Source organism: Gymnoscopelus microlampas (genome assembly GCF_963454915.1).
Source record: "Gymnoscopelus microlampas genome assembly, chromosome: 14".
In the NCBI taxonomy this organism is placed as follows: domain Eukaryota; kingdom Metazoa; phylum Chordata; class Actinopteri; order Myctophiformes; family Myctophidae; genus Gymnoscopelus; species Gymnoscopelus microlampas.
In genome coordinates this window covers 23,541,674-23,611,161 of record NC_139951.1, presented here as the reverse complement: position 1 = coordinate 23,611,161, position 69,488 = coordinate 23,541,674, and the positions used below count along the sequence as shown (strand labels likewise).

The 69,488-nt window shown below is 42.7% G+C and overlaps 3 protein-coding genes across 4 annotated transcripts; 1 reads left to right on the top strand and 2 right to left on the bottom strand.

The window, feature by feature from the left end:
- Positions 1-19,025: 19,025 nt before the first annotated feature.
- LOC311060772 (gap junction delta-3 protein-like) lies at positions 19,026-22,573 on the bottom strand. Of its 2 annotated transcripts, XR_014602308.1 has the most exons (2): positions 20,509-22,573; positions 19,026-20,458 (listed from the first exon to the last, which is right to left on the bottom strand). XR_014602308.1 is itself a non-coding variant. In XM_084079101.1 (1 exon), the coding sequence occupies exon 1, from the start codon at positions 22,566-22,568 to the stop codon at positions 21,714-21,716; it is 855 nt and encodes a 284-aa protein (XP_083935227.1). In that variant the 5' UTR covers positions 22,569-22,573; the 3' UTR covers positions 19,028-21,713. The 2 variants fall into 2 exon arrangements, 1 of the variants encoding a protein (XP_083935227.1); XM_084079101.1 differs by having other exon boundaries at positions 19,028-22,573.
- A 2,383-nt stretch (positions 22,574-24,956) lies between these two features.
- top2a (DNA topoisomerase II alpha) lies at positions 24,957-53,805 on the bottom strand. Its single transcript, XM_084078889.1, has 35 exons — positions 53,634-53,805; positions 51,985-52,131; positions 51,631-51,721; positions 51,431-51,494; positions 51,162-51,307; positions 50,709-50,806; positions 50,401-50,613; positions 49,323-49,496; positions 49,041-49,142; positions 48,380-48,517; positions 47,668-47,806; positions 47,349-47,506; positions 47,028-47,153; positions 46,497-46,607; positions 45,049-45,154; positions 44,822-44,931; positions 44,262-44,354; positions 43,974-44,088; positions 42,328-42,449; positions 41,548-41,696; positions 40,893-41,124; positions 40,278-40,412; positions 39,939-40,139; positions 39,329-39,524; positions 38,875-38,966; positions 33,204-33,347; positions 32,617-32,700; positions 31,864-32,079; positions 31,370-31,478; positions 29,515-29,676; positions 28,093-28,267; positions 27,609-27,646; positions 27,380-27,511; positions 25,740-26,140; positions 24,957-25,534 (listed from the first exon to the last, which is right to left on the bottom strand). The coding sequence occupies exons 1-35, from the start codon at positions 53,655-53,657 to the stop codon at positions 25,388-25,390; spliced, it is 4,890 nt and encodes a 1,629-aa protein (XP_083935015.1). The 5' UTR covers positions 53,658-53,805; the 3' UTR covers positions 24,957-25,387.
- Positions 53,806-62,716: 8,911 nt separating this feature from the next.
- Positions 62,717-68,550, top strand: lrrc3ca (leucine rich repeat containing 3Ca). Its single transcript, XM_084078072.1, has 2 exons — positions 62,717-63,182; positions 67,436-68,550. The coding sequence occupies exon 2, from the start codon at positions 67,532-67,534 to the stop codon at positions 68,321-68,323; it is 792 nt and encodes a 263-aa protein (XP_083934198.1). The 5' UTR covers positions 62,717-63,182; positions 67,436-67,531; the 3' UTR covers positions 68,324-68,550.
- The last annotated feature ends 938 nt before the right edge of the window (positions 68,551-69,488 follow it).

The window sequence follows — 69,488 nt, the reverse complement described above, 5'->3', positions numbered from 1 at the left end:
TGTTGTCCTATGCCAGAATATAATAAAATGTCAATGCAGATTACTGTTGCTTAATCACTTAAACTGTGCAGTATATCGTCGGGTGGAAACCTCACATGTCCAAAACTGTTTTGTGACGCTGTAGTATGATCAAGTAGGGAATTCATTTACGAAAAACACAAAAAGTTAGAATATGGAGATTTTTCTGCCCGACAGCGACGATATACAGTACTTAGTTGACCAGGTACCCCATGGGCCTATACCTTTACACCAAATCTCCGGCGAAAATAGCAGATCTAAGCTCACAACTTGTAGATCAGCTATTTCCGCTGAATGTTCGTCCCCAAGAATAGGGACGCTCGGGTTCATGTGGTTAAATCGTCCCTCTAGCTGGTTTCCTCTTTCCTGTGCTCACAAACTCTGCCACAGTCAAACAAGGTCATGCTGATGCTGTATTGCAACTGTCACACATTGAAGAGCTCAGCTAGCACTGCCAACGCTCCCGCTGCGTTATGTGTGTCATCCGTTCCACACAAAGGTCAGGCATTTCAAAAGGTCACAGAGAGGAAACCTATAGGAGAAAATCACACCTCTGCCATCACTTGGCAACGTTTACGAAATCTGAAACATTCTGATGGGTGCCAGACTGCCAGTGGAACAGAACCTGGAGAGGTGGCAACCTAAGGTTAGACTGGGACAAGAAGGTCACTTCTTTACACAAAATCTGGGTCGGGCAGGTAGGTGAGAAACTCCCAGGTGCCCTTAAAGGAGCATGTCACCCATTTTCAACACGCTGGATTACCAGCTTAGGTGTCCAGACGGTTACGCCAACCGTCCGGGCCAGACGGTTACGCCAACCGCCCGGGCCAGATGGCATCTTTTCTGTCTACTAGCTCTGCGTCTCAGAGCTGGGCTATGGACACCTTAGAAACCTGCCTACCAATTACATCATCAATGGGGGTTCCGAGCTAATGGAAACTACAACTCTTCTCCTCCTGGAAAGTTAGCATTCTGAAATAGAAGCCATTGTTCTTGCATCAACAAAATGTTTTTTAAAAGTTTGAAATCTGCCTACCGATGATGTAAGGCAGGTGTCCGCACTGTCCACAGCCCCCCTCTGAGACACAGAGCGAGTAGACAGAAATGGTGCCATCTTTAGCAAGAGACTAAACCCTGAACTGCTGCGTGTTGTGGAGCTGCCCCGGTGACCAAATGCAGAAAAACTATAGTTGAATGCGTGCATCACAGCTAAAACAAAATAGCATATGTGCTGCTGGGAATGCTTTTTTTCTTCTTCTGAAAACATCTTTTCCGTCAACTGTGTCACATTCACCACACACACCTGATTTCAGTACGCACAGCAGTTAGGAGAACTGGAGGTGGGGGTTGTTTCTGGGCTCAACCCAAACACACACACAAGCACACGCGCGCGCGCGCACACACACACACACACACACACACACACACACACACACACACACACACACACACACACACACACACACACACACACACACACACACACACACACACACACACACACTCTTCACCTCCTCCTCTTCCTCCCTCCTCCCCAGTCTGGTAGACTCCCTCTCTAAGCCCTGAGCTTCGCTATGAAATCAACATTGGGCCTGCAGGAAATGAGAGATCTCCACAGGAGATAGTGGAGGGAGGGAGGGAGAGGAGAAGAAGGAAGGAGGGAGAGAGACAAAAGAAAATAACGGAAAGAACCGGGTCTTTGACTTTCGGCGCACAAACGTAAACTCTCGCCTTCCCCTCTCCCTCCTCGTCGCTAGCACCTTTGTTCTCTCTCTACCTCTCTCTACCTATCACTCTGTCCCTTTCTCTTTATCTGTGAGTACAATATGTTTGTCAGCGTATAGCGAGGCTCGAAGGGCTCGCCTTGTGAAAGGCTCCAGGTTTGTTGTTCTTTCCTGGCAGTGTAAGTCGCCCGGCTAAGCCCTGAAAGTGGACGAGCGGTGAGCTATTTCACCGGTGCCTTGTTTTTATAGTTCCACGTTCAAAATCAACATGACCTCAGGTGACCCCCATCCACTGAAACGCTGAAATGCAGCCTATAGTGTTCAGGTTGTTTTATATCATATGAGGATGAAGTCTGGAACACATTGTAATGTTCAGGTTGTTTTATATCGTATGAGGCTGAAACACATTGTAGTGTTCAGGATGTTTTATATCGTATGAGGCTGAAACACATTGTAGTGTTCAGGTTGTTTTACACTGTATGAGGCTGAAACACATTGTAGTGTTCAGGTTGTTTTATATCGTATGAGGCTGAAACACACTGTAGTGTTCAGGATGTTTTATATCGTATGAGGCTGAAACACATTGTAGTGTTCAGGTTGTTTTACACTGTATGAGGCTGAAACACATTGTAGTGTTCAGGTTGTTTTATACTGTATGAGGCTGAAACACACTGTAGTGTTCAGGATGTTTTACACTGTATGAGGCTGAAACACACTGTAGTGTTCAGGATGTTTTACACTGTATGAGGCTGAAACACATTGTAGTGTTCAGGTTGTTTTACACTGTATGAGGCTGAAACACATTGTAGTGTTCAGGTTGTTTTACACTGTATGAGGCTGAAACACATTGTAGTGTTCAGGTTGTTTTACACTGTATGAGGCTGAAACACATTGTAGTGTTCAGGTTGTTTTATACTGTATGAGGCTGAAACACACTGTAGTGTTCAGGTTGTTTTATACTGTATGAGGCTGAAACACATTGTAGTGTTCAGGTTGTTTTACACTGTATGAGGCTGAAACACATTGTAGTGTTCAGGTTGTTTTATACTGTATGAGGCTGAAACACATTGTAGTGTTCAGGTTGTTTTATACTGTATGAGGCTGAAACACATTGTAGTGTTCAGGTTGTCTTACACTGTATGAGGCTGAAACACACTGTAGTGTTCAGGTTGTTTTACACTGTATGAGGCTGAAACACATTGTAGTGTTCAGGTTGTTTTATACTGTATGAGGCTGAAACACATTGTAGTGTTCAGGTTGTTTTACACTGTATGAGGCTGAAACACACTGTAGTGTTATGGCTGTTTTATACTGTATAAGGCTGAAACACAGTGTAGTGTTATGGATGTTTTATACTGTATAAGGCTGAAACACAATGTAGTGTTATGAATGTTTTTTTACTGTATGTGGCTGAAACACACTGTAGTGTTATGGATGTTTTATACCGTATGAGGCTGAAACACACTGTAGTGTTATGGATGTTTTATACCGTATGAGTCTGAAACATACAGTAGCGTTATGGATGTTTTATACTGTATGAGCAGAACCACAGCAGTCGCACCTGCGTGCCTGACAACACCTCTCCGCCATGAATTTATACTCTATAGTACGACGATGACGATTGCTAAAAAATATCTTCATTGCTGAATTTCAGCAAGCGACGGCGTGATGCAATTGAGTACAATTTTGTTGTGAAAATTGTTAACGTATACACTATACAGTATATTCAACGCAGCGAGGCCAGGCGCTGTGGTTCGAAGTCCTGGAAAGGACTGCTGAAGCACCTTGACATACAAGTCTCACGTACAAATGTGGCTGCAAGTGTGTATGTGTGTGTGTGTGTGTGTGTGTGTGTGTGTGTGTGTGTGTGTGTGTGTGTGTGTGTGTGTGTGTGTGTGTGTGTGTGTGTGTGTGTGTGTGCACGCGCGTATGAGAGTCTGTATAACATGGCCTGTGAGACAGAGGGATATATGCACATATATGCACGCACACACACACACACACACACACACACACACACACACACACACACACACACACACACACACACACACACACACACACACACACACACACACACACACACACACACACACACACACACACAGGGGTGGGGTAGCTATGAAGGGGCTCAGTTAATGGCTTTTAAATTTCCACTGAGTGAGTGACTTACAACTGTGGAGGAGCACAGCTGTTCCTGATTTGGGGAACAAAGAGGGGGGAACGGCAGCGATCTGAGAGATTGCTGTGCCGAACTGGACCAGGCTGCACTCATTTAATGGGCCAAAATCTCCCAGGAATGACACAGATGTGTGTGTGTGTGTGTGTGTGTGTGTGTGTGTGTGTGTGTGTGTGTGTGTGTGTGTGTGTGTGTGTGCTTTGTCTTTGCTCATAAATGCATTTATTGCATATTTATATATCTATGTGAGAACGTGTGTGTGTGTGTGTGTGTGTGTGTGTGTGTGTGTGTGTGTGTGTGTGTGTGTGTGTGTGTGTGTGTGTGTTGAAAAATGCATGTACTGTGTATATCCGTATGTGCTCAAACTTTTATGCAGGCATACATATTGTGTACATCAGTTTGCAAAGAAAAAGGTGCACGTACTATGCATGTCTGTCTACATGCTTGTGTGTTTGCCCACACATACAGTGCATATATACAGTAGGTGTATATATCAGTCTACACTCTTGCGTGCCCATATGCATGAATCTTGTCTGTGTGTGAAATCCACCCTGTGTGTACACATCTGTGCATATATGCATCTATGAATGTGTGTTTAATATGTGGCCTGGACTTGATGGTGTAAACCTCTGTGTGCATTTTTGTGTTCTTGCGCGTACAATGTTGTGTTCTTGAGTGCGTGCGTGTGTTATGTGGGTGGGGAGGGGGCCGAGTGTGCACGCCTGTGCATAAGAGACTCGGCAGCAACAGGATACGTCTGCGTCTCCTGCCATAGATTATGTCTGTGAAGCGAGGGAGGGCAGACTTACTGCTCCAGAGAGCTGAACGATAGCGAAGGTCAGCTCAGTTGGGGGAGTGGAGAGGAGAGGAAAGGAGGAGGAGAGAGTAGTCTGTGAGATTCTGGGAGATTTAATGCAGGGAGAGAGGAAGGGCGGGGAGAGAGAGAGAGAGAGAGAGAGAGAGAGAGACAGAGACGTAGAGAGACAGAGCAGGATGAGGTGGTTTGATGGAGGATGGGAGGTTAAGACCTATAGAGACCTATAAAGAGATCGGCCAGGTTGGGGGAGAAAAAATACATCCATCCGTCTTTTTTCAAAGGCTTCTGCCACCTTGCAGCCATGCGCACGCACGCACGCACGCACGCACACACACACACACACACACACACACACACACACACACACACACACACACACACACACACACACACACACACACACACACACACACACACACACACACACACACACACACACACACACACACACACACACACACACACACACACACACACACACGCTTTGTTTTTTAATAGAGGACTTTATAAGCCCTAAAGGGTTTACTTCCTCACCTGCACACATCTCTGTTTCGTTACATGAGGTACTTTTAATTTATCTAAATTTCACGAAAGAATAAACAAAACAAAACCTTACATGAATCCCACGATCCTCCACCCCCTTCCCCACCCTGCTTTCTTGAGTATACAGCATCCAGACCCCCCAAACTCATCACCATCCCATCCCCTCCCTCAGCCATCTTCACCCCCCCATCTGTGCCTGTACAGTGCTTTGTTTCCTGCCGGTTGTGAACGCCCACTCCCTCCTATTTTTTTCTCCCCCTTGGAGGCCCCTGCCTTGTAAAACATAGCAGGTCAGCGTCACATGACTGAGGGCTAGGCCGCTGGGGGCCGAGGGGGCCTAGACGTTAAAGTACACATGGGCGGAGGCTGTGGAGAGGGGGGTTCGATAGTGGTGGTGTGGGGGTGACAAAGAGAGAAATGCTGAGAGTGTCATGCACTAACGTGAGAGGAGAAAGGAGAGAGGGGAAGAAAGCGATGAAGGAAGGTAAAGAAGGAAAGAAAGAAAGTGAATGATAGCATGCCAGAAAGAAATATAGCTTTGTCACAAGAAAATGCGGAAAACCTGAACTGCGCTCGAAAAAGGAATGTTTCCATCCATCCAGGCCTCCCTCCCTCAAGCACACCTTTCACAACTCCTGCTCTCTCGTCTATCACCTCCTCCCACACCCTTTTCCATGCCTCCCTCTCCTCTCCTCCCTCCCCTGGACCCGTGACAGTGTGTGGAAGGAACCCCTCTTCACTTCTTTTGGTGGGTTTCATGTCTCTGCAGGACTGTGTGGCACAGTGTCACCACATGGACAGCTGTGTCCCTCTCTCGGTGTGTGTGTGTGTGTGTGTGTGTGTGTGTGTGTGTGTGTGTGTGTGTGTGTGTGTGTGTGTGTGTGTGTGTGTGTGTCTCTCTCTCTCTCTCTGCACTATAGTGTTTTCATTTAATTCTGAAAGGGTCCAAGTTCACCTGTAAGGGTCTCATAGTGTGTTGTTCATTGGATTGGACTTAAGGGTCTGAAGGGTTGTCAGGAGATATCCCACACCCATCCCCAGCTCCGTCTACCGCGCACACACACACGCGCGCACACGCACACACACACACACACACACACACACACACACACACACACACACACACACACACACACACACACACACACACACACACACACACACACACACACACACACACACACACACACACACACACACACACACACACACACACACACACACACACACACACACACACACACACACACACACAACCTTGCATTAACTCATTTATAATTCATCAACCACATTATTAAATGCATTCTGGTCCACTGAGTCCATTGTACCTGTGTCTTGTACAGTATGTGTAGAGTTGCGGTGCAAAGGATACATACACTGTATATACTGTATGTATAATTTATACCCATTGTCTTATGTAGTCACAAAGACAAGGAGAAAATAGCATTTCATCAACATTTCAACATCACACCATGCGCAGAAAACTGTTCAGCTTCCTGTCATATCACCCTATAGGTTATCAGTTATCAGCCCTAGGGGTTATCATCAGTTACCACACACTCAGGCCTATATAGTAAAATATTCAGTGTTAATCTATCCATTTGTAACTCAGAGAGTGTACAAATGTTTGACTTTGACCTCTTTATTGATAATAAACATATGTAAAATACATATATTGTCACACCATGATCAAACGCAAGAAAGCCAGCGGCTTAATTCCATTGCAGTCGTTTCATATGTACAGTATATGCAAATGATGTAGTGATGCATGTGATGTAGAGTGTTTGTGATGTAGAGTGTGTGTGTGTGTGTGTGTGTGTGTGTGTGTGTGTGTGTGTGTGTGTGTGTGTGTGTGTGTGTGTGTGTGTGTGTGTGTGTGTGTGTGTGTGTGTGTGTGTGTGTGTGTGTGCACTGTACTCAAGTGGATTCATTTGGTTACATATGTACACTCTGTGAATTAAATGAAAACTATGCACATTACTGTGTAGACGGGTACGTGTTAAATATAAATGCTTAGCTTGGCATTTGTCATTGTCCGTGGTTGGTTACAGAGGGCTTTGATGAATGCCCCGGGCCCAAGAGTTCAAAACCTTTAATCCCTATCCGAGTGGATCAGATTTGGATTTTAGGTGTTAAAAGATATTATTTGATTAATCAAACTTATATTTCTTATTGACATAATATTTGCTGGGATAATTCAATGATCGCAGATCAGATATCAAACTGATCCCAATGCTGTATTATTATTTTTTTTTTAGTTTTGAACTATCCCAAAATCCAAATCTGATCCACTCAGATAGGACAAGGAAAAAATAGAACGTGATTAATGATCAACAGGTTGACTTCCTTTCCGTGGTGAGGTCACTCATTCACGGTGACAGTGTGGAGCACATGGTGGCACTTCAACTTAGTGCAGATTGGCGAGCTGCTGCCCTGGTGCTGATATCAATTATCAGTCTCTCTCTCTGTGCTTTTACCACTGCCCTCACACAGGACAAATAAAAGCTGGGAATGTGATGTATATTGTATACAGTATAGACTGTAAAGTTATGTATTTATTTAACCTACTGTACATTAAAAGGTACCTTCATTTGTCATTTTATGTATAGCAAACATTTTCAAAGACTGACACACTTTACAAATGCTGTGTGTCCTGGTTGGTAGCTTTGAACTGAATCTCTTCAAACTGCACTAAACCAGTGGTTCTTCAACTGATAAAGGACCCCCGAAATGATATGTATTTGGCTGCGGACCTTGTGCCAGGGATTATTTTTAAATGGCAGATCTACAAGCTCACAGTGCTGCGCTATGAGCTTGTATATCTGCTATTTTTGAATAGCCAAAGTATAAAATATGGTTAAAGTGGTCAAAATGATTGCGACGCGATATTAACTAATTTAGCTGGGGACCCCCCGGTAGACCCCAAAGGACCCCTGGGGGTCCCCGGACCCCACTTTGAAAACCAATGCACTAAACTGTCTGCATTTGGTATCTCTCTCATAACTATGTGTCTAGTCATACCTGCATATCCAAAACATAAACTACGGTATTCTCAGAGGAACCTGTGCCAAATGTCTGCCATCACTCACACATCTTCTGCTCTTCCTTCAATCTCTCTCTCTCCCCCTCCCTCCTCCTGCTTCCCCCCCCCCCCCCCCCCCCCCCCCCTCCTCATGTACCTGCTCATCCCTCATGTCACATCACATTTCCCAGGCTGCAACTGGAAAAGGGCAGAGGTGCTCCTATGATTTGGTGCGGGTCGCAGACAAGCGGGCGGCCATGCACAGAGCAGGCGCACACACACACACACACATACAGCAAACAACATGACAACATGAAAGGTTATCCTTCCAGGGGTCCAAGGGTGTACACAGCACACAGACTCAGGTCACTGGGGGACCTCCTGTCCCTCAGCTGTCACTTACTGACGTCTCCAGAGATCCTCAGGTGTGTTTACAATGACGCCTATACACTTATGAATTGTGTATTCATGTTTATTTATTAATTGAAATACATATATTTTCATGGAAATAAATTGAGTTTGAGCTACACCGACACAGGATTTTGCCTGCAGAATTCCAACAGTGTCTTTTCAAAAGGGGTTTGATCGCTGCACCAGGACACTGCAGGGCATGACCCAGGAACGCAGTGGACAAGGATGCCACCTATTGGCTGAATCTTAAATCACGCTCTGTTCATTCCAATTGGAGCTGCTGCAAGGAGGACCTAGGAGGTGGATAACCATGGATATTGACTACATCCATCACCAGGTGACAGCAGATCCTTGCCAGAAAAGTCACAGTAACTCATAAGCATCTGTCACAGGCCTGTCTATTTAGCTAGACACGATTGAGAATACAACATATGCTACGAGGATCAGATGCAAATGGCATATAAACGTCCATTTTATAATGTTCACTTGGGCTCTCCCCCTATAGATCGCAGATATCTTTCTTTCTCTTCCTCTCAGTCTTACACTCCATCATTGTTTTTTTGGTGCTTTTCTGTGACTACCAGCCTTGCTGATTTACTCCCTTTGCCCACAACCAGCAAATAGTCCCTTACACATCCTGTTAAGCAATTCCCTCCTCTAATTGGCTAATGGAGGGTGAAGGGGGCTGACGTGAAGGGGAGTCCTGGGTGCCTGTGAGGCCTGCTTCATGTCCACTGGACTGGAAGAGAGCCAGAATGGAGTCTCCAGTAGGCTTGCTCTCTCCAGTGCCCCCACACGACTGGAGAAGATCCAAACTGGATGGCTTCAGGGGGTTCAGTTGCATTGGGGCCATTTAGGCCGCAGACTGTAATGGGACATGGCAGGAAGCATGGCTCTGTCATCTCCGCTCACAAGCTCTCCTATCACTGTTATGCTGATGACACTCAACTGTTTTTCGCCTTGCCTCCCTCTGCCACACAGGTTGAAGAGCACATCGCTACATGCCTAGCTAACATCTCACAGTGGATGCTGTCCTTGTCCCATCACCTCAAGCTCTCTTCTTCCCTGGATAGTCTTGCCCCTGCATTCTATTTCCCTCGACAACACTCTGGTGGCTCCTGTTGCAAATGCCAAGAACCTGGGAGTGATCCTGGACAGTTATCTGTCCTTCAAGGTACACATTACAGCCATCACTCAATCCTGCATGATTGTAACGTCCACATGGATGATAAGACACTTTCTCACTAAGGAGTATGCAAGCCTCCCAGTCAAATCCCTCCATGCTGCCAGCATGCTCACTCAAAACCCTACAAGTGGTCCAAAATGCTGTGGCACACCTGGCCTTCAACCTCCGTACATTTTAAATTCTACCCCATTCAGCGTTCCCTTCACTGGCCTCTGGTTTCTGGATCCAATTCAAAACACTGGTGATGACCTACAAGGTAATGAAAGGCATTGCACCCCCATACGTTCAGAACATGATCCATCCCTACACCCATTCCATGTTATACTATGCAGATGTACAGTATGCTGTTTACTTGTCCACATATGATATGCTTGTTATTTAGATAGCAAGTTGTTTAGACGGATTTGTTTAGATCTGACGTTCACCTGGTATACAAGTTACTTTGTAGCATTACATTTCTTTATTTGCACTCTATTTACTTGGCCACTTACCCTGTTTGCTGACTATGATTCATGCACTTATCTTGCACTTTTTAAGTCACTCTGTAAAAACATCTACTAAATGCTTAAATTGGCTGTCACAGGGATAAGCTCTTGGCTGGGAGAACACCGAATCTGTGCCATAGAAAGAATATAAGATAGTTAAAGTAACAGTTGGGAGGCTCAACTCACAGTACACCTGGCTGCTTTGCAACTGTAAGTGAGATTCTATTGTATGTTAAAAGGGGGTAAAAGTATATCCTTGCATCTATCTATTCCACAGCCAGTGTTTACTGTCTCAGGCAAAGCACTGTGTTATTATTAAAAATGAATTCAGTTATGTAACTGTGCAGGCTCCCACACAACATTCATAAACAAAACAAAACAAAAAAGCAATAAAACACAGATGCAACGTTTTTCTTGGACGGAACGCAAAACATCAACTACGAGTGTACCTGCAGCAAGGGCAGAGAAATTGTTTCACATTAATAATGCATCAAAAAACAAATGCATTTTTGTAACACAAACATCAACCCTCTGTGAAAAAAAAACGAGTTGCAACATAATATCAAGCCGCCTGTCCCACTCAGCCCTTTAGAAAAACACTGGGTGGAAAAATAGAGCGCTTTTGAGGCAGCGTAGTGAAGCTCAGTGATCCACAATGCTTCTGCACGCAGTCGTTTCCCTGAGGACAACCAGAAACACTGAAAAGAGAAGGAGACAGAGAGGTGGACGGAGAAAAGGGTATAGTGGAGGTGGGTTGGTGGTGGTGGTGGTGGGGGGGGGGGGTTAAAGGCCCACTGAGAAAGGGAGGGGATGTGAGGTGAGCGAGTGAGCGAGGAAGAGAGAGGGAGATGGCGATGCTGGAAGATTTTTTTTTTATATATATATATACTATATATAGGCAGGGGAGTCATGATGTGTTTGTCTTAATATAGTACCTTTTATACAAAAGGTCAAGAGAGCATCGTGACATCCTCTAATGCTGCTGCTGGCGTGGGCCCCCTTGGCAACGTTTTTCCACTATCAAGCGCTTCTGGGAGCTTGTGGGAGTGTAGACTATATGCAGCCACTCACCCTGCCCTTTTGGTTCTGTCCTCTGTTGCGCTGGTCGATGTTGTGACGATGCGGAATGGGATGGCAAGTGTCTAAGGTGCCTCAAAGCCAGAGGGTCAAGGCTCAGGAAGAGTTTTTTCCCCTGAGGCTGTCAGAGCCCTGACAGAACAAAGACAAGAAATCAAAACAAAGCTGCATTAAATCTGTACCCCCTTGCTCACACTGTTACATGCACAGTACATGTGAGTACACTTTGCCGCACATTCTATAATCCCGATACTAATCCCCCCCCCCCCCCCCCGAAAATAACAGATCTACTGTATAAGCTCACAATGCGTTGCGGATATTATGCTCTTAGTTCACACTAACGATTTCTATTTAATAAATGTGTACATCAGCACAGCTGGTCAAAAATTAAGATTTTTATTTGACACGCACATGAATGAGTGCATTTAAACGCCACACCACACAACGCTAATACACTGATCTCACCCCGATTAAGGTAATGCTGGTTATTACACTGTCCTAAATCCTATGTGTGATTTAGATGTGTTACTCCAAAAAACATCTTTATTGTACAAAACACAACATTTTTGATCCTGTTAGGGATCTGTGTCAGATCAAATACCCTTATTTACATCAGATTTTTTAAATCAGGGTATGTTCTTAATCGCCAAAACAAGATTTTGGCAGACTTTTTTTTTTGGGGCCCAATTTTTTAATTTAGACCTGTCTGAGGCATGGGGGTATCTGTACCTAGGTGTAACGCCTGATTCATACTTGCACGGCAGTGTCACACACCGAAAATAGAAGTTCAACACGCTGGCAATGTGGATCGGCTATTTTCGGTGCGTGACACCCGTGGGCCGTGCACAATTACTGTAAGTACGACTCAGGCTTACGATGTATTGTACGCAAAACCCTACTTTTGAGTAAAACATGATTCTTCCCAGTATCGGGGTATTAGTGTGCATATAAATGCATTCACTGTGTGTTAAAAGTCAACACGTTAAGTCATCATCCTTTCTAAAGCGCTTAGCTTTCTAAAAACACTAAAAACATGTCAGCTGCAGCTTCTCACTAATCTGTTGGCTTCAGGATGTCATCAGGATGACACAAAAGGTATGTTTGTTTGTTGTTATTTTTGTTATCCTTATCGCATCGTCTGCTGCCTGCAAGCTGCAATGGCCTCGGGGGTGGATGGCAAAAGGGGTCACAATGTGACAACTTGCTAATGTGCCCTCCTGTGATTGTCACCTTGCCTACATGTTCACAGAGCACATCAGCCAGAACGTCATGGAACAAATTAGACAGAGAGAGTTTTGACAAGGCTTTTCATACTTTGTCAGCTTAATGTAAATCTGTAGTTACTACTCCTACCTACATTCAAATCTGAGTCATACAATTATTAAAAATATCATACTTGCTAATAATAATACTTTTCTTCTTCAATTCTTTACTTAAGTAAAGGTAGCAATACCACAATGAAGAAATACTCTTGAATAAAAGTACCTATAAGTACACTCATCGTTTTAAGTATCAAAATTAAAAGTACTGTGCAGAATGTCTTTTCTTGTCAAAAGCTGATCTACAAGCCCACAATACGTCGCAATGTGATGTTTTGTGGGCTTGTAGATCACCTATTTTAGAATAGACAACTATTAAAAAAGAGCTTAAATGGTTAATGTATGTATTGTGATAATAATCTAAATCTACAAAGTAACTTGTAACTAAAGATTTCATATAACTGTAGTGGAGTAAAAAGTACAATATTTGCCGCTGAAACGTAGTGGAGTAGAAGTATAACGTCTTGAAAAATGGGCATACTCAAGTAAAGCAGCAGTCCCTTAAAATTGTACTCAAGTACAGTAAATGTACTTAGTCAGTTTCCCCCACTGGGATTAAAGCAAGTTATGGCGCGCGTGGGTGGGCGGGGTTACGGCTGCGATGGCGGCTTATGGTTCTGTCTCCGAGCAGAAGACGTGGAGCGATGGAGCTGGACAGCCAATGGCATGTGGACGTTCTGCGGAGGAGAGGGGAGGGGCAGGGTGGCAGGATGGAGGGGAGGGGGAGGGCAGATTGTGGGTGGGCCGGAGCGCGGGCGGAGCTGGTATTTCTGCCCTGTCACATTGCGTTAGCGCGCAGCAGAGCACGACTTACTGAGCAGCACACCGCTATGGACAGCTCCACATGAGCTGGGGCGAGCTACACACGTCACGCGTGCATGCACGCTCACACATACACATGACACAAGGACACATGCAATACCTGCACTAGGAATGCGCACGCGTGTACGCACACACACTGATCTCCCACGAGGACCGACAAGGACATGGAGGATTGACAGAAACCAGGGGAGAGCGCTCATACTGGCCCAACCTCCCAACTTCAACATTAATTTCCATCCATCCATCCATCCATCCATCCATCCATCCAGTACAAACCTAATTGTCTCTTTTTCTTTCATAACGTTCCCATGATGTGGGCAATGAGTTGCAAGCACAACAGAGGATATGAAAATAGCCATACCGGCTTTAATCCTCGAAAATGTAAACTTGGAGTGACCCTATAACCAAGTGGTTAGGGCACGTGCCATTTGGGCGCAATGCTCTGATCAGCGAGTCCCCGGTTCGATTCCCGGCCGGCTGGACCATTTACTGAATGTCATCCCCCTACTGACTCTCTCTGCAGTTACCTGTCTCTCTCCACAGGCTAAAAGAAAATCTCAATCTCATTATTTGAAAAGGCAGAAGACAGTAAATACCAACCATATACTTTCACATAAGCATCATTTGAATGAATGGTAAAAAACGTAAAATGGAGGACATGTCATTTTGGGAAATGATCAAATAGTATATACTCCTATCTACTCACTGTATGAGATTATAAGCAAATTGGTGAAATCTAACCAATGACAATGAGTCAAACTATGAATGCTACTGGACAAAGAGCAGGACAAGAGAAACATCAAAGACCGGGACGGGCAACTTTTGTGTCAGAGAGGAAGGAGAAATAAGGCCTGGTCCACCTCCTGGTCACTGTAACACATCATGGCTTTGTGGTGCGAGCCACACAAAAGGTTCGGCAAGACATCTCTGAGGAGAGGAGCCGAGAGGAGTCGAGAGGAGAGGAGAGGAGAGAGCAGTGTTGATGATGCAGCATTTACACAGTGGGGTGAAGGGAAAAGAAAGGGAGAGTGAAATGAAAGGATAAAAGAAGCGCAGACCGAGCAAGAATAGTCACCACATTCACACAGCGAAGGGACATTCGGACAGGGAAAAGATGAGAGGTAGGAAAGAGAGGCAGGGATGGATGGATGGATGGATGGATGGGTAAAGGGGGCGTCTGACAGAGGACAGGATCAGGGGTGTGAAGCGCAGTGACCCAACCTCCTTGGTGACGCAGACGCTCGTGAACTAAAGGGTCACGCTTCAGTAGGCTTGAGGGGAAGAGAGAGAGAGAGGGAGAGGAATAAACAAGAACTTTGACATAAATGTCAATTTATGACTGTGATAAACTGTGTCTGAAAACAGGGTGGTCCCTCGGCCGGGGGAGGGGACAGACAGACAGACAGACTCGAGCGCTATCCGCGCCGTTTTAAGCCGAAAAGCGTAGATCTACAAGCGCCGGCCGCTATCATTGTATCCTGAGAGAAGGAGATAGAGAAAAATAGAATGACTGAGATAGGGAGGAAAAAAATGAAAATAGGAGGGAATAGAGAGATAAACTGAAAGAAATAGACTGATGTGGCGAGAGAGGCTCATCCCTGGCTGGCAGCATGTCAGGACACAGGTCACAGTAAGTCAGAGGGCACCGTAGGCACTGGATTATGTCGCAGAGGACACTGTTACATAACCGGACATGAATATTCATGAATATACAGTATATATTCATGAATATACAGTGCCCACTATTGCACATGTGCATCCAGTTACATGGCCTGTGACTGTCAGTGAGCCGTAGTTGATAGGAAAAGTTCAGGGAACCCCATGACCCTCCAACAGTCACATTTGCTCGGTCACACAGGTCAAAAGCACACACCACGACATACATGCTAGCTGCTCCAGTGACAAGAGCAATTTCTGCAGCAAAGCATTTTGACAATACAGCCAGCTCATGTTAAAAGAGCAGTATTGTGACGCACGATTCACTGTCACTAACACGGTGCCTAATTTATCCTTCGTCGACGGCATCACATGCAGAAAATAGCAGACCTACTGTACAAGCTCACAATGCATCACGTCTGATGCCTTGTGAGCTTGTAGGTTTGCCATTTTCGTCACGCGGCGCCATCATGCGACAAAGAATGAATCGGGTTTAGCAATATTAACAATGAGAGAGCATAGCTTACATGTAAGACAGTCTTCCCCGCTCAGTTTCCCCTTGAAATGTAACAAGTCGGCCAGGCCTATTCTGTGTCCTTATGGAGCCCTCAACGTCATGGGCACCTGCCCTTGTCAATGTGTGTGGATAGAGAGAGTGGGGTACTTTTACATACATGACACGGTAAAATGTCAGATGCGCCGAGAAGGTCCGCAAGAACATTATTTCCAGTCATTTGGAGCTGTCAGTTACAGAGCTAAGTCTGTCCTGGAGAAAAAAAAAAGTGTGCACATAGGTGTCATGGGCCACGGGGAGCCCCTGAAGTGGCTCGTCCGTGGGATTGAGCATCTCTCTCTCTCTCTCTCTCTCTCTCTCTCTCTCTCTCTCTCTCTCTCTCTCTCTCTCTCTCTCTCTCTCTCTCTCTCTCTCTCTCTCTCTCTCTCTCTCTCTCTCTCTCTCTCTCTCTCTCTCTCTCTCTCTCTCCTCTCTCTCTCTCTCTCTCTCTCTCTCTCTCTCTCTCTCTCTCTCTCTCTCTCTCTCTCTCTCTCTCTCTCTCTCAGTGTGAAGGGAGTCGCTAAGAAACAAGATGACCTACATTCACTTTAAGACAGACGGCAAGAAACAGAGGCCTCCCAGGAGTCACACACACAGAAAGATAAAACATAATATTGAGAGATGCACGGGAGGGAGGAGGGGGCCTGGGGGGGTGTACGATGGGAAAGAAACAGAAAGAGGGACTCAAAGAAACACAGGTCACACTTTGTGTCTAATGAACTACACAAGAGAAGGTAGATACAAAAGACAGACAGGAGAGGGGAAAAGTTCACCCATCCGTTGCTTTCCAGCAAGCATCAGAGTGGTTATATAAAATACATTTACAATTCCATTCCATGCACATCAAAGAGCCAGCGCCGCTATGCAATCTGCATATGCTGCGTCCAGGGACCAGTGGGAGGAGTGTGTGTGTGTGTGTGTGTGTGTGTGTGTGTGTGTGTGTGTGTGTGTGTGTGTGTGTGTGTGTGTGTGTGTGTGTCAGGCACAGGACGGTTGGAGTCAGAAATAGTTTCTCTGTAAAGTTTAGAGGCTTTGTATTTACATGAGCCACTTGGATGTCTGAACTGCGAAAGCTCTCAAAATACTATTAAGATTTTCCCATCACAGGGCGCTCTCATTGCAAGGTATTGCAGTAGTCATTAAGACCCAAGTACCATTCAATTCAATTTACATGGTAGCATGGCCCAATTCAGCATGGAATGGGTTCCATAAGACACTGTAATGGTTTAATCTGACTTGCTTCTCGTCTGCCCACACAGCCCAGCAGCAATGCTGCGAGGCAATTTACATGAATTAGCAGCTTCAAGTTATGCAACGGGCGGGGAGCAATCAAAAATAAAGCCACCCATGAGCCTGGAAAGCTTGGATATTGTCAGTGGAATTATGTGGCTGTAAATGAAGGAGGATGTTGCTAAGATCACGACTTCACAGTGAACTGTTTCCCGGGCCGTGGCGATGCTGCCACCTAGTGGTGTTGGGAAGATGCAGCACGAGTTAGAATCACTATGCTTTGTTTCCACATAGATGTTTTAGTCAGTCAGTGAGGTTGGTGCATTACACTGAATATGACAGTAGGCTATTAAGAACAGTATGGGTTGCGCCCCAGCCTGTGTCTTCCGTGAGGAAGAAGCCCACAAACCCACGGTGAGGCCTTTAAGGAGGGCCTTTCAGGCAAGCCGCAAGTGGAGCTTGCAGTACCACCACGGCCCAAGACACCATCACGCCGGAGTGAAATGTTTGGAGCGGGGAGTCTGGTGCAAAGCTCAGGTCCTGGACGAAGGAGGGGCCCGGACAGGAGGCCATCCACAGAGCCTAGTCCCTCCACGTGCCAGAGCCTCTCTCCCCCCGCTCCTGGCAGAGTAGTTCCGACCCCAGGCTACAACACTGGTGATGATACATCCCAGGTGCATCCACGTGATGTTTTTTTATTTATTCAATAAATATTGACATCCTTTATGATATATATAGCATAAAGATATAAACTATAGTCTAAACCCAATCTGGGAACCCATTCGGTTCTTTTTTTCCCCTCCCTTTGTTTTTACCTCTGGGGGCACCACCTCCTTTTCTGTGTAGAAACAGTAACTCGGTTTGGCTCCTCCCCTTTCTTGGTCCACTTCCTCCCGGGTGCTTCTGTGTTTATTCCTACTAGCAACTAATGTTGCTGACAGAATCTGTTTTCAGATATTAGCCTAAGCAAAGCCTGATATACTATGAGGCTATGGGCAACATTGGTACATTTTAAATGATTTATGTTATAGAAGGCCATGTTTTATGTAGGCCAGTAGCCTACACAAAATTGGGCACACAATAAGCCACTCTGCGTCTGCCCAGTGTTGCCTAGTTAGTTCGAAGGTCTATCACCCTGACAAGCTGTTGTTCTGAAAATAAATATAGCCTATCTACAATATCTAATGTTATTGTTGTGTGAGTGCTGAAATAGTGTTTATTTTTACTTTTGGCGTTGGGACACTTGGCTAATTCTTCACAACACGATTATATTCACAGATAAACTTCGACGTGACTCACACACGCATCCATCCACATAATAGGCAATCCTTACCTATCTGTGAGGTTTTATCAGATGGAGGAAGTTCGACGACATGACATGGACATGGTTGAAATTGCATCTGATATTTTTGCTGCACATGTTTTGTAGATAGCTGTTGTTGTTTTGTAGATAGCTGTTGTAGTATGTAGGCTACCATTGACATTAGGGTTGAGATATCCAATTAGAGCAGAGTATTCATGTTTTCATGCATTCATGTGTATTAATCGATGTGTTTTTGTGTGTGGGCGCGCGCGTGTGAATGTCTCTGAAAAGCTGTCAGGCAATTAATCAGCCCAAATTACTCACAGGTGTACAGTTATTCCACACAAGCCCAACCTGCTGCATGCAGGTGCCACCCTGGCCACATGCTTTCCTTATCTTATCTACAACAGTTCTATCTTCAAGTTCGTAGCTATTCTTGGTCATTTTAACATTTGTGTTTGCCGCCCCTCCAGAAAACAGTAGCCTACTAATGATTTATAGCCTATTCTATAGGCTATAAATGGGAACACATGAATTAATTGCTTGTTAGCAAGAGTAAATACTCTTGCTAACAAGCAACAAATTCACGTGTTTCCAAAAAGTACATTATATAATAATAATATAGCTACAATGTTAATGCTCATATTTGTTATAGCCTAATTGTACAGGGCATGCATTTCAAAGAAATCTGATATGACATTAATTAGTTGTAGCTTTTGATACATCCCAGAAAAGACAGGAGGAAAAAAAAGAGTCATTTTAAACCTTTGATTTAGCCTTAGAAAATAGTTTATTGATAAATCTTGTTTGTGCGCTACATTTTAATCAGTCAACTAGATCACATTTAATCATGGAAATGAATGGTTCATGTACATGAAATGAAATAAAAATGTGTCACATAAGAGAGAGGTTTTTTCCCTTTCCTTTATCTACAGGCAGATTTTAATCAGTTGTCAAGTGTTTTAGAAATGCTGCTGAGCCTGTTCACATAAACAGTCCATCTATTTCATAATGGCAGATTAATGCTAAGAGAATAACGGATTGTGACTTGCACCCTCATAATCACTAAAACATAATGTAGGCAATTACAAAGTACAAATAGAGCCATGACACATGTTGATGAACTGAAGCTCTTTAAATAGGTTTAGTATAGGCCTAATGGTTGTTGTCAATGGTTGTTTTTTGTTTGTCATGACATCTACCAAAGCTCATTTAATTACATCAAAAACGTACTTACTAATATGCCATTTTGTACACCCTGCTCATGAAATCTCTATCCAAAGCCGTCTATCAAACAGTACTAGACCATGTAAAGACAGCCACCACTCTCCCATGACAATCCTTTGAGACAATGCAGATCTGCACGCTCTCCCCACAACTCTTATCTCTGTTCAGTAACAACTCTATTCACCGTTCAAGATAACCTCCTGAAGTTTGTGGGCAACACAAACGTAAATTGGCTATGAATAAAATAATAGCCTGATAAAATAGCAGATCTACAAGCTCACAATATGTCGCCTGGGAAAATGAGTATGTAAAAATGGAAACATTGCGTTTGTAATGTATGTAATTCAAAGGGAAAACAGTACCATGGTGATCGCACAATGTTTGTTTTGGCAAGGTACTAGAAATATGATGGGAATGTAGTAGATCTTGATGTGCTGTGTTTTTGCTCTACACATTCACTTTAGTGTCTCCTCATTATAATTCTACACGGTCTAATAAAACACATGAGGACTCATTGTAAATTGTCCTTAAAACAACACAAAAATTATACAGTTCAGCAATCAAGTAAGGTTCAATGAGGTTTTGCGTGATGAAATGTCAGACAATCAGGTCTTGTTTACTGTTGTGCGAGAGCATCCATTTTAATCATTGCAACATGCCATGTTGACTTGCAGTAATTAACTTGTTTCCTGACTCCAAGAACTCAGAGTCTGAGAAGTAGTTTCCTCTGCTTTTTTTGTAGGACAAGTGTTGTCCGTTTTTAAATTCAGACAATGACATGAATCAAGAGGCCTTTCACATAATGCTTATAACCACATTAACCTGGGTGTCCCTATTTTGGTCAAGTCATCATAGACGAGGATATTCAAAGAATTAAAATAAATGACTCAAAAATATTTTAAATACAAGACAGTAGTGAAAATTGCAGATCTACACGCTCACCACGCTGATGTGAGCTTGTAGATCGTCTGTTTTTGCTATTCATCGTACGATGAAGTATATAGAGCATAACCACTTAAACCCTATGAAGCTTCTTGACCGGGGTCCCCCAGGCTTCTATACCCGTTTCCCCTCTAAACAGAATCTCTTCGCCAAAAATAGCTGATCTACAAGCTCACGTGTTGCAATGTGACACCTTGTGATCTTATAGATCTTCTATTTTTGTCGAATGTTTGTCCCAAGAAGAATAGGGACACTATAGGGTTTATGTGGTTAAGTGGTTATTAAGGGGTGACTTAAGTTCTGGTGTCGCGAAGAGCCGACCTACAAGCTCACAATGTGTCCAGCACGTTGTGAGCTTGCAGATCGCCTATTGTTGGTGCTCGACAGTGGTGCGCATCTAAATATAAATCAGGTATCAGAATGCCCATTTATCCCCCATGTTGGAAGAAACGATTGCTACTGTATGTGCAAAACAACAATTATGTGTGATATGAGATGTGATATCAACATAAATGTATAAATTGGTGTCTGATTATCTTCAATTCACACTTCAGTGGAACAGTAATGTTTTTCCAATACTCTTTGCAAAAACCACGGTTAAAAATGAAAAACACACGTATTGTGTTTGAAAAACTAAAATTATAGAACTAAAACTTACTCTAAAACTAATGAAAACTAAACTAAGCCTTTTCACAAAATAAAAACTAAATTAGCAAACCTGCTTTAAAAACGATTTAAAACAAAACTGAAATCGAACTCATAAAGTCAAAACAAAATAAAAATAAAAACTATAGAAAAAATGTAAAACTATGATAACCTTTACCAAACCTAGGCATTTTCTTTTGAAAGTGGTTACAGGAAGCCACCCTAGAAGAGAACTAACAGAGGAGAACTAACATTCTATGCCAGGCCTACAGTAAATTACCTTTTTCTCTCTATTACAATAGATGTAATTTAAAAACAAACTTAGTGCAAAGTCTCATTTCAAAATGCCCTATCACCATTTTGGCAATACCTGTTACTTAATTGTTCAATACTGAAAATACACCTGAATACATGTTCTCAAATAAAATAAAAGCACAATTTCTATTCCACACTCAAAGTTTCCATGCCACCAATTAGCTTGTCAGAGCAAGAATCTCATCTGTAAACCCGATCAGGTGTTATGTTTGAAGGTGCAGGTCTGAAACAAACCCCTTTCACACCATAAGCATGCGGCTGCTAGGGTATTTGCAGCTCTTACGGCCGATGCTGGACGACTTCCTGCTGGGACAGCTCCTCACAGAACCTCCCTTTTGCCGCACACTGCCAGGTACACTCTCTGACGCTGCTCCTCTTGGTGACTTCCCTCCCTTCTCCGTGTCCTCCTCCTCCTTTATGTTGGGAAGGTTCTGGCAGGCACAACGGTGCTCCTCCGAAGGCGAATGCCTCTGGCTCGGACAGAACCACTTCATGGAAGCATAGATAAGCTCTACGAAGCTGGACATGGCCGACAGCACCCCTACACCAAAATAGAAGCAGAGGAATACCGTTTTCTCTGCGGGGCGGGAGGTGAAGCAGTCCACAGTGTAGGGGCAGGGGAAGCGACTGCAGGGGAACTGGGCCTCCACCCTGAAGCCATAGAGCCACCACTGTCCCACCAGGACTCCTACTTCAGCCATCAAGCGGAAGGCCACGTTCACCAGGTAGAGCCTCCTCAGATCTCTGTAACCCTGGTTCACCTGGATGAAGCAGGGGCCGATCTTCTGCTTGTTGTGGTGGTGCATGGCATACATGAGGAAAAGCAGGGAGGGTGTGGCGATGAGGACAATGTGGAACACCCAGAAGCGGTACTGGGAAATGGGGAAGGCCTCGTCATAGCACACCTGCTTGCAGCCCGGCTGGAGGGTGTTGCATGCAAACTCTGCCTGCTCGTCCTCAAACAGGTCACTGGCGACGGTGCCCAGGATGAGCATCCTGAAAACCAGCATGAGGAAGAGCCAGAAGCGTCCCAGCAGTGGTGAATGGGCCTGGAGGTTATCGAAGAGACTGCTGAGAAAGCCCCACTCACCCATGATGGTATCACCTGGATCCCTGGGCTGTTTTCCTGGATCTCTGTAGTGTTAATCCACCAGGTGTTTATCAGCGTCAAGTCATCGCCTCCTGCACCTTAATTCATTTTCAAATCAAATCTACATTATGAGTCAGAGGGACAGTGTCTGTAGTCCAAGGAATATTACGACCGAAACAAATGGATTTGCAGGTCAACGGCTTGTCTTTAATTGTTTTGTGACAGGTCAAAGGCTGGTTCTCAATTGTTTTATGTGAAGAAAATGGAGGGAAGTCCTGAAAGAAGAAAAGATCAAAGTGAAAATGATGATACAACAAGGAGTCACTTGATTGAAGCAACACAACCTAATAAATACTGAGGGCAATAACCTTAAATCTGAAATAGTTTCTCTTTCTTTCTCCACTTTAACTTGATCTATTTCTAGGGACAAAATAATTAATGAGAATGTAGTAAAAAAAAGACGAGAGGTGGGCTGTGTGGCGGCCATAGCTGAATGTGTAGAGAGCCCACCTGGGAAGCTGAAGGTCCCCGGTTTGATTCCTTGGCAATGTGTCGAGGTATCCCTGAGCAAAACACTTGACCCCTAACTGCTCACTTGAAAAGCACTTAACTGGGTTTAGCTGAAAACAGAATGAAATAGGTCTAATCATTATGATTATGGACAATACCTTACCAGAAATGTCAGTGGTTTATTTCAAACAATTCAAACAATTTAAAAAAGAGCATTCTTATTGATTATAGAACAAAGCTTCTATTTCAGCACGCTAACTTTTCATGAAGACAAATGCTGTAGTTTTTCTATTAGCTTGGAATCCCAACCGATGTCATGGTAGGCAGGTTTCTGAACTATCCAAAGCCCATCTCTGAGACAGAGCAAGTAGACGGAAATGGTGCCATCATATGAGCATTCGTGAGGACCAATTATATGAAGATAAGGTTGAAAATGTGCAACCTTTAAGTGCTCCTTTAAATATGAAATAAAGTTTCACTGTCTTTCTGAACTTGAACACAAGCAATCTATTTCTGTGTACTACATACAGTATAAACTTGAACTTTCTTTTTACATACCATGTAGTGATTCAGTCCCAAGTCCTGATTGGTAATCTCTGCTAAAACATCTCTAGCTCATGGGGTATGTTATAGAGACGGCATGTGATTTCAAAGCGAGAGCACAAAGAATTTGATGGAGAACAAGATAGTAACACGGTAACACCTGAAAAAAACATTGCTTAATGTCTGAGATTATAAAATGTGACCTGCTCACATTTGATCAACACTGTAAAAACATGATCGCAAAAGTTGCATCCACTCTATAGCTCAACAAGTTGATACTTGATACTAAGCCTATTATATTAGTGGTGGATAGTGGTTCAACCAGCCTGCTGAGCTACTTAACACTCAGACTCACACACCACTGAGTCATCAGTGGCACATTTTTTAAAACATATTCAGGCCGTGGATATTGTATGTACCTTATGAAATCAAAAGTAAGCAAAAAGAAAGTAGCCTACCTCCACATTGTATTATTCCACAGTTCGATAACAAGATCTATGCCAGCTTGCTTGACTTATCCTCATAGTTCACTACAAAAGGCCACAGGGTTTACGGCTCAGTAATGATTTATAGGGCGGAGGCGGGTCAGGAAATTCCTGTTAAGTTCCTAATCGGCGGCTATCAAGGGTTCCAAACAGAACTCAAGTTTACTTTAGACGAGCAAGCTCTTGATGAGCACTTGAAAGAGCTTCCCTAATGACAGGAAGGATCTCAATCATAAGCTGTACATGCAAGAAGACCAATCTTCAAGACCACAAGGTCCAACACAGGAACACTCCAGCATGAAATAAAATCACAAACACAAGTGTAGACCACACAATTAAAAAAAAAGTTGCGAGTTGTATTAATGAGGGAAACGTTCAATAATATCCAAACTGGTTTAATTGCCTCCCAGCTAAGAATTGATACTCAGCCAGTTAATTTCCTCATGCCAAACCTACTGTAAATGTTTTGTTCTGTCTCATGCTCAAATCTGCTTGATTAGTCTATATTGTTTTGATAAAATCCAAGAAAAAGAACCGTTCTTTCGTTCTCAAAACAGGACAAGTCAAATATGCCAATATGGGTTCTTGAAGAGCCATTTGACCTAAAACATCTTTAATCCTAATAAGAGTCTTACTTACTCAGATTGTGCTTCCCAAATGACAAGCTCACCGTTTCATTTGAAACACTCAGCATTGGCATAAAGCTCCTCCCCAAGACATCTCATTTAAATAAAAGGACACACCCATTTCTATTGCAGCAGTGCATAGTACAGGTCTAATTGACACAATATCATGCCAGCACACAAGCAAAGAACAGTAGGTAGCTCAGAATAATGATCACAGCACAAAGAAAATGTAATATCAAACTTTATTTGGCAAAAAGGTATAAAACAAACAGCCATTCAAGTATTTACATTAAAAGACAAGACAAGAGAGAAATGGGAAATGCAACATTTCTAAGAAAGAAACAGGAAATGCAGCATTTCTAAGAGAACACATGAAATGAAACATTTATAAAACATTTATAAAAGGGAAACATGAAATACATTTCTACCGTAACAAGTTGTATTTTTAACCAGTCTATATTCTTTTTCTTCTTATAACCGATTTATTAATTTGGTTTATACTTAGTCTGTTGTTAATCTTAACCATCCTCAAATAAGAACGATTGTACATGTGCTTTATGTTTTAGAGGCCATTAACTAAATGGAATGTGATTGCAAGAAAAGTTTCAAAGCTAAACATACAAACTGACCACATTGGGTCTTAAAGTTAGTTTATCAACTTAGTCACTGTAGTCATCACTGTCCGAGTCCACGGCGTATGCGACAGGTTTCTTGGCACGGGACGGCTTTTCCCTCTGTGCTACAGGAGCCTTAGTTTCCTCGTCTGAAATTTGGAAGCTGTCATCCTCATCCCACTTCTTGGTTTTCTTTAAGGACACAAGGAGACGCACATGTTATTAAAATATGTATTTATCAAATAAAAACTATCATACAGCCCTGAAAGCTGTGCTTGTCATCATACAATTAGACACTCTGCGAGAGGAAACCAAAAACTGCCTGGCCAAGTAAAACACCCAAAACAATCCTCTGTCAACAAACCACAAGTGTAACATCTAAAGTCACTTAACTGACCTTGGAGGCAGCTGTGGTTGTTTTGCCCTTGAGACGGGCCATGAGATTGCCTGAGCTGCTGTCACTATCGTCACTGTCGTCTTCCACAGCCTTCCTTTTGAGGGCAGGCTTCTGCTTGGCTGCTGGGGCTTTAGCCTCTCCCTCAGAGTCACTGGAATCAAACGAAGCGATCGTCTTGGTGGCTTTATTGACAATAGGCTTCTTCTTAGCCTCTCCCTCAGAGTCGCTGGAGTCAAACGAAGCAATCGTCTTGGTGGCTTTCTTGGCAATAGGCTTTGATTTCTTCTTTGCCTCTCCCTCAGAGTCGCTGGAGTCAAACTTAGCAGCCGACGTCTTAGCAACTTTCTTGGCAACAGGCTTTGGTTTGGATAGCGCATCTAGAATGGACGGTTGCTTGGCATCTGGGGAGAAATTAGTTTTAAAGTTTATGTATAAATGAACAGTACACATTGTAGTTAAAATAAATGATTGCAGATAGTTAGGACTATGCCTCACTATGATGACTACACAAAACTAGAGCCAAGCCAGTTCACAGCTACAAAGCTTTGTTTGTTGGACTTAGAACCCAAATACCTAAATCTGGTTCGGCTTTTAGCATAAATTATTTGTTTTTTATTCATACCACAATCAGTGTGGAGTATAAAGTGGAAGTCAGAGTTCATGCACTTTAACCTATTTGGAGCCGCATTTGAGTCAGTGTGGTCCATAATTATGTGCCATATTTGGGCAGACCCAAGCAGACCTGCCATCTTTTTAGATTTTTTTGGGGGGCTTTTCAGCCTTTACTTGCTAGTTTACAGGGAACAAGGAGAGAGATGGGGGGGGGAGACATGCAGTAAAGATTGTCGGGCTCGGAACTCAAACCCGCGATGGGCTACTTTAGAGCCTAGGTGCCTGGACTGCTAGGCCAGCTTCTTTTAAAAATTCTAATAAACCAAATCAAAAGATGAAGCTTCAAAAGATGACGCTATAATGCAATTTGAATATCGTGGAAAAGTTTGTTTTCTTCCGTAATAAAATAAAATTCTATATAATTCATATATTGTAGATTCATTGCGCATAAAGTGAAATATTTAAAATGTATTCAAAATGTGCTCTAAATTATCCTGATAGATGGCTGTGTTGACTCTGGACTATATTTTGAGATATGGATTTTAAGATTTACATGAGCTGTAGGCCATTTTGAGATATGGATTTTAGATTTCCATGAGCTGTAGGCCATAATCAGCAAGATTAAAACAAAAAAATGTTTTATATTTCACTTTATGCACCATGAATCTAGAATATATGAAAGTTAAAAAAACAAAAAACTTTGAATATAATGGAAAGGGTTAATTTTCTTCCGTAACATAATTCAAAGTTTTTGAAGGATCTGTATGCGGTAACAGTCTTAAGCATCTGATGAGGGAAGAGTATGAGGAAGGCCAGGTAACATGTAAAAGGTCAGGGAAATCAATTACAGATTTTACTACTACAAACTGTGACAATGATTATTGGTAACAGCATTTAATCAAATAATGATATCAAGGTGTGATTGCACACACACCAATTCTTTATAATACTAGTCCATACCCAGGGATGTGTGCAATCCACACATACATATACACACAATAAATATTGGAATAACCGCACAGTCCTACCTGCAGACTTCTTTTTGGGAACAGCTGGTTTCTTGGTGGCAGCAGCAGGTTTCTTGGGTACCGACTCTTTGGCCTTTGGTGCTGCCTTGGGCTTAGCCGGGGGCTTCATGTCAGGTCCCTCATCAGACTGGGCTGGGGAGTAAACAAAAACACCACATTAGTCAAGTTTCAAGCCCCAACAATTCTCATACTCCGCTTCATAGGGCATCATATGAAAAAAAATACTTACAGCTGGATTTTCCCGTTTTGCTCGTCACCCCTTTGTTCCTGTGCAAAAAAGTCAGACTGAGGATTAACTCCTTAATTAACTTTTATAACCACTTAACCACCGAGCTATTTACCACCATTTTCTTTTTCTAAATTACTGTCTGCATTTCAAAAATGTCACAATGCATTGTGAGCTTGTAGATCAGCCATTATTGAAATAAGTTTGAAAATGTTCACATTTCTTTCCCCAAGCCTATAAGGACATTGCCAAAAGTGGGATGCCAGGGTTAAGGTGATTAAGTTAAGTTTCTCCAGGACTATAAGACTATAGAACATTGCTGACATCATGGACAAATACATGTGGAAGCTATTAACCTTTGACCTCACTGCTGTAGACTCGGACAAAATACAGAATACACCCTCCATAAACAAGGGACTGCTGCATATTAGTCTCCGGTGCAAACTCTGCTCCCCATCATATGTTGTAGCCTCGTGTTCACACTTACGTGGCCGTGGGGGCTTTAGGTGCTGGGGAGGGGGAGGCCATTTCGCTGTCTGACATGTCGCTGGCATCCACTGCGAAGCTGTCGTCACTGATGACAACTTTCCTTTGTGGGGCTTTGGCCTCCACAAAGTCATCGTCCTCATCCTCGCTGCTGGACATGCTGTACTTGATATTGCCTTTGTGGAGCAGGTAACAGTGGTTGCGTTAATGTTTTCTGTCTGCTTGTCATGGGTGATTCTGATTTTGAGTCATCTCACAATCGTTCAACATTGATTAGGCTGACTTTTCCCTAAAGTTAACCAGACATCAAGAAAAGTTACCCTAATCAGACACCAAATCATCAATTTAACAATTCAGGAATGGATCTCATTTTGGCAATTAAAAAGATTGCAATGAATCTGCCCTTGCATTGTTGAAATACATCCTAACAATATAAACAATTTAATTAACTGATGCGCATATCTTCAATAAAATAGATGTAGATTATAGTACTAAATATTTGCCTTGTACCAGTTTGCAGTTATGACACCATGTTTGGATAAGTTTGTGCTGGCAGTTGGCATCTTATACAGAAGGTCTATTCAAAAGCATGGCAACACCCTCAACAACAAGGTCATCATGCAATGTTAGTCAATTTCAGAGGAAATATTTGCATACTGCATGAGAAAGTAAAGTAGAGTAGCAAGGCAAGAAATGATAACTACAGATTGTTTTGTTACAGGGCCACTACTACAATTGATCAATTTACTGACATAGGATATGCAATCATCAAAAAAAAGATCACCATGATTTGTCAGTAATCACAATGTCAAGCACAAACAGAAGGTAAGGAGTTCAGGAAATGAGACTCAGTGTTTATGTTTCAATGCCCTGACATGCTTGATGTGATTATCTTTAACCAGCAGCTTAGATAAGGTCACTGACGGCCCCAACAAGTCACGATTTTCATTACATTTTGGGTTGCCCCAGAGATGATATTGAAATATTCACATAAATAAACACTTCCTCATGAAACCTAGCATCCCCATTCATAATCATAAGTAGGCACACATTACACTTAAATAGGTGAACATTCTGCAAAAATAGGCGATCTAAAGCTCATAATGCGATGTTTGCGATGTGTTGTGAGCTTGTAGATTGACTATTTTTGCAGAAGAGATTTGGTGTAGCGCGGGCAAAGTATGGAACCAAGTATAGACCCTGGGGGACCCATTTCAAAGGAAGTATATCGGTTTAAGTACTTAAGCTAGGTGATCAATTGAGGATGACACCGTGTGTGAGTACTGCAAAATGTCGGCAAAAAGAAACCCTCATGTGAGGGTGGGCTATATCCTGGGATAGGGTATAGCTCGATTTGGATGGGGCGCACTGTGAGGTTGGTGTGCGACGGCGCATAAATTAAGACTTATGTTAATTGTCTCACCTTTGGTTTTGCGTTCGACCTTGGCCCTGGGCACCACCACATCATCTGTCTCCATCTCGATGTCTGATCCAGACTCAGACGGGGAGGTTTTCATGGTCTTCTGTTCCTTAGGCTTGAACTGCAGGGTGGTTTGCTTGCCCGTCTTCGATCCTCCTGGAGAAACTGGTACACAAGTAGTAACAAGAAACCTTAAATAAAACGAACTTAACACTGGGTGCCAGCATTTTTTCATAACAACTTACGTTGGGTGCCAGCATTCTCCCCATTGACTGCGCTTTGCTGTTTAAAGCTCTAGACTCCACGACAAGCAAATCCACGTAAAAAAAAGAATCCATTCATGTTGAGCGAGGACCCTGGCTACAGCCTGGAACCATAACATTTCCCTCGCGAGTTACAACGTGGGGGGGGGGTCGTGCATGACCGGTTTTCACCACAGGAAACGGATTCGGATATATAGGCGTTTTAAAGAAGGAAATAAACAGGAAGCGGATGGAAGCCATATTTTTGTTTCCGGTGATCTATCTGGCCCTTCCTTCTCAAGATCACAATGGGTACTCCCAGAGCTACTCTAGCCCCGCCCGTGCGGAGAAAAACGAAAAAAACAAAAAGACTGAAATCACAGTCCAGATCGTGAACGGCACCAGAGCGCCACTATGTAAACACACGGTTCAGACTGTGATCGGCACCCGATGTGTTAATATCAATTCAAATAGGTGGGAAGAAAAATATAAATTCAAATAGTTGAGAAGAAAAACAATTGGAAAACTGGTCAGGGTATGCAACTAAGCCATATTGTGGTGCAATTTAATTACTGTATGTTATTTGTATCCATTTATCATCTAACCCTATATGACGATTTATCTGTCAATCATTTTAACCACCGTCAACCGGGTGTCCCTATTTTAGGCATGACAAAGTTTCCCCACCTCAACTGTTCAAAAAATAATGAACACCATGATGTCGATTAAAAAATCACACCCTGTGTGAAGGTAGCGGCGCCTTTGAATACATTATGTCATCGATATGTGTTTATAATGTGTTTATAGCCATGTGTCATGTGAAGCTTGACCAATCACTTTGTTGACGGGTCTGACCAATCAGAGCGTCGACGACAGATAAAGTTAAATTGAGGATCTAACTTTAAATAACTTACCTAGAAGGAGACTTTAGCCAAATAAAAATATATACAAAAAAAAACATGAGGAAATAAAAAATAAACCTTGACATCATAGTGATGTCATGAATAGTCCCCTTGCCTGACAAATCACAACCTTGACGGACCTGACCAATCAGAACCTTGACGGGCCTGATCAATCAGAACCTCGACGGGCCTGACCAATCAGAACCTTAACGGACTCTTGGATTCTCGATCGTCTCTATCAAACCATTCTGTCATAACGGATGACTGGGTCCCGAACTCAGACTTTCTATACATTCACCCTTCATCTGTTCTTGTATCTTTCTCTTTCTATTCGTCATATTAACTTTAAATAACTTACCTAGACGGAGACTTTAGCCAAATGAATAATAAGATGAAGTCATTGTCATCGTTTATATAGACATCGAATTCTATATTCATGACATCATAGTGATGTCATGAATAGTGACCAATCACAACTTTGGCGCACCTGACCAATCAGAACGTTGACGCACCTGACCAATCAGAACGTTGACGCACCTGACCAATCAGAACGTTGGCGCACCTGACCAATCAGAACGTTGACGCAAAAGCCAGGCATAGAGGGCTAATATCCGCTCTATACCTAAAGGTATAGAGCGGCTAGCGCCGCTAAAAAAACAAAAAAAACAAGTGACACTGTTTAATACAACAGCATCTGTCTACTGGCTATATCACCTTTCTCCTTAGTGCCGGCCTTGGTCTTCTTTTTCAGCCGTTCTGCCAGACCTAACCCCTCGTTCTCGCCATCTTCTCCAAACTCCATCTTCATCACTACATCCTCGCTCTGAAAATATGAGAAATGTATCAAATACAGTGCCATGAAAAAGTAATTGCCCCCTTCTTGATTTCTTGTGTGCGTATTTGTCACACTTAAATATTTCAGATAAAAAATAACAAATTTAGACAAAGATAATCTGAGTAAAACGAATATTGGCCCACTCTTCATTGCAGAATTGCTTTAATTAAGCCACATTGGAGAGTTTGAACTGCCTGTTTAAGGCCATTGGGCATTCACATTTAAGTGTGAATGCAGAACATTTTGAAATCAGGAAGCGGGCAATACTTTTTCACAGCACCTGTAGTTACAAAATAAACAGAAATAATCCAGTGAAGTAACAAGCCTTCCAATACAGTAATAAAAAAAAGGCGCTTGAGCAAATGACACACACCTTGACTTTCTTTTGGCGCCCTTTGGGGCCCTCTCCTTTCTTGACAGCAGCCTTCCGGACGGCTTCATCCTTCATGGCGCTGGTAATGCGCGGGATAACACGGCGACCCTGTGGTGTGGGCAGGTACTCTTGCTTCACCTTCGCCGTTTTCCCCTTGCCGCCCTTACCCTTGGCTGCGGGCATGACAGCGTCCAACTTTTCCTGCGCCTCCAGACGCTACATAGAAGAGCAAGACAAGTAAATTACAGGAACCCGGTTAATGTCAGATGCAACAGGAGGGACTTGTGATTGACAACATGGATTTTTTTGTGGTCAAGTGATTCAAGGTGTACTCTTCGGTGGTGCTTGGATCATTCAGTTTGCAGAGCAGCGCCCTGATCTGCTGATAGCTAACAATTTGTTGCTGCTGTGTACAGTAGATTCGCAGTTTTTTTTATTATTATTAATCGCAGACACGTGTATCGTGTGCTGGTTTAACAGCTCTTGTAGAGAAGAATTATGCATCGGTGGCATCTTCCCGGGATCAAAACCTACCTAAAGAATAGTGACAAAAGGCACTCTACAAGCTACCGATGAGTCGTGTTGCAATGCATTGTGAGCTTCTAGAGCTGCAATTTTCACTTTTTGGAAATTCTTTAGAATTTTCTTTTAAAATAATGGAAGTTGTAGCCAATGTAAAGAAAGATGGATATTTACCCATACAAATGGGTTCCGGTCTATTGCGTTTAAGAGCAATAGGTACAAGTCAGTTACCTCCAATTCCTCGGTGAAAGCTGCCAGGTCCGCCTTCCACAGTTCTTTAGGACTCTTGATCTTTAGGACATTCAGCTCGGTCATCTGCAGGACAAGGATTTGAGCAGACAGGAAAAGGAGCCATTACACACTGAAACATCAATGAACCACCCTATTCAGCTGACCATGCAGATTAAATGACAAGCACAAAATAATAAATGACATTTTGTCAACGGAAATCAGCCAAATGAACATGTCTTCATCGAAAATAGCAGGTCTACATGCTTACAATGTATGCAACGCATTGTGAACATGTGGATCTGCTATTTTAGCAGAATGTTCGCCTATTTTTTTATTTGGGAAAGTTATAAGTACATAGTTACAGGTGTACATTTGTGTTCCCTTTTTTAGCTTTTCCCCCCCTTTATCTCTGTAGACATGGAGAAATAATAAAACATAATTAATAATAATAAGAAAAAAAGAAACAAACGACTGAGCAACAATAGCAAAGTGATAAGCAGTATCCGTGCGTGTCGTTCTTTGGGTAAATGTTTTCCTATTATGACCTGCTCAGAACAGTCATTTCAATGAAGGTCACTGTTAATCACCTTGGCGTCCCTCTGCTTACACAGCTCCTCTTTCTTTTCTTTGGTGAGGTACCACATGGGCATGTTCAGCAGGTAGTTGTAGTCCGGGGCATTCTTGTCTTCCTGCTGCTTCTCCTCATCTTCCTCACCATCGTCCACTTCATCCTGCATATTTTGAGTGGGAAAATAATAAAATAAACATTTAATTAAGATTCTGATTTATTTTCGTTCTACTAGAAGCTGGTATTCAACCACTTAAACCCTATATACTTTGATGGTGTCCCCCAGGGTTTTGCTCCTCCTTTCTTCCCTCTACACCAGGGGTGTCAAAAGTCATTTTGGGGTGCGGGCCACATTGGTCAAAAGGGGACTTGATGTGGGCCGCAACCAGTTGCAGACGCACATGCGCTCGCATTCAGTTATACAACATGGTTTTTCAGTCACTGCTACAGTACAGTGGGTGACCATTGACTTTGTCGTTTTTTTTCATTCTTCTCATGCGTTTCATGCAGGGCATGTATGATTTCCACTCTGTGCCACTAGGGGCAGCAGCGGTCTACTGCCTACAGCTGCCTACAGCCCACAGCAGACAGCAAGAATATATTTGTTACTAGTTACTGTATATCCTCTCCAAACTGTACATACATTACTTTACACTTTTGTATTATGTTTTGACACTTGCTTTGGAAAATGTAAACGTATGTTTTATCATGCCAATAGCTCATTTGAATAGCAAAATTGTTTGTTTTGGGGTTTTTAGGCACTGTTTTTCCTAGAAAGACAGAGAAAGATCCTGTCTGTTGCTTACAGTACAAGATGTGACATTTATATTAAGCAAAATATTAAGCAAATAAAGTTATATAGCATGATGCTGCGCTTAACATTAGTTTAATTGTAACGTCTTAATTGATAAAACGAGACGGGAAAATAAACGTATTTTTTTCTCTTGCCAATAGCTCATTTGAATTGACAAATTGTATTTCTGTGGTGGTGGTTCAGTGGCACTATATATATATATATATATATATATATATATATATATATATATATATATATATATATATATATATATATATATATATATATATATATATATATATATATATATATATATATATATATAATATATACTGGGGTATACGTTCTGTGCTTTCTGTGTGTGCACTTATGCCGTGTGTCTCTTTCTTTGAGCGGGGGGGGGGTCTATCAAGGCAGGCTATTTGTTCAGATGCAATTTCAGCGTGGCTATTAAATAGGCAAAAAAAAAGCTGATCTACAAGCTCACAAAGAGTCGCGATGCAACTCTATTTTCTAACATTTTAGTCTATTTTTGACGGAGAGAGAGAGAGAGAGAGAGAGAGAGAGAGAGAGAGAGAGAGAGAGAGAGAGAGAGAGAGAGATAATATAGGCCTTATATACTTTAGGTACTCGTAACAGAGTAGGCTACTTCTACATTGCAGTATTGATATTTTTACTTAAGTAAACTGCAAACCAAAAAACTCTTCAACGACATGTGCTCCTTGTCCAGTCTATTCATCGCTAAACCGGTTATGTTAATTATCCCTCTCTCTCTCTATACAAAGACAAAGTCTCTTTTTTTATCCAGATGCGCTCTCTCTCTCTCTGTACAAAGACAAGGTCTCTCAGAGAGAGAGAGAGAGATGCATCAAAGTAGGGGTTCTCAATCTTTTTCAGGCCATGACCCCCCAAAATAACCATATTGGGGACCCCCATTTTGCGTGTGCGGCTTTCATCATCAATTTTAAAAATAAAGATGATCGGATCATCTGTGAAGCATTTTATGAACATTGAACCTCATAATAACATCACTCCGTTCGCGACTGCATACAGAACGTGTGTCGGCTCTGATGTTTATTAGACAGCATGGACCTCCGCTCATGGACCTCCGCTCAGGTCCTGGAATCCAGAGCATTATGTCAAGACTTGGCTGCGAGCACATCGCACGGCAGAAAGCACAAAAACCAAAGTGGCACAGCCTGTCATGTCAGATAACCCCGACCCATTTTGGCAGTTTTATAAGACAGGGGTTATTGGCGTCTTTTTGGTTTGTTTTATTTTATTTCCTCGTTTACACTTATTTCCTCCTCAATATTGTTTAAGAATTAATGTGCTATCCATGACATGCTGTCACCAACCAGTTCACTGTCTGTTATTTAATGATGGCTAAATGTTTACAATTTCTTCTGTCCAAACAATGAAAAGCACTAAGAAAAGGCAAGTGAGTCTCTCTTTAATTAAGCATGATGAGCCATGTGTTTTCCACAAAACAATTGAATATCATTGAATATAATTGCACCCTTGTCATACTACTATGTTATTATAGCTTTCAGTTGGCCACCACAGGCACAGACAGTGCGTTTATAGCGCAGCGCGGCCTGGCGCAGCGCAGCGGAGTGGTTGCGTGCGGGGGGTCGGGGGGCTTTCGTGGGAGGGGGGGACGGGTGGATCAGAGCTTAACCCTAAAACCGAAATAAAGTAACAACAAAAAAAACTCCAATCCGCTCAAGAACCGCGCTCCCCCACTTCCAAAATTAGCACTAGCCTACAACACTGGCCCAGTCTCTTGCCAAACCGGTTATGTTAATGATATTCAGCCTATTCCAAATAAGCCAAGTGAGGAACTCTGCTATCAGGTTCCCCCTCCCCCCTACAGTACCCGGCTCTGTGATACAAATTCAGAGCGGCCAATTTTGATATTTTTAATGCGCCTACATGACGTTAGAGGGATGGGCAGAAATGGTGGCCAGTGGTTTTCAACCTTATTCCCATCAGGACCCCCAAATTGACACATATTAGCCCAGGGACCCCCATTTGAAAAGATATGCCAGGGACTCAACCATTTAGATTTCTTGGGCGTCCCAATCTACACTGTATCATCATCAGTGTTCATTTAACTCTGAGAGTGTACAAATGGAACCAAATGGACCCTGACGGGTCCATTTGGTTCCATTTGTACATTAAGAGTTACAGACACATAAGGGTCAATTTGGTTGCTAACTATTAATTTGGCTGGGGACCCCCTGGAACCCCCTCAAGGACCACTGGTGGTCCCCGGACCACTGGTTGAAAACCTCTGGTGTAGGCTATTTTCAACTGTTAATGGGTTTTTCTTTATTCACAAATGAATTCTACTTTGTTGTAACAGTGTCCCATAGCCGATCTACAAGCTCACAAAGTGTTGCATCATGATTTGAATTCCGACTGAAAACGCCACCCTTGCGTCTCCGTGTGTACAACCAAATACGTACGCATCTTTCCTGCACCGATGACGCTTGGGGCTTTTACAGCGCTGCTCCTACACTACCACCGTCAGCAACAAGTGGACATGGAGTAAATGTACTTAGTTACTTTCCGCTTAGTTACTTTCACGTGCATATAAATGAGCCACGCGGTCTTATAAGAATGAAAACAAACGCCTCGCTGTTGGCCATGGATCACATGACGGTCGTCTGTTACGGTCATGGATGAACTCAAAATGTTACTTGAGTTCAATCAAAGTAAAAGTACAAACGTATTGGCAAATATACTGAAAGTACTGAAATGTTTGAAAATAGCTGATCTACAAGCTCACAATGCGTCGCAATGCGTTGTGAGCTTGTAGATCGGCCATTTTCAAATAGACTATGTGAAATAGGGCAAATAATGTATGTTTTATAATGTAATGATTTATATCTGCAAAGTAACTAGTAACTAAAGCGTTCAAATAATGGTAGTGGAGTAAAAGTACAATATTTTCCTCTGAGATGTAGTGGAGTAGAAGTAAAGTAAAAATAACAGGTCAGCATGCTCATAGCGTGGGATTCGAACCCGGGTCGTAAAATCACCGGATAATAGTTTTAACCGCTACACTAACTGGACTATTTTATTTACAGAGGAAAGAGGTAGAATCCTACTATACAGAAATTGATGCGAGAAAAAAAAAACATATAAGACGTCTGTCTGTCTGTCTCTCTCCATGGACTTTTGAGACAGACAGACAGACAGACAGACAGACAGACAGAAACCAATGTGTGTCTGAACATTTCTAAAATGACAGAGATGCGTTCCTGACTGCCCGACGCTGAACAGAAAACCCAATTTAAACGCTCTAAGCACACGTAATTATTGCTAGTTATTATTATTATTATTAATAATAATATAAGACATCTATCTGTCTGTCTGTCTGTCTGTCTGTCTGTCTGTCTGTCTGTCTGTCTGTCTGTCTGTCTGTCTGTATGTCTGTCTGTCTGTCTGTCTGTCTGTCTCTGTCTGTCTCTCTGTCACAAAAAAAGTGACTCCAAAGCGGCACCTTGTGGTAGTATTTGGAACTTAAATTTACTGCAAAGCGGGTGAGGCAAATGAGTGAAGTGATTCTCTTATGAAAAGCGACAAAGTCAATGGTCACCCACTGTATATCACCTTTTTTTTCTTTTTTTCTGAAGAATAGCTACTTAAATTATTAACACTACTAGACCATACCCGGTCGGCGCAGCGCATCCGTGGGGGGATATGCGCACATGATCTGGCAACCCGGGAGGCAGTTCGTCCCATAGCTGGGCAGGTCCGTAACCATGGCGACATTGTTTGACACATAAACGCTAATAAGAAGCTGAGATTTTATGAAAGTGCAAAACGGGCTTCACAGTTGCGTTCAGATGGTAATGGTCAATGGCTGTGTGCAAAATCAGAGCAATTGCTCCAGCCACTGAGGAGAACCGGGTAGCTTCACGTACTCACCTACTCACCACTACAGACAGAAGTTACTAGAATTATAGTAGGATAAACAATGCATAAACAATGCAATTTGTAAGGAGCCACAATAAACCATTTTAAGCAGAATAGTTCAATTTGAAGTTAAACAATACCTGGTAATGTGTGTGGCAATTATGTGGTTATGGTAATGCTTACCATCTCTTAACACATCGGGTGCCAAACACGGTAAAACGTGTTTTCAGAGTGTAGCGCATAGGTGCCGAACACGGTAAAAAACGTGTTATCAATCTTTGTTTTTTTCCAACAAGGGGGGGCTAGCGCAGCTCTGGAATCACCCACGGTGACTTTGAGAAGCAAGGGACAGATGGATCACCGTGCCAAAAAACATGGCTCCCGTCCACTCCCGTTCTCCTTGATGAAAACCTCTGCATCTGCAGCTCCGAAACTTTTTACATTGGGGAAAACGAGTCATTTTCAATGGGCGATTACTCCGTAATGGCGACTTGCGTGAGAGAGGTTATTGTTCCAGGCGTTAGCCAGGACCATCGATCATCGTGCACACATCCATTGTTCACGTGTGGGTGCTTGCGGTTGAGTCCACAGCTATAAACAGCACAGCGTTACAAACGGTGAGAACTCTGGCACTCAAAGTAATCTGTTTTAATAAAACGCTGGCACCCGATGTGTTAAGCCATGTTTTTTACTATAGTGCCAGAATTTTTCCAGCAAAATAATTAGATTTAAAGAACAGTGGTGTAAAGTAACTAAGTACATTTACTCAAGTACTGTTCTTAAGTAAAGATTTGAGGTATTTTTACTTTACTCCACTACATCTCAGAGGCAAAGCTCTTCGACCAAAACGTGTCACAAGCTTGTTGAGCTGCTATTTTCACCACATCACCAGAATATTTATGCAAGGTTCATGTGGTTGACATACCGCATTCTTAATTAGCCAACCCCCCCCCCCCCCAACACCCACCTTTTCTTGGCTGTCTTTCCAAGCCTTGACCGGGTCTGAGTCGTAGCCCATCTCCTGCAGCATGCGGATCAGCTCCTTCTTTGGCTTGTTCTCTGGAGGCGCAAAGAGGATTTAATTTCACATTGCAGAATTTGCAACAAACAAACCAAACGTATGCATTCATAAATGAAAAGGCCATTTGATTTTGATTTCTTTCTTGCCTTGCAAGAAGGTCATCATCTGTGGTGGAATTGTATTACAAATTCAGGGCTTTGTCAATGAGGAAATTTGTTTGTGGCAGCACAACTTCAGCATACCCGGGTACAAACACGGGTAAATCGCGTACAATGACCACAGGGGTGAGTGTGGGGAAAAGGCTGCACTAAGGAAGAACTAAACTTCATTCTATGAAAATTTTACCTGGTATTGCTGGAGCCTTCATAAACAAATGTACAGGTGGCATGCCGCTACTCACCAATGACCAGGGTGCCTTCAACCTTCTCCAGGATGAAGCGTGCCTGGTTAGTGAGCTTTGCACTCTCTGCCCCCAACATGCCCAGCAGCCATTCCTTCCTGAGCCCATAGTACTTCATCCTAAGTTCGTAGAAGGACTTCATGATCTCGGACACCGAGTCGTACTTCTTCAGGCTGGCAACGTGATCGAACAGCACCTAAAGGGGATAGCAGGAGGTGCTTGTTGGAAAATAATTGTTGCTGTCGGCAGAAACCTTGTATCTCCATATTTTATAATTATATTATATTTTTACCCCCCCCCCCCCCCCCCCATACATTACTGTCCTATTTTATACTTTGTTTTTGACAGCGTCACCAAAAGTTGCAAAAACGACCTGATCTACAAGCTCACAATGAGTCGCATCACATACACAAAAATATATGTTGAAGATTTTCATCTACAATGACATGCCCAAAATAGGGATGCTAGATTAAAGTGGTTAAGTCTCTGTGGATTTTATGAATATTTAACCAATGAATAGAATCAACTAGGGCTTGTGACTAAATAACTACATTGGAGCAGTTATTAAGTTACTACGCATAAAATAAGGCGTGCTTCAGATAGTCGTTACCATGGAGTTGCAGGTGAGCGGGCTCTGCAGTTTGAAGACCTTATGGAGGCCAGCAGCCTCCGCCTCCATCAACTTCTCCTCCGTCATCTTGATCACAAACCGCACAGTTGTGTCAGTGTGGTACTCCCTGTAGTCCGTGATCAAGGCGGGAATCTTCTCTGTGCCGTTCAACATGGGCTCCAACACATTCTCCTTGTAGTTCTAGAAAGCAGATGAGAAGACCAAAATGGCAGCGGAATAAGGACAGATATAAGTATTTGGTTGTACTGATGAACGCAGCCAAATCAAATGCATTTATTAATATAGGGACAATAGTGAGGGGCCCAAGGGCAGTCTAACCTGAGTCCATGTTTTGACCGGCAATTCAGAGATTTCGATGGTAGTCGAATCGATGATGGCCACTTCTCCATTGTTCATGTAATGGTTCTCATTCAAATGATCAATGGTCCCCTTGAAACCCTTGTAGTTGGGAAGCTGCAGGGAGGAGAGCAAAGCAAATACTTACTGTCTAGGTCTTTCTGGTGGTACCTTAAATATAACAAATTGATAAGGGACTCCAGTTGTGCAAGGAAGCAAGTGCAATGGTTTCCTTAAATAATCATTTACTTTTCGAGTACTGTAGCGGCAGAGGAATATCTTGGTGACATAATGACAAACGGGATCTCACATCAAGTGCGATGTGACAGGGCAATAGGATGTAATGCCCTACAAAGGAGTAGTGGAAATGAGAACATCTCCTGGCCTGCCAACGTAGTGTATTATTTTGTATCATTTGATCATTTTCTTTAAAAAAAAAATGAGTTACCGCCATTTGTCTTAAACGGGTAGTACACCCATTTCCCTCTATCGATCATTAGTGCTAGATGGCAATAAGTCTAGGAACAGAAGTTTAGGTAGGGTTTGGTTAACATTAGGGTAAGGCTCTGTCCTGGGGGGGTCTAGGCAACTCCTCACCATGGGCAGTGGCTCTTCTCCGTTCAGCATACGGTGAACGTTGCTGACAATCTCCCTGATGTCGTAGTTGGGGATCTTGCAGGCCCAGCCGGTGCCAATGCCATCGGCTCCGTTAATCAGCACGAGGGGGATAATGGGTATGTACCATTCCGGCTCCACGCGCTGATTGTCGTCATAGTTGTTCTTGAGCAAGTTGTCGTCCACAGGGGGGAAGACGAGACGGGTCAGAGTGCTGTAGGGGAGAGAGGGGCAAAGATGACGCTTCCACCGTCACCACACTTTATTTGTATAGCATCGGTGATACATAGAATGTAGCTCAAGTTACATCAAATGAGCAGTAGATCAGTCATGTAATAGCAAAGGTCATGTAAGAGAAAATGTCAGATCTACCAGCTCACAATGCGTTGCGAGCTTGCAGATCTTCCATTTAATATTTCTGACAAATATGCCCAAAACAGGGATGACAGGGTTAATGTGGTGGTTGACATACATTTTTAAATACAATTGTTAAATTGTGATATTATCAAACAAACGTAGACACAGTCTACCAGAAGCAAGAATCAAATATATCAATGACCTTGAATTTGAATTGAATTGTGTACCCCCCCCGTTTGAACCCTATTTGAATTGAACCCTAGATATGAGGGCTTCTGACCTGAGCATGGTAAAGATGTATCGAGGGCTGGCAGAGTCCTTGCCACCATGGAGCCTTGTTCCAAACTGACCCTGGGGCTGCAACAGGTTCAAGTTGTTGCTTCCCACAAAGTCCTGAGCCAAGCCAACAATGGTCTGCATCAGAGAGGCCTGGGGAAAACAATTAAGCACATTAGTAAAATATTTGGGAGGATCATATTAGGGCTGAACAATTATGACGATTTCAATAGATTGTGATTATTGGTCCTGTTGATACGGTAGGCCATTTTTCCCCCCATGACACCATTGCATCTGCCATTTACAGACAGACTGTTTTGAACACCCAACACCCAACGTGAATAAATATACCTCCTTTAGTTAATTTATTAACCCATTAAAACCAGGAAAGCATCCGTGTCATTTTAGAGAGAGAGAGATATATAAATAGCAACATAGTTTTAAACTCTTAGGATTTAGAACAGTAGTTTAGCTGTGCTGTGAGCTTGTACATAGATGTTATTTTTGAAGATTTTTTGTATTTGTAGAATCGGCCTCAAGACTTAATGGGTTGAAAGGAGGCAGGACACATTATGGTTATTAATGGCGATCAAAATCAAACCCATTTAGAGGCTACAAAATGTAATGAGCTGGCCAACAATAAAAGGTTCCATAATATTAACAGCAACATGTGATGCATTGCTAAAAGCAGTGTGAATGGGTGAAAGCAATGCACATTGTGAAGCGCTCTCTTTACCATTTACAGTAAAGCTTATGTCATCACAACATTGGTGAGAAAGCTCACCTCGCCGTGGTGGTAGGCCGACATCTCGGCTACAGAACCGGCCAGCTGGGCCACCTTCACCTCCCGCTTATCGTTCCTCTTCATGCAGCAAAACAGCACCTTTCTCTGACCCGGCTTCAAACCTATAACGCAACAGGAAACACAGTACATGCATCACCATGATAAGTACAGTTCTGCAATGTCAGTAACCAGGTGGTGAATTCCAGGCAGCTACAGGTTAGATAGTGGAAGTAGATGGAGTGTGTACATCCTAGTGCGTACCTTGATTATTCGAATAGTCGACTGATCGACTGCCAATCTTTTTTTCATTATTCGACTGAGAGATTGGCCTAATTTGTTAAATTAATTAATTAATAGTTTGCCAAAAATAGGATATACATCATGATTTATTGTGAGAAACCAAGCGAGTATATGCTTTATTGGGAGAAACCAAGCAAGCATGTTAAATCAGACATTAAGCACCCCTACAGCCAAAATGGAGTGTTCCTCTATTGCATAACATCTTTTTTGCATGATTCGACAGAGATTGGCAGTCGAATCGGACTGATTCGACTGAACAATCTCAGTCGAATCATGGCAAAAATGTGTGTGTGTGTGTATGTACTATGTATGTGTGTATGTGTGTGTGTGTATATATATGTGTGTGTGTGTGTGTGTGTGTGTGTGTGTGTGTGTGTGTGTGTGTGTGTGTGTGTGTGTGTGTGTGTGTGTGTGTGTGTGTGTGTGTGTGTGTGTGTGTGTGTGTGTGTGTGTGTGTGTGTGTGTGTGTGTGTGTATATATATATATATATATATATATATATATATATATATATATATATATATATATATATATATATATATATATATATATATATATATATATATATATATATATATATATATATATATATATATATATATATATATATATATATATATATATATATATATATATATATATATATATATATATATATATATATATATATATATATATATATATATATATATATATATATATATATATATATATATATATATTAGTCGACATGGACAACATTTGGCCCATCAGATTCAACTATAGAAATCCTTAGTCAGGGACAGGCCTAGTGTACATGTTGTCAATAACAAATGTGTAATGCTGTGTTCTGCACAGCTATTTTACTCCGCAAATACAGCAATACCAAGTAGAGCCCGGCCGATATAAAAGTTTAGCTGATATATTAGTAATTATTTGACTTTTTGCAATTATTCAGCCAACTTGTTGAGTTTGTAGATCTACAAGCTCTGAATAGTGTTCAAGTGTCTCAAATAAAATACAATTCAGTAACAGTTTATGCGTGCATTTTGTATTTACTTGTTCATTGCATAATTTAAGTCGTCATTTTAATATATTGAAGTTTTATTTATATACATCTATACCAAAATGAGTTTGTTCATTTTCAGTAATTTCTTCGATTATAAAGTGATTACGTTCTCCAATGAAAAATGTTATCAAATTGATTTCAAGATAAAAAATATAGTCAAAACATTGGTAATCTATGATCCCAGACTCTCCAAAACCGGATCGGAAGAATCCGGCAACGGTCAGGCTTCTAAGCCACTCAATGACCATTATCAGACGAGGTCAGGCACACGTCAAGTATTATATCTATATCGCTTACCATCAACCAGGCAGGGGATCGACCTCTCGTTGTCAGCGTTGGAAAAGAGCACCAGCTCCTTGTTGACAAAGTCATTATACGAGAGAAACTTGGTCGCCTGACCGTACAGGTAATCCTGAGGGGGGAAAAGTGCAGAGACAATGGGAGATTACAGAAAATAGTTGACCTCTTGCCATGTTGTTTCACATATTTTTACAGAATTCTGTAATTTTTGCATACATTCCCTATACAAGCACAATGTACTCCCCCGTCAGAAAATGCAGTTTATTTAAAAGGTTTTGTAGGTACCTCTGGCAGGTTGTGTTCCCGTCGCTGCCGCCTTGTGTTCATGAAGGCTGTCAGCCAGTCTTTACGCTCATCAACCATCTTCTTACTGAAGGCCTGAGTGAAATGCAAGAATGAGATGAATGGTGCGGCGAGTCAACCCCGATTCCTGACCAATACCCAGTATAATACCATTATGATCTAACCTTTATGCTAATTGGGGTGATACCATATAATAATTTTGTCTGGAAGGGAGAATGATCCAAAAGCAAAGCAATTCCATAACATTTTGGGGCTTGCAATATTTAAGTAATATTTTAGGTCAGGATGGTACAAAGTATATTAGCCACAGTTAAAAACTGATTTTAATCAAGTAGCAGGTGATCATCATTAAATGACCCCATGGCCTATTGGTACTACACCATATTGTATGGCAAAAAAGGTCATGAAAATACCATCAGTTGTTGACCAGAATTCATTAAGATTTCAGGCATATTATGTTCTGCCAAATTCAAAACATTTTGATAGTTGCCTCAACGACACGGAGCCAGGACACTGGTAACAGAAAGATGGAGACATTGTACCAGGGCGATTGCCTCGTCGTCTGCGGGCCCAGAGTACTTGAATGGAATGCGATGCCTCTGCATGTCGGTGAAGTACTCCTTCGCCTCCTTGGCTGTGCTGGTACCCAACCCTAGATAGACACAGCATGTTAGACGTGCCAACACTCCAGCAATTTAGAGATGCTCATGTGAAATAAGAGGGCTTACTTGTTCTGAATTCTACTACCACACAGGGGTTTGAGACAAACCTTTGTAGTATTTTATCCTCCAAGATTTTATGTTGGACTGCTTCGCCTTCCACTCGTCAAATTCGGGGATACTATAGAAAGACAACTCCGATTTCTTGGTAGTGGCCTGAAGGAAGAGTTACAATAAGATCACTTGAAAGACGTTTTTTGTCGTGTGTCGTGAAGTTCAATGTACCCTACTAGTGTAATCCATCCAGTCAAACACCTTGTAGATGCAACTGCCCACTGTAGAACTTTCAGTTGTTTTGAAATCTTGTCAGAAGATGGCAGCCTTGTTGCATATACAAACTGTTTCTACTGGTTTGGAGCATGTGTGGGGTTAGACTGTACACCAATACTGCTAGTTTTGAGAGGGGTTGCAAAAGGGGGAAATATCACTCATATTTCCTCCCCACCATGTACTTTCTTCTTACCCCTCTGCTTTGCAAGATTTTATGGAGAGAGTGAGTGTGTGAGAGATATGGCGCAATGGTTCAGTTAGCCCGTGGTTCGGTTCAAACCTCGTTTTTTGGGTCACGGTTTTATTACTGTTAAAAAAAATATTAGCATAGAAACATTTTTCTATTCAGACACATTCCAGTATTTTCTGCCTTGTATTATTTAAGGAAATAAATTACCTTTACTTTTATTATTATGCTCAGGGCAAAGAAATGCACCTTATGTCACTATGCCTCACATGTGTGCGGGGAAGGTACTGTCGCAAAGAAAAACATCACGTCAAAGTTTAATTTACAGCAATTAATTAATCTCTGCATAAGGATTTAAGGAGGTTATGCTTATAACGCTTACAAGAACTGTTCCTATCTACAGTCATGGAGTACTTTGTTGGAACTGGTCTGATGGAAATAACTTTTAATGAGATCCTGCTACAGTGGGGAGGACAACAACATCACATAGTCTAATCATGCTCATTTATTAATCTGATGGTGTTGCCCGCCAAATATAGACAATCTACAGTCTCACAATGTGTTGTGATGCTTGTCGATTGGCTGTTTTTGGCCAGCAACACCAGCTGGATTCACTTGCGGGTCACGGGGATCCCCGCAAGTGAATCCAGCTTGCTCATATTATCTTCAGGACACAGACATTAATGCCTACTGCTAAATTTAATTGCAAAACCGAAATTCTGTGGTTCATAAAGGCGTACTGAACCGTGCAGGTCGAACCATACAGTTCGGTTTTAAGCCGAGAACCGCACCACCTCTACTGTGTAAAAGATCTTACATATACTTATTGAGATCAGACAAATAGTAGATGTCAGGAACATACATATAGTAGATGTCAGGAACATATAGGCCAACAAAAACGGACTATAATTATCACTTTGCCACTTTGCCTGCGAGTACACATGTACAGCCCAACACTTGAGAAAATTGCAGTTTGCCTGCTCACGATTATCCCTGGTGAAGAGGCTATGGACAAAAGCATATATTTTACTAAGCCTGTACCTTAATGATGGGAGTGATGAACTCTTCCAAGAAGTTGTGGCGCAGCAGGGAAGGCCAGTTGTGATGGATGAAGTTAATCAGCAGACCTTTGATATGGGATCCATCCTGATCCTGTTAGTCAGAAGAGAAGCAGACAGCACCCGGTTACACAACACTGAGCTCTTAATCATTTAAGCCCCATTTTGTTTTTAAATGTAATTTTACTTTTCCTGACCTAAAAGCTCATAACGCATTGCACTGCGGCATGTTGTGAGCTATTTACAAAATTGTTTTGCCTGCCAGGGTTAAAGTGGTTATAAGAATTACGATCCTTTAGATCAATGCACTTCCCAACTTTTATCTACTTCCTAAAAAGATCATTTTATGGATTTTTTTTATGGTTGCTTTAGACAGTAAAGTTAAGTGTGGCAGATAAATAGGGGTGACCATGCAACACAGGTCTCCAAGATAGGAATTGAAAACAGGATGTTTGAAGTTAACTGCCAAGGATTTATTGTCAGTGGTGAATGTGAAATTAAATTGTGAGCACACCTGATCTGTCATGATCATGAGTTTGCCGTAGCGCAGCGACTTCAGCGAGTCCGGGTCGCTGTAGTTTTTCTTGTATTGGAGGCCCATGATCTTGATGATGTTGTTGATCTCGGCATTCTCCATAATCTGAAAATGATGTATTGAGTATTCAGCTGCTTGTTTAACACCGTCATAGGATTACAAAGCCATTTCTTCATATCAAAAATACAAGTGCATGAATAACAAATCTACAAATGTCTACAGTAGCAGGATTTGTTTTCCGACTTCCAACAGCACATTACAGGACCCGAGCATACACTCTGAACCTGAAAAGCTGCCAACCTGTTTGTGAGTAGCTTCCCGAACGTTCAGCATTTTTCCCCTGAGGGGGAAGACCCCGTAGCGGTCCCTGCCGACCACGCCCAGACCAGACACAGCCAGAGTCTTGGCTGAGTCTCCCTCGGTGAGGATCAGAGTGCAGCCAGACGAGTTCTTCCCACCTGGGGGAGGATGGGGTTATAATAAATTAGTTTGTCACTCGCTTGACTTTGACAAATCTACACCAACATTCAGCAATGAGCGGGTTGAATTTCAAGAAATCTTTATTACAAGCCCATTTTGTAATGAAACTCAATATCATTTGTGTTGACTAGCTGTTTACCTGCATCATTGGCGTCATCCAACTTTGGCACGCCCTTGATTTTGGTGTGTTTGACAGCTGAGCACTTCTTATTGAGTTGTGCCTGAGCCTTAAACTTCACCCAGTTCATGATGCTCTCCACGATCCCACAGTTCGTTGCCTGAAGGAGTAAAGAAACTCAGTGTTGGGAGTGCTTCCAGAAAGCACTGTGTGGCTTAAGGAGGCCACGCCGTTGTTAGGCAACAAACAGTCGAACGGTCAGAAACCGCTTATTGCTAATCTGTAGCTGCAGTCCAGAATCTAAATGAATGAATACAATTTTAATTTAACCAATCTGTATGGTATGTTAATACAATATAGCTAGTACATCCACAGTGGTCTCCCTACTCTTCCACTGAGACATTTCTAAACTGGTTTCGCGTAGACACCTACTGATTGACAATGTCATTAAAGTTATTCAAAGCAGACTGGACATCATTGGAATTACCTCTATTGATTGAGAGGGACAATGAACAGACAAAACTTAAGCACCTTTTGGGAAATTTACTGACTACAGAGATGGAGACCACACCTCTCTGAAAGCACATCACAATGATCACTTAAACCTGTTAAACCTATATGTTGTTATACCTTTCAGTCCGGGACACACATATGTGTGATTTTATATAATGGTAACGGAGCCTAAATAAAGTGTTGGATACAGGATAAAGAGCTGTGGTTTCTTTTTTCATACCTGTTTGATGAACGTGGCACTGAGAGAACAGGTCGATCCGAAGCTCTTCTGCTGAAGAGTCATGTTCTCTTTAGTCTGAGAGTCAAAGGTGGGGTTCTCAACCAGGCAGTTGACAAACAGCCACATGTGGTTTTTCACCTGGATAGAAGAGTACAGCATGTCACTTATATAGCGAGTGCATGTTTCCAAGTTTCACCCTAATTCTAAGTCCAGCTAAACATGGTGGAAAATGGGAATGGGCCCAAGTAAGCTGTTGGGAGCTTGTAGATCTGCCATTTTCGACATTATTTTAAATAATAGCGGCAAAGGTTTCAAGTAATGGTGATCTAGATTTAACCAATTAAAAATAGCAGATATACAAGCTCATAGCGCGGCAAATCTTTGAATATGTATTGTTTTCAAGCAAACATTTTTAACTGAAATCTTTGCTTCTGGGAGTCCCTGGAACAAAATATCTTAGATGGGGGTCTGCGGACAAAAACATAAACTTTTTCATGGCAAGGACCCCCAAAATTATGAGCACCACTGATATAGAAACATACGTTTTTTCGGAATACTGTTGGGATTTAGAAGACATTTTTAGAATCTGCATCATGTCTTAATGGGTTAAAGTCAGACAGTACTAGTGCAGCTGTGGTACAGGTAAGCTGTGGGAGTGTACCTGGAACGGCTTGACTGCTACACCGGCTTTGTTCTTCTTCTTCACAACCTCAATGAGCTTGGACACCACCTGGTCGGCCACGTAGTCTGTGTGCCTCCCTCCCTGGGGTTCAGAGGACACAAACATGTCAGAGTTCAATGAGTGCCTCCAAATAGGTCCAAATCCTCAAAGCTCCACACTTTGCTGCCAAAGGAACACGTCCTGCTAATTCAAATACATCCCCCCAGAATGCTTTCTGCTCTTCGCTGAGGACGGAAACGGATATACACAGCAAATCGTTACCTTGGTGGTGGCAATACTGTTGACGAAGCTGACTTGCTGGAAGCCCTTCTCACTCATGGTTAAGCACACCTCCCAGCGCGGGTTGACCAGCTCATGGATCACAACGAGGGGCCCGCCCAGCTCATCTGTCTTGTCCTTCAAGTACAGGTCTACGTAGTTGCGGAAACTTGTCACCTGGAAGATATAGGGCATGGTTATGTAAGCCTGCAAGTGCAGATGGATAAACAAAGTACATTAAAAAGCTTAACAGTTGTTCCAACATAAGTGGGAGAGCAGCTGCTCAAATTTGAAAGTTTCAGACTGATGAAGGAACATAAGAGCTGTTGGGATGTGTTGAACTAAACAAAACATTTATTGACCCCCAAATCAGAACAGTGGGGTTTTAATAAATATAGAATTCACATTCAATTTTTGGGGAAAGAAAAATGATGTTCATATGGTTTGGGTTACATCCTTCACCTTTTGTTCAATGGACCCCAGCCACATACAGGTGATGTTATGCTTGCTTATGTAGAGCACCGAAGTCTGACATCACTGCCGCTAGAAACCGCTATCCCCTGGGACACAGTAGTTTTTTCTATTGGAATTCCTAGATTGCGTCATAAGAACTGTGTTCCAAAGACTAGACTAGACCATACCCGGTGAAGGGCGCAGGCGAAAGTAGTTGCAAACTTGGGGTTATTGCACGTCCTGTTGCGCAGGACGTGCAATAACGACGAGAATTGTTATTTTTGGAGCACAGTTCTTAAGGACACGATCTAAGAGTTCCCTGGGAATTCCAATAGAAGAAATTACTCTGTGACCCTGGGTAGCGGGAGTGACATCAGGATTTCGGTACTGTATAGCTCTCCTGCCACTTAGTGATATCAGATTACGAATACATCACTAGATGGCGGTAGTAAACTAGGCTACCGCAGCTCACAACTGAGGACACTGGCAAGTATTGTGGACATCATAGACATCCTTATGACTAATGAAAACCAGGTTGAATATCTACCTAGTACCTAGTATGGAATTTGTGTTCAGCAATTAAGCTTAGAAACAAGGTATAAGTTAATGAAGGAGCATGTCAACTTACAGGCAGTCGCTTGCCATTAAAGAACACACGGACCCCCTTAGAGGTGCCGGCAATGTCATAGGCTCGCCTGGTCATGAGGGCCACAGTGTCCCTGTCCAGGACAGACATTTTGAACTTGGGCAGATCAGGCTGGAAGGTGATGCAGGTGAACTCCTCCCCGTCGAAGGATTTGATCTCGTGAGCCGCAGTACGACCCATGTTGTCGTACCAGGTCTGCGAAGGACATGAGCAGGGAGACGATCAAGGTTAACAATTCATTCAGGGTAAGTATGAGTCAGAATCAAGGGTGGCTCAATTTTCATCCCTACCTGCTTGAAAGTCTTCTTAGATTCCTTGCAGGCAGTCTGCACAGTGAACTTGGTGCTGAAGATGTTGCATAGCTTGGCACCGTATCCATTACGTCCACCTACAAGAGCAAGAGACCGGATGAAGATGCTATACAAGTTTCTTGAAAAGCCATTTTCTAGCTAGGCGGAAACCTTCATGTCCAAAACCTGTACTTTTCAGGAAATGGAAATTCATTGGTTATTTATAAAACCCACAGACTCAACCACTTTTAACCTGGCATAAAATTATAGGCCAAGTGTCAAAATAAAAAAAAATGTATAGCGAAAATAGCCGATTTACAAGTGCATGGAGATACAAGGTTCTACCCCCCCCCCCCCCTGACAGCGACAATATTTTCCTCAGGTCCTTAATACCATGACTATGTCAGTCAGCCTTTTAAAAATCAAATAAGGTTGGTTCTAAAGAAGACGTACCTGTGACTTTCTTCTGATCATCATCATAGTTGCTTGAGGTGAGCAGCTGTCCAAAAATGAGTGCTGGCACAAAGACCTTCTCCACCTTGTGCTCCACCACAGGGATACCCTTCCCGTTGTTCCACACGCTGATAATGTTGTTCTCACTGGGAAACAGGGTAGAAATAGTAACCGTTCTTATCAGATCCTGACTATGGAGGTGGCCTAGCATTTACAGTTGGTCACCATTTTGACTTTTAATCACTGGCCGCACAAAGGTTTTTACTCACGGGTCAATGTTGATCTTGATGCAGGACATGCTCTGGTCCCTCTGCTTATTGTCAGCAGCATTCACTGAGAAGAGAACATTGAGAACAGCTGTATTCAACTGGACATTTTAGTAACACTTGCCTTAGAGACAATACAGTAGGTAGGTTTGAGGGTGACAAAATATTGGACAGGGCAGTATTATCCTAGGGCTTTTACTCACCTAGGATCTCATCAAAGATCTTGTAGAGCCCTGGCACAAATTTTACTTCACGGCAGTTCAGTCCCTCCTCTTCATCATACACCCACATTTGCTATGAAGAAGTTACTCGTGTCATTACAAGACATGAAACTCATGATAAACATCTGTGTATAATAGGTCCATTGTGGAAAACCACCAATGGACCAATACCAGCTGATTCTCACTTTGCAGAGTCAGCCAGTTATTTTTCAGGTTGCATGTGTATGAAATGTGTTACATTTGCAGTAGTCATGTTTCCAGAAGTAGTAAACGTCACTGAACTTGGCCATCTTTTCCAGTGATGTAAACATGTAAATACAGGTTGTTTCAAGTTACCTGTGTGACCGGCTCCACCGAACCAATGTAGGAGTCCGGTCTGAGCAGAATGTGCTCAAGCTGGGTCTTCTTTTGGTAGATTCTCTCCACAGACAAACGCTTGGGATCTTTTTTGGTCCTCTCCACCTGCTTGTTCTCGAACATGTTCTGTTGGAAACAGAGTGTGGTTCATTTTGGAGATGCGTTTTTTTTTTTTTTTTGCATTAATGTCCAATTTCATCAGGGAACCATTATGTTGTGAACACAGACAAAGTGCTGAAAACGGTACTGTATTAACGTTTTAGAACTTTTTGCACTTAACTTATCTTACCAAAACTTCAAGTGTTAGAGTATAGGGTTGGTACCAAGGCAGGTCCCAATTTTTTTCAAAATGGGGGAAATAGGGGGATACTGCTGAACTAAGCTCAACTAAAGAGCTTACACCGTCTGCCGCAGATTGCCTGCAGTGTGTTCTGTCCCCTCTCTTTTTAATCGTTGTACATCCACATCCTTTATGTATAGGTGTATAATTCTGAGTGTGCAATTAAGGGTACATTTGTACTCTCAAAGTTATGGGGTTCTTGAAATTAAAAAGTTGCGAACCACTGTGCTACACTAAATGGAGTAGAGCCTTCATTAGCATCATTGATAACCCCTGTGAAGTTAGTACGGAAGAGGCCCAATGTCTTTCCCATATGGCTGCTGTGCATAGAGCCGATTGCTTTACAACAGAATCACCTTTTCTCAGCATGTTAATATCATCACAACTAGCGCCACCACCAAATGCCAACAGGAAGATAAGGCCTTTCTTTGCAAGTGAGGCTAATTCTATATAACATCATGAGTGGAAAACAACAGACTCACGGTAGACTCACAAATCATCATATTCTGCACCAAAATACATTAATTGAACACATGACTACTAGACACTAGACTTCTGTGGGTGTCACACGAGCCCTTTTTGATCATTATTTGAGTTTTCCTCGAAAATGGAACCGATAAAATGCAAAATGGCAGTATCATACGTTGCACGAAGACGTGTATAAAAATGCTATGTCGACAAACATTTTAGCAGTGGTGGAAAGTAACTAAGTACATGTACTCAATTACTGTACCAATTTTGAGGTGTTTGTACTTTACTTAGCCCCTACGGAACCTCTCCCTCCGCTGTATAGCTGTCGGGGCTATACAGCGGAGGGAGAGGTTCCGTCGGAGCTATACTTTACTTATTTCCAATTCCCAACATATTTGACCACTTTAGTTACTTGTTACTTTGTAGATTTAGCTTACAAAACACACCATTTCAGCCCTTAAACTGTGCCTATTTTCAAAGGATGTGTGTACATTTCATATACTTTGGAAAACTTGTGAAATGGGACAGCCTGCACAATTGAGTACTTTTACTTTTGGTACTTTACTCAAGCACATTTTGAATTCCGGACTTATCTGTAACAGTATCACATTGCAGTATTGATACTTTTAAAGTAAAAAAAAAAAAAAAAAGCACTTTTTCCACCGCTGCATTTTAGATGCACAATCTACAATGTTTTGCATGGAGTTAGTTAGCTTGAAGAGGAGTCGTTTCTGTTTTTCCCTCCTTCCTAAAGCTAAGTTAGCTTTTAGCACCGTGTGTGCTACTCTATTTTCAACTCTATGGTGCTACTGCCTACCTTCAGGGGTGCAGCCTGTGCCATGTTTCCTTTCCGTGGAGTTTTCGTATGATAAACGATAACCTATATATTGTTATCCCGCCTAAAAGCTACACAATGTGTAGGTTCGACGCAAACAAACTACGAACCGAGGCGGTTGTTCGTACGTTACCGACGACGACGACTGTTTGAAAAATACTGTACAGTGTCCAAACAGAGGGTGGAACAGTTCCTGCTCGCGCCAACCACTCAAATTCCCTTGACTGACAGCCGCGTAGACCAATCAGAGGAAACGTTTTGTTGCTTTCATTTCCATTGGACGTTTACAAACCAGCGTTGCCAGATTGTGTGAGAGAAACAAGCAACCAGGTCTATGAAAACAAGGCCAAAAGAAGCGACTAGGCTTAAATCATAAGCACACCGGCTGTTTGAAAATAGCCGATCTACAAGCTCACGACGCGTCGAAATGTGACGCGTTGTGAGCTTGTAGATCTGCTATTTTCAAAAAGAAATCTTGGAGAAAAAAAGTGAAACATGTATATTTTTTAGACATTTTAACAACACAAATCCTGTATGAGGGTCCCTGGATAATTCCATATTAAAATATATACAATATATAAATACAATATTTTAGAACCACTGGTTTAAACAACATTAGGAAGCAAGCCCACAATAAGCAACTACCCTTTAAAACAAGCCCAAAAAAACGCAACCCGCAACTTAACTACCAATAATTTACAAGGAACTTCACAGAAAAAGAAGCCCAAAGTCGCTTATAATAAGCGGACATGGCAACACTGTTTCTACAAATCACGTACGTTGAAACGGTTGGAGCCAAGGGGTTTAGCCCGCCCCCTGCTACTCGTCGTCCAATCCGATTATCCGATGCCAGACAAATCCCAGGCTACGTCATACTCAAGTACATTCTGGTCCGATCAATGGCTCTGTCCTGTTCTGATGTATTTTATGTGTTGATCCATATTATACAAATTAAACATTCCGTTATTATGTGCATGCATGTCGAGAGGTTTTGGACGTACCAAGAACATTTAAGTGAAGTCAAATATAAAAATGCAAGTAAATGATGTACAGTGTGTGTGTGTGTGTGTGTGTGTGTGTGTGTGTGTGTGTGTGTGCGCGCGCGCGCGTGTGTGTGTGTGTGCGCGCGTGCGTGTGCGCGTGCGTGCGTGCGTGTGTGTGTGTGTGTGTGTGTGTGTGTGTGTGAGTGTGTGTGTGTGTGTGTGTGTGTGTGTGCGCGCGCGCGCGCGCGCGTGTGCGTGTGTGTGCACCAAAATAATATGACTTAATATTATATATGACATAATGAGACAACCAGTAGATGGGGCAATAACCTTTTCTATTCTTTTTCTTTTTTGTAACCCAAAATAGGGCATCCATTCCAAGTAAATTAAATTATTTATAGGGGCCTTTGTGTCTGTCCTGTTGTCTTCCCAAGTTTACATCCCTGTGTTAACATGAATGACATGTGTAAAAAATAAATGGGGCAATGCAAAAATAACATCAAGTATGAACATGTGATTTTAAATTGTTTTAATCATACAATTTAATGGACACACTTTTTCCGCTGCAGTTGTTATGGCTAACTCCCAGCAGTGCCATCCATGATTGATCTCCTCTGCCTGTCCAGGGTCAGGAGAGGGCGTAAGTGTCTCTCCATAAAAACTTTACGGACCCACTGCTGCAACCTGGCTGTGGTTTGTCCTCATGGATGAGGTGCTGGGACAGAGGCCTTCCACCACACCCTTGTCCTAATGGCCTCCATCCCTAAGGACATGCCAGGGCCAAATACAGCAACTAAGGAGGAAAACCAGCCAGAGCAAGAGAGAAAGAAAAAGAGAGGATAAGTTTGTTGGACTAGTAAAGGAAGACATGAGGCTGTACAGAGAAGCAGAAGATTGTTCTTTAAGGAAGGCCCTCACAAAATACCATGGTTTTACATATTTATTGTTAAATTAATCTTGAGGTAGGGGTTCGGGTTAGCCTGGTAAACCCTCCCTCCGGAAATCTCATTTCCATTTGATTCCTGGAATCAAATGGAAATGAGATTTCCGGAGGGAGGGTTTACCAGGCTACGCTCGGGTGGCACAGGGGCAACATTTCCTGCCCACCACACCACCAGGAAGAAGTTCCTCCGCGGTGCATCCAGCTTGGTTGTGTGCTTCAAAGAACACAATTGGACATGTTCGCTGGAGGAAATCCAGGCGGTGAAGGCACTCTTACAGGTTTGTCAGGGCGCCTCTTCAGAGGGGTGTGGACCAACAGTATAGGAGGAATAGTGTACGTCCACATTCATTACGTCGTCCCAATGAAAATCCAAATCCTTACAGTCAGGTGAAAAGAAGTGGTCTTGATGTCACTTGTATCAGAGACACGTGGCTGTCTGTGCTCTGCACTGGGATTATAAAACACAGGGAATCTGGAATTGGCAGAACAACTAAATGAGAAGAAAAAGGACAACATAATTGTAAGGAAAATCATATTAACGTTTTAGAGTCTTCTACTAAGGTCTAGGGAGAAAGGATTCCAGAATTCCAATCGGATTATAGGGCTGACTAGATTCTTATTGTAATGAGATTAGAGAAACAAGATTAAACTGATCAGGTGTCAGGTTATTACCAGCCGTGACAGCGTGGCTGGTATTGTTTCCACCTTGTGAGTCTGTGTGGTGTTTATCATAGGTCAGTTTAAAATGGCAGCATCCCTGGTTATTGAGGTGGGATATCTATACTGTATGTGTCTGTCTGTCTGTCTGTCTGTCTGTCTGTCTGTCTGTCTGTCTGTCTGTCTGTCTGTCTGTCTGTGTGTGTGTGTGTGTGTGTGTGTGTGTGTGTGTGTGTGTGTGTGTGTGTGTGTGTGTGTGTGTGTGTGTGTGTGTGTGTGTGTGTGTGTGTGTGTGTGTGTGTGTGTGTGTGTGTGTGTGTGTGTGTGTTTGTGTAAAAAATATATATACTATATAAAAATACTATGGAGAAAATGTATACACATACAAAATGTATGTACAATACCATGGCTGACACTACAAATAGAGATGGTATTGATGCCGTTATGGTCCATTAAACTCTGTGCTTTGAGTTTGAAACAGGGACACTAAGTGTCTGAAAATAGGTACCCATTTGAAGTAGCTGAGAGCAGTGGTGGAAAAAGTACTCAAATGTTTACTTAGTAAAAGTAAAGGTATCGATACTGCAATGCAGAAATACTCTGTTAGAAGTAAAAGTCCGGTATTCAAAATGTACTAGAGTAAAAGTACAGAAGTATTGGCATCAAAATATACTTAAAGTACCAAAAGTAAAAGTACTAATTCTGCAGAATGTCCTGCAGAATGAATTTCACAGGTTTCAAATGTATAAAATGTATAAAAATCTTTTGAAAATTACAGAGCTTGTATCGTCTATTTTCAAATAAAAGTAAAAGTATAACAAATTTGAAATACTCCAGTGAAGTAAAAGTACCTCAAAATTGTACTTAAGTAAACGTACTTAGTTACTTTCCCACCACTGGCTGAGAGACATAGCGTTGCAGCGGCATGGACACTACCACCTGCTTTCCTCTTTATTTATTGATGGACCTGTGTTTTCACAGGCCTTGATGCAGTTGGACATCTGTGGCAACAGTGGGAGATGGAAGCTGGATGTGTCACAGATCTGTGAATAGCTGTCGAAAAGGGAGGGTGGGGGCCTGGGGGGAGGCTCTCTGGAGGAGCTTGGTGTGTGTGTGTACAGTTGAGTAAAAATATAGAGAGCATAGCAGTGGTGGCCATTTTGTGGTGCCACAATTCAAAAGCCCATTAATTTTTCCCATAAAGATTCATATATTCAATATTTATATTTTAATATCTAACGATATGATATACAGTACTATATTTAATAAATGCCCTTTATTTTGCGGCCCTATACTGGTGCCCTGGCCTGGAAAGCAAAAGGCTACTGCACACACCTCTCCCAACTCAGTGGTTTCTTATTCGCTTCATTAATATAGAACCGTTCAGGCAATGTGAAAAACTCTGACTCCCCACAACTTCATGTTTTACTTACTCCTCAGTGACATTGTAAAAAAAGAAAACACCTTAACCCTCCATATTGGACTGCTGTAGGCCAGTGTATTACTTAAACTCCACCCCTCCATGACAACATCCTATTATGGGCTACCTGATCCCCACCATTGGTGTCCCCGTCCCCTGTGGAACACATTTCCATCCGTTTACTTGAAGACATATTAATGACCTTTGAGGTATATACCACTCCCTGTCTGTCTTTGTGAACATGTCAAGAGACACAATGAGGGACCAAGCATAATGAATTACTCTTAAAAGGGCAACAGGGTCTGGCATCTCTAACCTGTGTTGCAGCAGTACAGGGAACAATAAAATGTAACATTTGTTTAACCAATCCTGAGATATGGTCGCCTAGCTTCAAACAAGGCAGTCAACGGTTTACACGCTAGCAGCACAAAGCAAAAACCTTCTGATATTTCTGATATGGAGACTCCAAGAACCCATCTGTTGTCTAAAATAACAGAAAATCCCTCTCAATCACTACGTGCATAAGACTACTTTTGTGATTAATTTCCATCAGGGGCATAAGCAACATGGGTATAAGTATAAATTAGGCTTTACACAGGGTAGACACTTCCAAAGTAGCTCGACTTGGGTTTCTATCATCTCTCTCCTCGGACATGTTATAATCAATTCATTAAACCTTCTGGAGTTATACAATCAAAGATGTGCAAAAAAAGAATGAACCCCACATCAGGAAACACAGGCCGGTAAAATGCAAACCTATTCATTATCCTCTTTCGAACAAAGATCCAACCACGAAGATTTGTGACATGGCTCAGTCAGATCGAATGGGAATTCATTCTGCAGGAGAGATATATGAGCAGCTCCCACACTTTCACACCGGAAGGCATTGTCCCATTGAAGTCTGTGCTATTGGACTTCAAAGAGTGCACTCGTCGCAGAGAAGATGATATGACCCACTCTGTTACCGGAGGTGGTGGGGAAATATGCCCCTTTTTGTAGTAGCTGATTGAAAGGTTTAAAGACAGACAGGGACATAAATAAATAAACAGACCTCATTCACAAAGATGAGGTAGACCTCTGATCTAGCTCAGCAGCGAGGAGTTGGCTGGGAGTTAGACTGAGACAGTGCACGTGTGTGTGTGTGTGTGTGTGTGTGTGTGTGTGTGTGTGTGTGTGTGTGTGTGTGTGTGTGTGTGTGTGTGTGTGTGTGTGTGTGTGTGTGTGTGTGTGCGTGCGTGCGTGCGTGTGCATGTGTGCGTGTGCACGCGTGTGCAAGCGCACGCCCATGTATGTGTGTGTATGTGTGTGTGCAATAATAAATGCAAGAAAACAACAGCAAAGGAAAATTAGACAGAGAGACAGAGAGACATACACAGAGAGAAACAGAAAGAGACAGGGAAAGACAGAGAGAGAGACCCAGAGAGAGGGAGAGAGAGAGAGAGAATGATTAAAGCTAATAGATCTTATTAATAGTAGTCCTTTTGTTGCTCTGCTACTGGGAGCACACACACAGGCTTAATGGCACATCATTCCCGCGCTGTTGATGTAACATGTAGAAAGCATGGCAATAGCAGCCGCACTCAGAACGTCGACTCTACCACATTTGACATAGGCTATTTGACGTTTTAAACATTTAGCAGATGGTCCAGAACGACTGAAAATCAGTACAACTGTGGTCAGAAATGCGGTTTCTGATTCGTGGAAATGGGGACGTACTTTTTGAAGGGTGCTAAAGGGTTCTCCAATATGCTCAGTATATCAATGTCACACTGCCTCCAGCAGTCTGCAGATGTATAAAAGGCATTCCATTTATGCATTTTCATTAATGTACTTCACATTGTGACGTGTTGTGAGTTTGAAGATGTGCTATTTTGCTCATATTGACTGAAGTGGGAAGGCTATTCCCACATTTTTTGCTTTCAGCCATTCCATTGCATCGTTAAGAGGATCAGAGATAAGATCATATACATAAGATCACTTAACAGTTCGGAACAAACGCAAGAGAGTCATACTTTGATCCACGTTGACAGTGTGGCATGGAGAGGCCGATGCCTGGCAGATAATGTGTAGCGAATCATTCCACCCTCCCACACCCCGCATGAGCAGCCTATGCAGGGCTAATTCGATAACCGCTGGGAAAGAAGAGCGACTTCTGGTGCACTCCCCTGCGTTGCGGCCAGGGAAACTAATTCCATTCTCTGCTGTTTAATCTTCATATGCTCTTCCTCACATCTCATCTCCTCCTAATTGACATGGAAACCCTCCTCTGCCCTGAGCACTGAGCAGTCATTATTAGGGCAGCACAGAACTCTGGAAATACAAATTAAATTACGGCGATCGGATATCAGGGCGAGTTTTATTTGGGTGAAATAAAAATGAGAATTTATCTACATTTAGTCATATACCAGACAGGCTGTCGTTGGTGTGATGGTTTCAGGGTATGAGGGAGGAAGTTAGGGTGGAGTACTTTATTGATTTTAATTCCATTAATACCTTATGACCGGCTGCTTGGCAGGCACTCCCAGGCGAGTGCCCATGTCAGTTATCACGGTTGGCCTGATTGGGCTTCCTTATCGCCTAAGGCAGGCCGGAAAGGAGCGGAGCGGAGCAAAATGTACTTAAAGTACTAAAAGTAGAAAGTACTCATTGTGCAGAATGTCCCATTTCACACGTTTTCAAATGTATAAAGTGTATACAAATATTTTGAAAATAGCAGATCTACAAGGTCACAATGCGTCGCATCGTGACGCATTGTGAGCTTGTAGATCGGCTATGTACTTAGTTACTTTACACCACTGCAGAGCATTACATTACTGGTTGCACTCATGTGCCACTTTCCTGTGTGTAGGCTAGGCTACTGTACATATGTGCTTACAATATGTTTCTTACAGGCTACTTCTATTAATGAGGACATGAACATCCTCAAAAAGAGATTGAGGATGATGATGAAAAGACATTTACAGTCTTCCCTTTTGGGGCGATTTTAGCATTAGGGATTGAAGTTAGAGTGAGACAGGGATAGAGTTATGTTACAGTATCGGCTAAGGTTAGGGTTAAGGTTTCAGCTAGTTGGGTTAGGTCAAATGGTACACAGTAAAATCTGCAGTGTTAGTTGAACTAACTAACCTAAGTGTGAAAATTAAAAACCTTTTTCAAATACATTTTAATTACTTTTAAAGCATGTCTGGGTCTAACGGCTCCCTTGCTAAGTTGCTACATTATTGACTTTTTATTATCCATATTCCATATGAGTCAGTGCAAAGCCTGAGACCTTCAGACAAATAAAGGGTCTGGTTGTTCCTAAAGGCCACTGTCTCTTTGCCATCAGGGCCCCCATGTGCTTTGGAATGACCTATCTGAGATCAGGCCAGGGCAGCAAAGTCAGTGTCATAGTTAGACTAATCTCTCAAGAACAGATTCCGACCTGCGGTGGAATCTGTCGGAGCGGTTCGTCCTAACCAGTGAGCATTGGCTACAAGTGGGCGTGCCTTCAGATCAGGAAGTGGGCCGCGCTTTACCCAATCAAATGTAGTGGGCGGGATTCACGTGTCCATCCACCATGATCCACCCTCCCCCCCTCGAAACTAGCCGAAACTAATTTAACAATAGCGTCCTCGGAGCGGACAAAACCACGGAAAGATATTCACATTTTAAATTACTCTTTCATCATAGAAACAAGTGGGCTTATAACCAAAACCATCCATGTTCTCTGGGAGAAGTGGTGTTAGTGTTCCGTGTAGAAATATTGTTAGTGGGAATGAAAACATGGTCGCACCAACCGGAAGTGATGCGCTATAGGCAGACATGAAACCGGTGTTTCCCTGCGCTCTAGTCTAACATTATACTCCTGCCAGACTCCACAGAATATCAGAAAAGCAGAGGTCGCTGTTTTTCATTTTCTGTGGGGTCTGGCTACGCGAGACTATAGTTAGACCAATGAAATCCTGATTTTATAACTTAGCATTTAGATCGGTTTTCTTTTCTTTTATTGTGTACTTTTTATTATTATTTTTTGTATTGACAATGATTGTAGCCTATGGTAGCTTAATCAGTCATAGGTCCTCACAAGTAGCTGGATACAGGTCCAGTGGGCATAAGGTTTAAGTGCCCGATGGGCATCGCAGCATTCAATATGTTTTCCCAAACTGTAACAAAATGTAATAAAGAATAAATGCATGATTTAGAAAATGGTCAGAAATAGGCTTACATGATTTTAACATGCATTAAATTGACCTTGTTTATCCCCAAAATGACTGGATATCACAGGTTTTGTAGCAATTTGTAGTAATATTGGGCTTTAAATGTAATAATAAAAAAATATTATATGAAGGCTATTTGGCCTCTCATTTTCAAAATAAATGTAGATATAAAATAAAATATAAATTAAATAAAGGTGCCCAGTGTTCTCAGGGGTCCACTGTTCCGGAACGGTTACCAAATAGCCTGTGTACGGACATATGTGAGTGTGTACGCGTGCGTGCGTGTTACGACGCGCGTGCGTGGGCGTCACTCCTTGATTGATTTCACTGGCACTGATGCACGCATGCATATCAGTGTCACACTGCCTCCAGCAGCAGTCCGCAGAAGTATAAAACGCATTCCCTGTTATGCATTTTCACGCATGTACTTCCAGCTAGCTTTTAAATCTCTCCAGCGACGTCGACATAACTCCGTCCACAGTCTTCTCTGTCTGTGCATGCACGTACAGTGCATAAACGTGTGCGCCCGCGATACAATATTCTTTAATAATTGGGATTAATAGGAGACAGTGCGATAAAGGGTAAACCCATCAAGCTACCCTCGCGTCGTGCTTCTACCAATTTGCGTTTGCGACAGCCCCGGAAGACTCGCCCCAAAACACGCTCGCCCCCATATTTTGGCGGACCGCTCGCCCCCAGCAGTTCTTGTATTCTTGTATTTGTTTTTACTTAGGATAAGGTTGAGGATAAGGTTAGAAATAAGTTTAGGATTAGGCATAGTTTTACTGAGGTTGAGTTTAGGAATACGTTTAGGTTTTGGCGTCGTTTTACTGGTTGCTTTTAGGAATAAGATTAGGTTTACCGTTTTAGGCATAGTTTACTGCGGTTACGTTTAGGAATACCAGGTGGCGACTGGCGACCGTTCCGAGGTAGCCGGATTTTCCCCGGGGCGACCGTGTTTTGGGGCGAGCGTTATCCTCGCGTCGTGCTTCTGCAAATTTGCCACGGCTCCAACAATGTTGCCTAGTTTAGTGGTTGCGTGGAAACTAAAAGGCTGCATTGAGCGAGCAGCAGCACTCATCTAAAGGTGCATTTCCACTGGTGCGTCGGTCGTGGTACAGTAACACCGGCTGTGTGTGGATCTCTCTATCTCCTGCACAAGTTGAGCAAGCAGCGACAAGACTCTCTCTGATGGAGGCTTACCGAAATATTTACAGACCCGTCTTTTGGAGCGCTCTCTGACCAGCTTTGGCCGATTATTTATACTGTATTGGACACCGATCTTGCCGTGACACCCGTCATGAGAAGGAGAGGAAAAGCGATCAAGATGTAAGCTACGTGTTGCTTTACAGAATGCATGCGTTTGTCTTTGAAATTACATAGATTAGTCTACATTTTACAACATAGCGTACATTTGCTCACTTTATTTATTTGTGTAATTTAATGCAATTGCTATCAGTATATTAATAAGTTGTATACTGGAAAACAAAGCTTTGGATGATGCGATCGTACTGTATACTCATGATGACTAAAACAAGATGAGAGACAAACTTAACAAGGGTATCAATTAACACGAGGCACCATCCATCTACACCTCTTGTCCTGTGAGTTTATTTTCCGCCAGAAGCTGGTTGCAAATAATGCGTAATTTGTATGAGACAGCACAATATTATAGCTATAAACTCAGCGGTAAGAACAGGACGTAAAAATAATTGCCTATGGCAGTGGTTCTCTACCTGTGGATCGGGACCCCCAACAGGGCCAGGGGGGGTCCCTACATAATTTTGGGGGGTCCCCAGATGACAGTAAAGTGACAATTTAATGACCTTTTTTAGTACCTAAAAAAAAGAAAGAAAGAAAAGGAAAAAAAACGTCACTGCATCAGAAGTACCCCGGTAATCATCAAACTATACTGTAAAAACGGGTGAAATATTGGCCAAATTGTCAAATAATATAAGAAAGAGGCAAACATTTTGAAAATAGCCAATCTACAAGCCCACAACGCCTCGCAGGCGTTGTGAGCTTGTAGATCTGCTATTTTCACAATATTTATCTATGGAACTGAGTTAAACAAAATATAATGCCTCAACTCCTACATTCCAAGTGCTTATCAGGGTGGGGGGTCCCCAGTTCAAATATGATTATTTTGGGGGTCACGGCCTGAAAAGATTAAGAACCACTGGCCTATGGCATACTGTATTATTAAAAGCAATTTAGTAGGCCTCTTTATTTTATCCAGGACCCGTGTTATAAATAGCTAATATGCCAAAAATAAAGTTGAAAAGTTAATTAGATAAACTAATCAAGTAACATTTAGGTTACTAGTTCATTTAAGAGTGATTTAGACCTGACAGTCATCTGCATTTTGCAACACAGTATAGGCATGATTACACAAAAAACAATCAATCTGACAGCCTTAATGAAAACGTTTGTCCTTTCCTGTTGTTTTAATCTTTTGCAGCAGGGTGAACAGAACACCAGCTTAGATCATTTTTGATTTAAATAAATATGTGGGTCTTTGAGGACAATAATTAGATGAGGACTTTAATTTAGATGGACGAGTGGAGTCGGCAGACATGCAGGGATGGCGGATGTAGAGAGCTGAGAGACCTTAAACAGGGTTACACTAGCACTAAAAGCCTGTCTTTCAAACTAAATATGTTAAGATCTTTGCTCGTGCCATTGACTCTCACCCCATTTAAACAGTAGGCCCATAGCTGTAAGCTATAAGTCCATTAGGCCTATGGTGAAGTAGTTAAACGCTTTCCTCCAGAGCTGCACATTTCCCTGCCACGGATCAAATCCCCCTCTGCTGTGTATCTTACATTAGGGCCTATTGATGAACTGGCATGAGGAGAATAGTTACAGAGATGAAAGAGGTGAGACTGATGCACAAGCAATTTTGCACTAAGAATTTCCTTTCAAGAGATGTCATCCTTTTCAGGGGCTGGGTGGTGTTTGCGTGAGCATCTAAAATTATTGCTCGTCGTGCAGTTGTGCTGCCAGAGACTGACAGATTGCTACAGCATGGTCTGCAGTGAATTTATGAAGCCTGAAACTGACCTTTGGGTGCTCGCATGCAATATTTGTGGTGTAAATTAAACACCAGCGGGGATTATCAACAGAAGAAGGCCATAGTTCTACCAACACTGACAAAATTGTCCTCATCTTATTTAGAGGCCAACTGATTTAACCCATTAAGACCGGGGACGCGTGTCATTTTAGATTTCTTTGGCTATTCAAAAGTAGCAGATATACAAGCTCATAGCGCGGCACCGAGTGCTGCGCTATGATATGAGCTTGTAGATCTGCTATTTTTGAAAAATCGTAAAAAAAAGCATTTTTATCATTTTTTTCAAAACATTTTGGGATTTAGAAAACATTTTTAGAATCGGCCTCAGGCCTTAATGGGTAAAGTGTAGAAGATGCTGTCCGTTCTGATCGAGTTGAATCCCTACCAAAACTGATCACCGTATATCAGCATCATTGAATAATATATCTGTCAAAGTAATAAACTCAGAGGGAACAGGCAGTCAATCCTCTCAATTTGAATAACGCAAGTAGCGTGTCTCTGAGCAGACCCTCCCAGCCTCTCGATGTCCCTGTTAAGTTTGCATCCTTCCTTCCTTCCCCCTCTCCTCCTTTTAATCAGCGCCCACCTCAGCCAAAAGCCACACCTCTCTGCCCCTTTCACTGATACTTCATTCACAGCTGTCCTTAGTGCCCCATGACTTGCTAATATTTCCCCTTTCCTCAATATCTCATTAGTGTCCCTCCGTCTGCCTGGCATAGTGTCTGTGTTGTCATTGTAATGTTACCTCTCTCGCCCCAGTTCCCTCGGACATGGCTCTTTCTCTCACGACTGTGTGTCCAATTTCCCGTCCTTGCCTACATGCATCAACTCCTCCTCCACCACCACCAACAACACCACCATCGCCTCCTGCTGCTTCTGCCTTGTTATCTCTCTGTTAAATGCCAGGCTAGAACACTGTGTGATGGGGGAAAAGTACTGCCCTTGTTTATTATATATTTTTTACAGAACAAAACATTACCCATCAAATTTAGCAGGCTCTTGTTATTTCCCCAGGGCGTTTGACCCCATCCACAGTGCTATTCTGCTCCCAACAATATGAGCACCAGCCGGTTCTCTTGTTTTGCTGTGATGAAGAAGGTATATAAACATCTCATTATGCATCTCTGGGAGGCAGAGTGCAGGCAGGCAGACAGGGCCTTTTGACCCAGGCTTGAGCTGGATCTGCGTCCATCTGCTGATGGCTCATTACGGGGACAGTTTGGCAGGTGTTTCTTGAGCTGGTGTAGTACAATGGATCTTATTAGCTCTGTCCCGGCTCAGACAAACCCTCACCCGCCCTCCACCATGCCCTCTCCCTTAACCACAGACACACCAACAACACACACCACTAGCATCACCACCACACTCTGTCCTCCTCCACCACCCCACAACGTCATGTGATACTAAGAGGTACTTAGAGATCGATTTCATTTTTAATCGTGGTAAGTGGATCTTGCCTAGTCTCCGGCTATTTTGAAGAAACTCAGAAGTCCATTTGGCCCCCATGGTTCCCTGCAGAAAAGAAGACTCATCACAGCTGTTTTGGTGGACCTAGGTTCTGTTCCTAGCATTAGCATTTACCCCTACAAAAGGATTAGGTGGCCAACGGCAGCGTTGATGCTATCCTGACTTGAGGAGCTTTTTCTCCCTATAGGAGGATTAGTAATAAGATAGCAGGTAGCCCTGATCAGTTATTAATGAATTCTGTTAGGGTGGGAAGATGTACTATTTTAAGGATTAAGGATTACATACAAAATAAAAAAAAGTATAAATTACAGAACACACAAACAAGTGTTACCTCTGTGTTACTTGCACTTTTGACCAAATGACCTTAAGTCTTTCTGATGAAGCAATTACTGATATAATTATGCTCGTTTTGTGTTTCACAACCGCAAGACATGCACTGTCTGTCACAGAATAGTTTAAAAATGGCCAACGGCCAGTAAAACAGAAAAATGTCTCCTCCTGTGCTCTTGAGCTGTCATCTGCCAGTCGTTGAGAGAATGAGGCAGCACTGTACACATAGCACAGTGTATACATACGATAGATTCTGTGCAAAACAATCATTTTATTCTTATTGTTGCAGGATTATGTTAATGCTACAGACCGTGCAATGAAATAGGCCATCACTGCAGGGACGTCAATTAAAAAAGAAACAGTGGCACTGTGCTGCTCCTTCTTTTTTTTTTTAACCCCCTGCTGGTCTAAAGGGGCTTTTTGGTCCTTATAGATTTTCCTCAAGCTACAAGAGAAAGCCAGTAGTTTATGTCCTCCAGCCATGCTGAAACAAGAGCGCCAAAACATCCCCGCTGCCTCCTCACTGCAATTAGACAAGTTACCCTCCATCTGTGTATTAAATAACACACTGCAGCGTCTCAAGAACATCTCCTGTCAATCACCCGTGTTTTGCATGGGGGAGAAGCACTGCTATTTCACAGTGTAATTTGCACTCCTCTGATAGGCTGTATTCTGCCCTCTACCAAACTGACTTCCTGTTCTCTTTTTGTAGGCTTGACAGATACTGGGGTGGTTGATGTCCCCCCAACTCACCACCGCCTCTCCTTGACCCGGGCTGTGGTCCCTGGAGCATGCCCATACATCCGACATGCCCCTGCTGGTGGGCTGGCTACTGCGCCACTCGGTGGTCATGTGTTTACTGCTGCACAGCCTGGTGCTGATGACCTTCTGCTTCCATCACGCTGCCACCAGTGGCTGCAAGAGCTGCTACTGCTCCGATATCGAGGGCGGGGGGAAGTCAGTGCGCTGTAGCAAACTGCAGCTCAAGGAGATCCCGCAGGACCTCCCAAATGACACGCGGCGCATCTACCTGGACTACAACGAACTCACCACAGTCCCGGCTAATGCCTTCGCCGGCCTGTCACAACTGGTCGAGCTGGACCTATCCCACAATGAGCTGATCCAGCTGGAACCGGGGGCCTTCAGAGGGCTGGGCCCCTCGCTGCAGGCGCTGGATGTGTCTTCCAACAAACTTGTGAACTTTAACCTTGAGGCGTTTGAGGGCCTGCGCGCACGTGCCAACCTGACTAACAACCCATGGCACTGTGACTGCAACCTGCAGATGGCCATGCTTCATGTAGACCTGGAGCCCGCATCACTGGCGGGCATCGTGTGCCACACCTCAGATCCCCCAGACATAGGTGTTGACGGGTTGGCCTTCCTGTTGGCACCAGACATTGACTTGTGCGTGGGGATGAAGAAGACCACAGACGTGGCCATGCTTGTTGTCATGTTTGGCTGGTTTACCATGGTCATCTCTTACCTTGTGTGCTATGTCAGATCCAACACGGAAGATGCCCGCAGACATCTGGAGTACCTTAAATCTCTGCCTGGCAGACCGAGGTCGGAGGAGTCTTCCACCATTAGCACTGTGGTATAGGGGTGTTCCCACACACATTCCAGAAGGAAGCTCCAGCCTGAACCTAATATGGTCATCATTGGTCTCAGACAGTTCTGCATGGCTGTTGTGAGGCAAGGTGGCCGACAAGACATGCGTGCAGGAAAACCAGGCCAGAGCAATCTAGCCCAGATTAATAATTCAGCTATCAGCGGCCCATTAGGAGTTTGCATTGGCTGAGTATACGGTCTAACCTGCACACTTGCGGAAAAAAAAGCAGGAGGCATGTTTTAGGTAAAAACTGAAAATGGGATTTAAATGGGATTTATCCAGTGGTGCATGCACCTAGATGCACCTCTCTATTCTTTACGCAGACCATTCAGGAGACTACATCAAACAGCAATATAAACAACAGGAAGGGGCGACATGCAGGTTATGCTCAACTATTACTCACTCTGTTACTCCAGACCCCTACATGTACAACTGTTTTCCAATAAATAAAAAAAATCATCATACATAAAGTGTTCACTAGTATATTAACAGTGAAATTATATTATTTTCCATTAAAGCTACAATCCGTAAGTTTTAACTTTTAACTTTAGTCTCCCTTTTCTTGACGGACAGGAGTAATTGCAACAATGTCCAAACTAATATAAAGATGGCAGCATATCGAATACCTTTATTGACATTGCCAACAACCAGTAGGTGTCCTACCTGACAGACACTAGGGTTGAAATCTTTCATTGGAATAATAGGGAGAGGCTGGGAGACCACCTCCAACCATTGCATGTGCTAGTTATATTGTACTAGACCATACCCGGTCGGCGCAGCGCATCCGTGGGGGGATATGCGCACATGATCTGGCAACCCGGGAGGCAGTTCGTCCCATAGCTGGGCAGCCCCGTAACCATGGCGACAGTGTTTGACACAAAAACGCTAATAAGAAGCTGAGATTTGATGAAATTGAAAAATGGGCTTCACAGTTGCGTTCAGATGGTAATGGTCAATGGCTGTGTGCAAAATCAGAGCAATTGGTCCAGCCAGTGAGGAGAACCGGGTAGCTTCACCTCCACTACAAACGCACAGAGGTTACTAGAATTATAGTAGGATTAACAACTCTGCCACACAGATTGGTTCAAATAACATTTTAGTCATTTTAATAAGTACTGGATTGTAGCTTTAAAGATGCATGTTTCTCGTATGGGTT

What these genes read in the sequence shown, in the direction of transcription:
- LOC311060772 (XM_084079101.1), bottom strand. Translation starts at nt 22,568, where the DNA reads ATGGGTGAGTGGGGCTTTCTCAGCAGTCTCTTCGATAACCTCCAGGCC.
- lrrc3ca (XM_084078072.1), top strand. Translation starts at nt 67,532, where the DNA reads ATGCCCCTGCTGGTGGGCTGGCTACTGCGCCACTCGGTGGTCATGTGT.
- top2a (XM_084078889.1), bottom strand. Translation starts at nt 53,657, where the DNA reads ATGGCACAGGCTGCACCCCTGAAG. An exon ending in GGATGACGCCAATGATGCAG is followed by an intron (nt 47,507 to 47,667) that starts GTAAACAGCTAG and finishes ATCCTCCCCCAG; the next exon opens with GTGGGAAGAACTCGTCTGGC. An exon ending in CGGTCAAAACATGGACTCAG is followed by an intron (nt 40,140 to 40,277) that starts GTTAGACTGCCC and finishes TCTGCTTTCTAG; the next exon opens with AACTACAAGGAGAATGTGTT.